Source organism: Nelumbo lutea, chromosome 1 (assembly GCF_056320005.1).
Source record: "Nelumbo lutea isolate HS-2025 chromosome 1, American lotus-T2T, whole genome shotgun sequence".
NCBI classification, from domain to species: Eukaryota; Viridiplantae; Streptophyta; class Magnoliopsida; order Proteales; family Nelumbonaceae; genus Nelumbo; species Nelumbo lutea.
This window is the reverse complement of record NC_142684.1, coordinates 79,464,882-79,536,970: the sequence shown is the minus strand read 5'-3', so window position 1 is coordinate 79,536,970 and position 72,089 is coordinate 79,464,882. Positions and strand designations below refer to the sequence as shown.

General features: G+C 39.1%; 2 protein-coding genes and 2 long non-coding RNA genes across 4 annotated transcripts; 3 read left to right on the top strand and 1 right to left on the bottom strand.

The window, feature by feature from the left end:
* Positions 1 to 1,713: 1,713 nt before the first annotated feature.
* LOC148875616 (uncharacterized) lies at positions 1,714 to 2,359 on the top strand. The gene is made up of 2 exons (XR_016103218.1): positions 1,714 to 1,849; positions 1,958 to 2,359. It is a non-coding gene; the product is annotated as an uncharacterized LOC148875616 (long non-coding RNA).
* A 40,545-nt stretch (positions 2,360 to 42,904) lies between these two features.
* On the top strand, positions 42,905 to 47,540 carry LOC148875615 (putative NAD(P)H dehydrogenase (quinone) FQR1-like 1). The gene is made up of 4 exons (XM_088964944.1): positions 42,905 to 43,114; positions 45,203 to 45,296; positions 46,531 to 46,793; positions 46,898 to 47,540. Exons 1-4 carry the CDS (start codon positions 43,092 to 43,094, stop codon positions 47,130 to 47,132), a joined length of 615 nt encoding a protein of 204 aa, XP_088821070.1. The 5' UTR covers positions 42,905 to 43,091; the 3' UTR covers positions 47,133 to 47,540.
* An 844-nt stretch (positions 47,541 to 48,384) lies between these two features.
* On the top strand, positions 48,385 to 49,719 carry LOC148875614 (uncharacterized). The gene is made up of 2 exons (XR_016105106.1): positions 48,385 to 48,482; positions 49,277 to 49,719. It is a non-coding gene; the product is annotated as an uncharacterized LOC148875614 (long non-coding RNA).
* Positions 49,720 to 61,548: 11,829 nt separating this feature from the next.
* LOC148875613 (transcription factor bHLH112-like) lies at positions 61,549 to 64,668 on the bottom strand. Its single transcript, XM_088981754.1, has 7 exons — positions 64,219 to 64,668; positions 63,376 to 64,009; positions 63,177 to 63,284; positions 62,990 to 63,055; positions 62,834 to 62,899; positions 62,672 to 62,725; positions 61,549 to 62,523 (listed from the first exon to the last, which is right to left on the bottom strand). Exons 1-7 carry the CDS (start codon positions 64,545 to 64,547, stop codon positions 62,374 to 62,376), a joined length of 1,407 nt encoding a protein of 468 aa, XP_088837880.1. The 5' UTR covers positions 64,548 to 64,668; the 3' UTR covers positions 61,549 to 62,373.
* Positions 64,669 to 72,089: the final 7,421 nt, after the last annotated feature.

Below are 72,089 nucleotides of genomic sequence, written 5' to 3'. Positions count from 1 at the left end.
ATTATTAAAATTTTCTGATTATTTTTTTGAAAATTTGAAGTTTTATAATTTAAGTTTCACTTAATTAACAAAATCACTAACTATTGCTAAAAAATATAGTAAATACCAACTTTTCTGAAAATATAAAATAAATTTATATTTATTGAAAATAAATTTTCAATAAAAATTTACTAAATTTTTTTAATTATTATTTGATAATATCATTAAATATTAATAATTGACTAATATTACTGAAAATATCAATAACTACTTACTACTAAAAATTACTGATAATTTTCAATTATTAAATTTGTATTTATTAATATTTTAATTAATTAATATTTTTTAATAATTATTTATTTCAATAATTATTTTTTTAAAATTGTGAAATTAAATTACCAAAATCAGTAATTTTCAGCAAGTAATTCTTAGTAATTAAAATTTTCAATTTACCAAAATTACAAAAAATTATAGTTTAGGTGTTGATATTTACTAAATAATATTCAATTATATCAATAATTATTGAAAATATAAAAAATATTTTATAAATTAATTTAACCACACTTTTGGTTTTTAGATGGTTTATAATATAATTAATAGGTGTTTTAGGAGGAATTTTAGATGGTAGAGATTGTTTTGGTGAAATTTTAGGAGGGGGTTGGGCCGATTGGTAACATGAGAGAGAGAGAGAGAGAGAGAGAAAGAGAGAGAGAGAGAGAGAGAGAGAGAGAGAGAGAGAGAGAGAGAGAGAGTTGGAGTGGAACTCTAGTGAAGAAGAGAGGGATGCCACATGGCAATATAGATTAAGAGGTATTTTAGGAAGAATTTTAGGTGGGAGAGATTTGGAGTGGGGTACTAGTGTAGAAGATAGGTAGGAATGGGTAAGGGAGAAAGGAGAGAGGTTTAATGACATAAATGGCTGAATTGCTTATTCACCACTGAACCATCATAATAAGTAAGAGATCCTACCACCCAAGCCATCTTCATTATGAAATATAATATTATTGAATCATCAATGAAAAACAGGGACCTTCGAAATTAAAAATTCAACATATTCTTAGCTTTAATTATGAAAACAGAAAATAAACCATAGGATGCTTCTGTTTTGAGAAACATTTTATTTTTAAAGCACATGCCCTTGGTTTGTTTTTTTTTTTTAATGAAGTCCTCTGCTTAAAAGAAAAAAAGTCACGTTGGAGAATGCCCCTTAGTTTGTCGATGCCAACTCCATGGGTTGGGCTTAATTATTAATAGATTGTCCATCGCATAGTCAGCATGACTAGACTTTCTTTCATCTACCTTATGCATTCTGTTAATCTGTTCATCAGAGTTCTTCAAAAAATTCACAATCCATAATTTTACAATTAAAAAAATCACAATATTGCATTTTTTTTTAATCAAGCAAGCTATTTCCCTAGTCAAACTGACAGCTCCATTGACCAGGAGTTCCTTCCATTAGTCTAATCTCCTCAGCGGATCATCCTCAGGCCTGGGAGGCCAGAAATGCTACCAAATGGGTTGTCAGAGACGAGAGGCCATCGTGAATCAGCCAAATATACCCGTTTGTCTTGCAAAGGTTCTTAGCATAATACTTAGAGGTGTAAAGTGGGCCTACAGCCCGCGATCGGCCCACTAGGGCCGAACCGGATTAGACTGATTTTTTTAATGTTTTTTTTTTGAAATTTTTGATTTCTTTTGTAAGTATAAACGACACTCTCATGGAAACGACACTCTGTTTCAATCCATGGAAACGACACTCTCGTATCTCTCGCAGGCGAAGTTTGCAGAGAAGATTCTTTGTGCTGAGTTTGCAGTTTCCGATTGCAAGGTCTTCCTCTGATAATGCGCCTTCAGAATCTTGCCGATTCATGTGAGTTGAAAATCCATGGAAATTTAGCAAATCAAATCCTTTAATTTTCTGTGAAAATTCAGTCATCGTTAATGGCTTGCCAATTGACTTCTTGGAGAAATGTTGCAGGATTCATTGTAGAGACCGAAGAAGAGTCAAACCTGCAAGAGAGATATGAGAGCTCGCCGTACACTCTTAGGGTGGAGGAAGAGCTGAACAGGAAAAATGACTGGAGTTGGGAATTCGAAGCTCGAAAACTGTGGCAGGAAACAACAGCACAGGAATTCCGGTTTGGCGAGAAACGAACTTCGAAAGAGGTCTTCTTGTCGCTCTAAGCAACTTTAATCGGCTTTCGATCATCTTCGGAGGTGAAAACTTTGCTAGTAGATTGGGTATTTTAAGTCACATTAATCGATTTCTTCGTCATTTTGCATCTTCGATTAGTTCATGCCTTGTAATGGAGTTAAATTTTCACGGACGAGATGGGGAGCTGTAGATGTTTGAACTTTTGTGTCACAATTCTCAAACCACTAAATTTTGTTGCGCTCTGTTGCTCAGAAACCGATCTGCGGAGCTGGAGACGTAGGGACAAGAGATGAAAGTGCATATCCACCAGAGTCCGAAGCGTTATTTTATGGGTTTCTAGCAGATAAGGGCAAAAAGTTGCCCTTAATATCAACGTGTCGACAAAACCGGTGAGACTAGGATGATGAGCAACAGTGGTCATCTTCCTACTGTAGTCGGTAACCAACTCCAGACCAACCAACGGACACAATAAAGGGATTTTTTTAGTTTTTCTTGTAAACGTTGATAGAATTTTGGGTCTCTGACAGAAAAAGACAACGAACAGTGTCACTACTCTTAATTGATATTTTTTAAAAAATTATCTTAATTTAGTTTTTTTAAAAAAATATTACTTTTTTTATGGATATTCAGGGCAAAAAGTTGCCCTTATCTCTAGAAACCCTTATAAAAATCAGTAAGAATTTATTTATGAGAAATACAACTTTCTAACATAGCATAGGTAAAATTCTGCCTATGTTTTACATCTAATATAAAATGTTTATATTTTAAACCACAATTTTGACATAAATATTTAAATTCTTATTTTCTTACCTCTAAACTTTTAATATATAATACAATTTTTAATTTTAGAAATATGAGTAGAAATAATATTCAAGGCATATTGAATATATAAATTTAAAATTTTCTATTCCATAAGCATGCAAAGTATTTAAAATACTTACAGCAATAGTTGGGCCTGTATGTGGCCATTCAAGCCTAGTAAAACTTAAAATTCTTTTATTTAAAAGCCAATTTTTATCAATAAAATGGTCGGTAACACAAATATAACTTATGTTAAAAATTCAAATGTCCAAATATTAGAAGTTGCAACTTTAGAATTAAGATTTCATAACAAGTAAATTAAATTTTGTTTATATGAATAAACATTTTTTAAAGAATTCGATCTAATAGTATTCCTTAAACTTTTTTATATTGTGGATTTATAGAATTATGCAACCATTTTTCAAGTTTAAGATCTTCAATTAATATAAATGGTTGTTCTACATGTACAATATACTTTGCTAATTCTTGTCTCATTTTTTCTTGTGAATATTTAAATGTACCAAAACTCCCCCTCCTAATTTGTATTTGTGTTGTTTCTCTCCCTTCTTCTTCTTCTTCTTCTTCTTCTTCTTCTTCCTTCTCATGTGTTAGCAAATGTATACTCAAATGACTCGTACCACCCTTGTTACAATAGCTAAATTCTCTTCTACATTTTTAGCAAATTATTCTTTTTCCCTTCCCCTCAATATCCTCTACTTTAAAAATTTTCCAAATCGGGCTACTCAACTTATATGCCCTCTTTTTCTTTTCTCTGGTATCAGTACCAGGGGTGAAAGTTCCACTTCCATCAATATCAATAGCATTAGTGATAGCACTATCATGATGCAATTGAATATCATCAATAGTGAACATGTTGGGGAATCGGTTTTAGGAAGAGTCGGCCATTTTTTTTAATTCTAAGATGATAAAAATTAATTTAATTGGACTTATTTGAAATATTGTCGGTTCAGAATCCCAACTTGATTTTAACGGTTAAATCATTTCAACGTCCAAACCTCCCAAATTGAGATACTTGGGCTGGTTGAGCAAGCATTTTTCTTGTTGAAACTTCAATAAAGTTGAGACTTGAGAATTGGAGAATTAGACAATCAGCCAATCGAAATTAATTAGATTGTAGGGAATTGAGAATGTATGAGTATGAGAGAGAGAGAGAGAGAGAAGAGATTAAGACAATTGTTGAATTGGTTTAATGAGATTGGTGGAGGATAGGTCTATTTATAGGAATTGAACATAATTCAATTGCCCAAAATACCCTAAAAATTAGCTATTTTTTAGTTATTGGGAGGGGTATTTTGGTCATTATAAAATTATTTATAACTTTACCCAAAAAGCCTGCTTAACTAATTGTTATATAGTTGTTGGGGGCATTTATGTCATTTTTTTCTCTCCATAAGAAAAATACATAAATACCCCCCATATAGTTGTTTATATCTGTTAAGGGGAGTATTTATGTAAAAAACCCCCCAAAAAGCTAAAACTAGCTGTTCGGGAGGGGGTGGGGGGCAATGACTAGTTTTCGGACAAGCCGAACACAGCCCGCTATGGGCCCTGTGGGCTATGCTGCTGGTGGCACAGCGCAAATAGTCGTGCCATGCCATGCCGGCCCATGGACTATGAACCCCCAGCCCAGTACGACATGGACTATCGTGCCGGGTTTGGCACAACCCGCGGGTTATCATGTTGTGCCGGGCCAGGCTGGTCCAATTTCGTGTCAGGCCATGCCGGGCCACGGGCAACTCGGCCCATTCTAATGTTACTTGCAAGCATAGAAGAAACTGATGTACAACATAGAAGTAAATGATGTTACCTATATCTAGAAGAAAAGGATGTTCAACATTGGATGGTTAGTAGGAAACTGTCAAACAGAAAAAAGCACTTTCTTTTTTTAAACGTGCAAAGTTTTAAATCGGATATTAACGAATCACGTTCAAGCAATTGTCAAGGTATCATGGAATCTCTGAATAAAATATATAATAGGACAAATTTCATAAAGTATCCCTATGATTTAGAAAATTTTCAAACTCTACCCTAACTGTTTATATATTATGTTAAAGTACCCTTAAGTTTTACGATAATTGTCTAAAACCTCGCTAATGGTCAACTTTTCATCACACTCTATTTACATGCGACCTCACATGATTAATATATTTTCCAAAAATTCTTAAAATACCCTTTTGAAAACTGTCACACTCCATTCATAATGAAATGAAAACCCACTTCTACTTGTATCCATCTCCTATTCTGACTCTGACTGTGTGTTCGTCATGGCGGTCAACCATTAGCGATTCCAACTTTGCAATTTTGTCTCTAATCCTCCATTTTCTTTCCAGAAAGCTTGATCTCTCTTTCACTTGCTCGCTTTCGTGAATCCATACAGAGATCTTTTAGTGTTTCTTATGCTCCTGACAAGAAAAGAAGGTCAACTACGTATAATTTTTTTGATAAGTTAAGTGGGAAAACACGTTTGCAGAGGTATAACTAGACATATAGAAAACTTAAAATTATTCAACTGAAAACTAGAAAACGAAGACACACACAATAGACTCCATAGACGCCCTCCAATTTATTTGTAGGCACACATAGAACCGAAAGGGAGAGATGATGTAAAATGTGCTAATTAGTCGCCGATCGACAATTGACGTTTGTGAAGAAATTTCATGCACTAACAATGTTTAGTGCAAAGCATTGGCGCCGGAAGCCTTGGCAATGCCCTCCATGGAATCCCTCCGTTTGGCAAACAACAACACAATTTCTCTTCCTTACGCATATCCCTTTAAAGCGATGGCTCTGTGACTCACAAGTCCTTGCCTTAGCCACCTTTGGCCCCATCCCTGCAGGCTGTAGGTACAAAGTTTGAACACCAAATACTTGTTAGTGCTAGTTCATTGAATTCAAGACAACATAGCTAGCACACTAGGGAGGACTACTGATTTAGGCACATCTTCTTCTATAGACATCCTAATCGAGATGGAAAGATCATTTTGCCCAAATAACTTCCATTTGGAGTCTTTTCGTAAGACAGGTTTTCTATCGTAGTTGGCCCATGATCAGGCTTAGAAACTCCTTAGAATCGGGCAAAATGAGTGCTCGTTTCTTTAGCCTACCTATTACTAGTTTGACATGGATCCGAAACTAATGGTTGATGGCTATTCTGAAGAAAACGAGCAAGAAAATTTTAGATAGAGGTAGGGGAGAAAAGAACCAATGGTCATGAGCAGTAACAGAACTAAGAAGAGAACTAAAAATAAATGCATTCTACGCGAAGCCAGAAAGAGAGAGAGAGAGAGAGAGAGAGAGAGAGAGAGAGCTTTGAAGCAAGTGATAAGTATAATTTGTCACTAATATGTGGAAAATTGAATTATCTAAGCTTTCGTTTTCTGTAATTTTATATGATGTGGGGTTTGTCTATGTTTTTGTGGTTTTGGAGGGATGACTGATCGGTTATTCGAGTCTATTGATTACCCAGAATTTGTATGTGTTCTTTTTTGGGTTATGTAATTTGGATCCGTGAATTTCCCTTAGGAATTTTGACCATTTAATTGTGAGGTCGGTGAATTTTTCGAATTGCGATCTGTTAGTGTAATAGGTTGCCCAGTATTTGAGATAAGAACAAACTCCTATACTGTTGTAACCGAATACATTTATCTCTTGTATTTGTTTTGCTTTTATTTGTATTTATCTCTGTTTTATCGTATTTATCTTGTTATTCTGTTCTTATCTATACGTATACAACCTGTATAAATATTGTATAGAACATTGAATGAAATATATTAGAGAATTCTTCTCTTAAGTTCTTTCATGGTATCAGAGCTCAGGAACGCCTGAATACCCTTCACCAAAAACCATGTCAATCTCCAACACTTCCAGTCAAACCTTTATCACTCGAGATCCTATCCTTTCTCATAGAGCATGTATTCTTTTAGGTAGTAAGATGCACTACTTCTCATCAGGTATGGTCTTTACTAGAAACTACTTATGCACCAAAATCAAAGGCTCGTATCATGCAACTGTGATTTGAGTTTAATGCTCTAAAGAAAGGGTGCTTCTCCATGAGTGATTATCTATTTAAAATAAAGAATATTGCTGATGCACTCTCAACCGCAGGAGAACCCTTATCTGACTCTGATCTTGTTTGTCAGACTATAGAAGGTCTGTCATCCGAATATAAAATTTTTACTACTGCAGTACTCACCCAACTGAATGGTATTTCTTATGACATTCTCTGCACAGCCTACTTTTACAACATGATCTTAAACTTGAGCGAACCAAGAAGATTCAAGAACTTGAAGTTTCAACCAACATGGCATACAAATACAAAGGAAATTGGCCCAACACTCCCAACACTCAATTTGGAAGGTCTAAAAAGGAGTAGAATAAAAAATCCAACTCAAGTCCAAATTGTAGATACAAAGGTAGTCCTTGCCAAATCTGCAAACTACCCAATCACTCTGCTCTTGCATGTCGTAGTAGATTTGATGCATCTATCAAATATACCCCCAAACGAGCACTTGTCTACAACACTAAAGCTTCTGAAACTCCATCGAATCAACACTCATCTACTGATCTTTGCTAGTATCCTGATTCTGGAGCGACACACCATGTCACCAATGATCTGCACAATCTTAAACTTCACTTAGAGTACATGGGCCCAAATCAACTAAAAATTGGCAATGGCACAGATTTGAAAATTAATCATATTGGTACCTCGTCTATTCCAAGTTCACATAAGAATCTAGTTCTCAAAGATACTCTTCATGTCCCGGATATCACTAAGGACCTCTTATCTGTTGCACGGTTCACCACTAATAATGATATTTTCTTTGAATTTCATCCCTTTAATTGCTATGTGAAGGATCAGAAGTTGAGGAAAACTATATTAGAAGGAACCACTGATCGTGAACTTTACAAAATTCATCTCCCAAAAGCCAATATCAGTCATGTTGCACATCTTAATGAAAGAGTAGACCTAAATACTTGACATCAGTGTTTAGGGCATTCGGCATTCCGAATAGTGAAGCAAGTCGTATATGAGAATAAGCTCCCTATAACTTCCAATAAGATATATCATTCTATTCAACATGTCAGTTAGGAAAGAGTCACCGTTTACCTTTTCGCCCCAATACTTTCAAGGTAGTAGAACCATTGGAACTTGTGTACTCTGATCTATGGGGACCAGCCCTTGTGATGTCTCGACATGGTTTCAATTACTATATCAGTTTTGTTGATTTCTTTAGTAAATTCAGTTGGATTTTTCCTCTTACTCATAAGAATGATGTTGCTTCTATATTTATTATATTTGAGAATCAAGTTGAAAATATGCTGAATAGAAAAATCAAAATCCTACAAAGTGATGGGAGTACGGAGTACAAGACACTTAAGCCTTTCTTTGAACGACATGGTATTATTCATAGAACCTCTTGTTCGCACACGCCTCAACAAAATGGTTCAGTAAAACATAAACATCGGCATATAGTTGAATTTGGACTCAAACTCATGGCTAGAGCATCTATGCCTCATTCTCTATGGTATGATGCATTCCACACTATTGTCTTTCTCATCAATCGGCTGCCCACCAAGGTGTTGAATCATAAAACGCCATGGGAATATCTCTTTCACAAGAAGCCTGACTATATGACACTTCGTGTGTTTGGCTGTGAGTGCTTTCCTTATATAAGGCCCTACAATGCTCACAAACATAATTATCGCAGCCCCTCCTGTGTATTCATTGGGTATTGTGACAAATCCAAGGGATTTCGATGCCTACATATATGTTCTGGTAAGGTTTACATCTCCCGCCATATGGTATTCAATGAACTCAATTTCCCTTATTATTCATCCCCAAAAACTCTACCACCTCAGCCCTCTACTCTACCATCAATGCCCATTGGACCACCTCCCATCGTTTCAGCTCCCTTGCCACTGTCACAACCTCCTCCACCACCATTGTCACTGCCCTCATCTCCTCCTGTACCCTCTCAGCTGCTATCCACACCAACATCGATCTCATCACCTCTACAATCTTTGCCCCAGCCCACATCTTCACCTCTACAACGAACTCGCCCTTTATCTTATATTCTTCATGATGCCCATTCCCTCCCTTCCACAACTATAACACCTGACCAGCCACCTCCATCTCCCGATCCACTTGAACCCAGCCACCCTATTAATATTCTTCTTCCTGTAAGCTCCCCCTTACCTCATTGCACCCATACCATGATCACCAAATCATGTGATGGGACACTTAAGCCCCGCTTATTCCTTGCCTCCTCATACTCTTTGCCCCCAATCTCAACTGAACCCAAAACCATAACCCAGGCCCTATGTCATCCTTATTGGTAGGATATGATGCAAGAAGAAATGGCTGCCCTCACTATTAGCAACACTTGGACCCTCTGTTTTCCACCTTCCGATGCAAACATCATTGGTTGTAAATGGATATTTCGTATCAAACATAATCCCGATGGCAGGGTGGAGCGCTACAATGCTCGCCTTGTAGCCAAGGGATACACACAACGTGAAGAATTTGATTACAATGAGACCTTTAGCTCTGCCTATCAAACCTGTAACTATTCGTGTTGTTCTTCATCTTGCTCTAGCACGTGGTTGGTCCTTACGACAGCTTGATGTTACTACAGCGTTCTTAAATGGTGATCTTCAAGAAACTGTATACATGACTCAACCTCCTGGCTTCATAGATTTAGTTCATTCCATCATATTTTCAAGTTGCAAAAAGCACTGTATGGCCTCAAACATGCTCCTCGTGCATGGTATTATCGATTTAGCTCATTTCTTCTTCGTCTTGGCTTTCATATGTGTGCTGCCGATACCACATTATTTATTCATCACTCTACCACTGATACTACCATTGTTCTTGTCTATGTGGATGGCATCATTGTCACTGGTTCCAACGATTCATAAATTACCTCACTTATCTTTGATATGAGCATGGAATCCTCTATCAAGGACTTGGGTCCTCTTCAATACTTCCTTGGGATTGAGTTACTTCAATCTGGTCATCACCTTCACCCTTCTCAATGGAAATATATTGTTGATCTTGTTCACATAACTGGTATGGATTCCACCAAACCAACCTCTTCTCTAATTGCTGTTGGTCATTGCCTCTCTAAGACATATGGCGTGTCCCTCACGAATGTTATTGAATTCCGTCAAATTATTGGTGTTCTTCAATACATTACTATCACAAACCCAGAAATATCATTCATGATACACAATTTGTGTTAGTTTTTGCATCAACCAACTAGTAAACACATGACTACTGCAAAGCGCTTATTGCGCTATCTCAAAGGCACCTTTAACTATGGCCTTGATCACTTTGTGGCATCTTCCTCTTTCCAGTTACATGCGTTCTTTGATGCTGAATTGGCAGAGTGTCCTAATGGCAGATGCTCTCATGGTGGTTTTTCAATTTTTCTTGGTTCGAATCCCATCTCCTGGATGTCCAAGAAACACTCCACTGTTTATCATTCAAGCATGGAACCAGAACACCGTAGCCTCGCTATTGCTACATCTGAAGTCTTGTGGTTGTGCTCTCTCTTCTCTGAATTACACATTAAGATCCTAGCTTCACTTATCAAGTGGTGTGATAGCATTGGTGCTACGTACCTTACGGTGAATCCTGTCTTCCATGCCAAAATGAAGCACATTGAAATTGATTTCCACAAACAGGTTACTCAGAAACAACTTCAAGTTCCGTGCATTGCCTCTGCTGATCAACCGGCTGATATTCTAACTAAGGCTCTTGTTTCCCCTCAGTTCCAACTGTTGCGGTCCAAGTTGAATGTTGGTTTTCCACTATCAACTTGATGGGGGCTGTTAGTGTAATCGGTTACCCAGTATTTGAGATAAGAAAAAACTGCTATCTGTTGTAAGCGAATACATTTATCTTTTGTATTTATCCTTGCTTTTGTTTGTATTTATCTCTGTTTTATCCTATTTATCTTGTTACTCTATTTTTATCTGTACGTATACAACATGTATAAATATTGTACAAAACATTGAATGAAATACATCAGAGAGTTCTTCTCTTAAGTTCTTTCACGATCCGAATTTAAACCTCCTTTTGGTCTTAATATCTGTTAGAGAGAGTTTATTAGGTAGAATTTGAAAGATGCTCTATTCTAACAAAGTTTGGTCTCGTTAATTTTGTTTGGACTCGAGAGGCTCCCCCCTTACTTTATCTCACTCTCCCTACCTCTGCTCACCCTTGTTCCACCATCCACTGGTGATGGTTGCGCTGTTGATAGACATTCCCTCTCTATCTCTCTCTCTCTCTCCTCCCTTTTCCTGTTTTGTGTTCGTCATGCCAGTCAGCCATTTGGAGATGGAACAGTGAAAGCAATTCAATGATGATGTTGCCTTTCACTAAATCCAACAGATTAGGATAAGGGAAAGGAATCATAAAAACACATTTGTCGGCCCTCCTTTCAATTATTGAAAATTTTCATCAATTAGGTTTTATTTTGAAATTTTGAAGAATAATAGAGGGAAAATTCAACATTTCACTTTTTTCTATTAGTGCTTAGCGGCAATGTCAATTGTGAAAAAACTTGGGAGTACTTTAATTAAGATAATATATAAACAATAAGGATAGAATTAATCAATTTCCAAAACTATTGGGGTACTTTAAGAAATTTGTCCTAAATAATATTGAATATGATTTGTTAATGTCAAATCTTTAACCTCTCCTTAAAGCAATTCCTTAATTATCTTTCCTTTTTGTGATCAAATGAACCCTAGAAAACCTTTTATTGTTCCCTAGATTCTAATCTCTATTGTTCTTCTCTCAATAAACCCTATAAATCAAAATAGCACTCCAACGACTACTACCTCTCTTCATTAAGAAGCACCATCTTCAAGTATAATTTCAAGTCATTGATGAAAATCATGATTATTCAAACTCCTGTAATTTGTTGATGAAAAACAGATTGTTCAGGTCCCTGCGATTTGTTGAAGTCATGATAGCTCAGACCTTGCAATTTGTTGATGAAAACAAAAACGATCAAAATACCAAACCGTTGATGAAAATTAGGGACTCTCATGATGGTGGATGTCTAAACTCACAACTGTAAGAGAGAGAAAGAGATGAATCTCTGTGGCTTGTGGAAGGGGGGAGCTCAATGTGGTGGTGGACCATCTCTTTAGCTACAGGTGGCATCTCTTGAATACCCAAATTCGATCTGCTTGTCCTCTCAATTAGTGAACAGTTTCTCTTTTTCGCAACCATGGTGGTAAATAAACTGTTCAATTCAAAGGTCAAACCTTGCTTTGGATTTGGCGATAGCAAGTGCTTTCAGAGAGGACGATAGCCACCGAAACGCCCCCTCTAACACCTGAAAATGCATCGACGATTATGGAGGCGGTGCGTGATGTCTTTCGGAAGTTTGACGCCATATTGGGCAGAGTGAGTTCTTGAAGATCATTGGATCGAGTTCCTGAAGACCACCTAAATTAAAGCTCCCGATATTCCCCTCAACTTGTGCAGAGTCCATTGACAAATCTCCAATTTTTATCGGTTGGGTATATTGCTTGAAAATCCACTTGTTGCATCTAAATTTAAAATTTTTTGTATGAATTTTATTTTGAAAATTTGAGATATAATAGAGGATAAACAGTGATGATAGAATTAGTCAATTTCCTAAATTAAAGAGGTATTTTAAGAAATTTGCCTTTAAGTTTATATTAGGGTAAATTACAAAGACCCCCTGTACTATGATCGTGAGACAAAGACCTCCTTCCATTAGCCTTCCATTAAAATCTGCCATTGTAATATTTTTTAATCTCCATACTACCCTTATAATAATTATTCGGAGAAAAATACTATTCATCTTCTCCGACTTCACGATACACAAATAGCAGCGGTGGTAGCTGTTGCAGCGACAACGAACTTATTTATAAACTATTATTCACTTACGGGCCAGTAAGACATACAAAATCTAAGATAAGAATATATTAGTATCAATTGTCCATAATCTAAGATAAGGATGTATGATGGATAGTTATTCAAATTTTCTTCAGAGTGGATGAACCTATCTTAGCAATATTGATTGACGAGAATGCTCTGAAATTCAAAGCTTGCATGACTTCTAAACAAGAATTCAGATGGGCACCAAGTGCCCTTCCCATACACATCTCAACATGCATTATAAAGGGTAATCGTGTTGACCCAACCCATTTGACCCCAACCCATTCCCACCCACTTTAGTAAAGGGACATTATGGGTAGAGTGACCCATTTGGGTCAAGGAAAAAGGGTTAGGGTGGGGTTGGGTTGAGGGTACCCATTGGGTCGAACTTCACTCTCTCGTTCAAGCTAATAATCTTTTTAGGGTTTGAGGCAATTATTAAAAAAAAAACAAAACAAAAAAATAAAAAATAAAAACAGGGAGAAATTTGAAGAACTTTCGGTGGCTGCAGCGACTAGTACCACCAATCTTGCTTTCGTCGATATCACTGATCTCGCCGTCACTGTTACATCCATCTTGATTTCCTTCTTCTTCATCTTCCACTCTTCTTGTTGCTGCCACCAGTACCAAATCTCAGTTTTAATCCTATTATTCTAGTCTTCCTCCTCCTCCCTTTTTCTTCTTCTTATTATTCTTATCACCGCTGCCGGCCAGTACCACAGGTCTAGATTTCAGATCCAATAATCTCTTCTTCCCCTTCCTCCCCTCTTCTCTTTACTCTTTTTATTGCCACCGCCATCCAATACCACCAATCTAGGTTTCAAATCTACTCAACTCCTCTTTCTCCTCCTCACCTCTTCTTCTTACTCTTTTTATTGCCACCACTGGTACGACCGATTTGATCTTCTTACTCTTCTTACTCTTCCTCCTCCCCACTTCTTATCCTAGCATAGGGTCAGATCTATGATGGCATGGCCACCGGTTACAAGAACCAGAGTGGAGACGATGTATTTTTTCAATTTTTACATTTTTTATTATATACACTAAAATTGCATCGTTCTATATATATATATATATATATATATATATATATATATATATTTTTTTTTTGTATTAGCTGAAGTATATGATCATTTTGATTTTTTATATTTTAATCATTTTTCTGTAATTTATTATTTTTTAATTGAAGTATATAAATTTTGAAAAAAAATATCATTTTATGTATTTTATGCAATTCTTGGTTTTTTATCATTTTTTTACAATTTCTTAATTGAAATATATATTTATTTTGAATTTTTATCAATTTATGTATTTTATGCAATTTCTAATTTTTTGAAACATATATTTATTGTTTTGTCATGTGGGTGGGTCAGGGTCAAGGTGGGTTATAACCCACTAATACCCAATAAATATGGGTGGCAATGGGTCAGTGGGTCAATATGGGTGGGTTGTACTCAACCCATGCCTAACCCACCCATTTGTCACCCCTAATTGCACACACCCACACAAACTCTATTTGATTTTTTAGCCTAATTTCAAATTTTCCTCTACCACTTTTCCTCTCTTGGCATTTGTTTGAATCCCACGTGGGGTAATTACAAGAAAGTGTTGAGATTATTACTAAGAGTTGGTCTTTGCCTTATTGGGACCCAAATGGGTTGTATATACATATACATTCTCTTGGCTTGGTGGATGGTTGGTAATCCTTTATCACGTGCGTGTCGAGTTGGGCTTTGGGAGTGACCAGTGGTCTATTCTTTTCTGACTTTGCCCGTGCCGAAGAGGTGACCGGGTCTTAAGTAGTAATGTGGCCCATAGGCTTTGGGAGTGACCAGTGGTCTACTCTTTTCTGACTTTGCTCGTGCCGAAGAGGCGACCGGGTCTTAAGTAGTAACGTGGCCCGTAGGCTTGGCCTGCATCAACTTTGTAATGCCGGTCACCTATTCCTACAAGAAGCTACTAGGGGCTCGACCTTCGGGGCAGCACTACTAATCTTTAGGTTGCCAGCTCACACGGGTGCCTTGGAAGGTTGGACCGGTAAGGTCGCCTATGTAGTCAGTTGGCCGCCAATTCCCGCGGAAGCCACGAAGAGCTCATCTTTGTAGGGGGGACCTTGCGGAGAGGACTGATGTGGCATTATCTGAATTGAAAGTAAGGTTTGGTAGAGCTACTTAGTCCGTTAGCTCCCTGCATAGTCTTTGAGTTCATAAAAATGTAAACTATAAAGCAATAGCTAAAAAGTGAGGACTTAGCGTTGGTAAGATGAGAACTTAGCGTTGGTAAGATGAGAACTTAGCGTTTGTAGGATGAGAACTTAGCTTTTTGTAGCGTATTCCCACAGACGGCGCCAATTGATGTAACTGTTTTCGGCCACTTACCAATGTTTTGTGATGTAAAATTTTTTTGGCTAAGTACCTCGTCATTTGACCTGGTGGTGGCGTGCCTTAGTGATGAGCTACCTGGTGGTGAACTGCCTACTGGCGAACTGCTCGGTGGAGAACTGCCTGGGGGAGAACTGCCTGGTGGCGAACTGCCCGGTGGCGAACTGCCTGGTGGTGAGCTCCCTGGTGGCAAACTGCCTGGTGGCGAACTACCTGGTGGCGAACTGCTTGGTGGCGAACTGCCCGGTGGCAAACTGCTCGGTGGCGAACTGCCTGGAAGTTCGCGTAGGCCGCGCGCAGTTCGCGCAGGTTGCGCGCGTAGGTCGCGCAAGCCGCGCGCACGCAGGTCGCGCCAGGCCGGCCAGACTGGTGCCCGAGTGGGTCACCAACTTCGTAAGTTTGTTGGCTGGGTGTTTTCCTAGTTGTCACGAGGTGCCACTTTGTCACAGGTGACTCCTTCGTCGCGCCATCAAGCACCTACAGTGAGCCATCCGAGTGCCAACCGTGTGCCTTCATGGTGTCAACATGTGTGTCATGGGCGGGCTGTGCTTGTATTCTGTAAGGGGGACCGCCAATGGCGTTACTGTAATTACTTAGTATGCTTTTCCATCATTCTGATGTTTCCTATTGTCACTCCCCCAAAAGCTTAACGTACTCTTTGAGGGGAGGTAGGTAGTCGAGTGTACTCATAAGCGTGTAAAGGTTAAGCATGAGATCCCCTCGACACTGTACTGTGTGCTTATGCTTACCACTGATTAATGCAATACAAATAGCCTTTTGCTAATTCGTGTGCCATCTTGTTGGCTTTGTGTGTGTGTTTGCTTTGTTTCATAGGCTTACTCGCCCATTTCGAGTGCCGCACGAGGCCCCAACGATTACCCCCATGACAGTTGGTATCAGAGCGGGAGCTCCTACAAACACTCTGGACCTTGTCTTCGTCCCTACATCAACCCAATGAAGAGCAATCGGGGCATTTCCGATGACACACCACATGGGCGGATTCAAGCCCAAGACATTGATGAAGCTCCACTTGACGAACCTACCAAGACACAAGCCCCAAAGGGGCGTACAACTAAAGCTAGCAAGCACGACAAATCAGTCGACCAACTAGCTACCGTGGACATGCGCCTCCTACGTTGCGAGGTGACAGTGGGAGAAACCCGAGATCGGGTTGATGAACTCCACCTCAACCTAGAGACGGTTGAGAATGCAGTGGTGGAACTAGAAGGACGTTTCAATGGCGCCTTCAGAGACATGCACACCACCATACAGAATTCGGGAGCTGGGCCTTCCCAAAGCAGCCTACAAGGCTTGCTAGACAGATTCAAAGTGCAATTGGATGAGATGAGAGATGAGATGACTCTCCTAAAGAGGGCAGTGGCCAACACACCAAGCACTCACTCCACCCTAGCTTCCATGAACATCAAGATCCGAGAGCCAACACCTTACTCGGGTGCTCGGGATGCTAGGGAGCTTGACAACTTCTTGTGGCAATTGGAGCAATATTTCTCTGCCACTGGCATCATTGACAACCAAACTCAGGTACGTACAGCTGCTATGTATTTGACTGATATCGCAATGTAATGGTGGCGTAGGTGTTGCCAAGACATTGAACGTGGAACCCGTACCATCGACACTTGGGTTGGATTCAAGCGTGAGATCAAGCGGCAGTTCTACCCAGAAAATGTGGAGTACTTGGCGCGCCGAAGAATGAAGAATCTCAGACATCAAGAATCACCACATGACTATGTCAAGGAGTTTTCGGCCTTGACGCTGGAGATCACTGACATGTCAGACAAGGATCTTCTGTTCAATTTTATGGACGGTCTCAGGCCATGGGCTGAGCTCGAACTCCAGCGACGTGGGGTTGAGGACCTCGCCACCGCCATGGCCATAGCTGAACAGCTTGTTGATCTGAGAACACCTAAGGAAGATGTGCAAAGACCATCCAGCCCAGGTACCATGAGTCTGAGTGGGGGAGATCCACAATCAACCCCTACAAAGGAGGAGCCAGTGCCCGCAGACAAGCCCTACAATTACCAACAAGGGAAGAAGCCACAAGGAGGCCCAAGCTATCGGGGCCACCAATCCACTAGGAGACCTCCTCCTGCGCCTTGTTACCTTTGCAACGGGAAGCATTGGACGAGTGACTGTCCAACCCGAAAGAAAATAACTGCCCTCATCGCCAAACTCAGCGATAGAGAAGAGAGCGATGAGGAGAAACACATAGCGGCGCCAAGAGTAGGCGCCCTCCAACTCATCAATGCCATGGTCAAGAAAGAGGCCACATCAAAGCGGCCCACCAAATCCCACAAGGGGCTGAGTTATGTAGACATCACCCTCGGCGGGAGGCCGACCCAAGCCTTGGTGGACACTAGGGCCACCCACAACTTCATTTTGCTTGCGGAGGCAAAGCGACTCGGCTTGACCACCACCAAACAAACTGGGTGGGTCAAGGCTGTCAACTCCGGGGCCAAAGCAGTAGAGGGCACGACCCTTGGAGTAGAACTCCGAGTTGGACCATGGAAATGACCCATCAATCTATCTGTGGTTCCCTTGGATGATTTTTAGGTGGTTCTTGGAGTGGAGTTCCTCAAACAGGCGGAAGCAGCACTCATGCCACACATCAACAGTTTGCTTATTATGGACGAACACTCCCCTTGCATGGTTCCTGTCTCATCAGCCTTGCAGATACTTGGGAAGCAGCTTTCAGCCTTGCAGTTGTACCAAGAAACTATCAACCATGAAGACAGCTCTATGTCAACAAGGAAGAACCCCTGTCAAGTACCTCACATCGACATTGGAACTGGTTGGGAAGTCGTCACCAGGAAGAAGTCACCCCCAAGACAGTTCCATTTCCAGCGCCAACACCAATGCCAGCGCCCAAGTCAACACCAGCAGCAGCATCAGCTTCAACACCAACCACATCAACAGAAGTCGACTTCGCAGCAGAAGCCGCAAGTGCCCGCAATTGGTGGGCCCAACAAAAGAAGACCCAAGGCCGTGTCAAACCTTGCGCACATCTACTACCACAACCACCGGGGAGAGTGAGTGCCACCCAAGCCATCTAGGGACCACATTCACATCATCCCTAAGGCTAGTTCCCGTAGTAGTCCTATGAGTTACCCTTGGGGAAAAATGCATGGGAATCCACACCTTAATAATTCAAAACACCATTTTGATCCTTACCTGGCCCAAACATACCCCTTAGCCAAACAGAACCAGCCACTAACATACCTTGAGGCTGCCAGGAAAGGACTTAGCCATAGGAAACCCCAACAGAATGAGCCGACCCAACCATGCCACCAAAATATACACCTCGGCCTTGGACGACAGCCGGTTCGGGGAGCAGCAGAAGAATCCTCCTTCCGCAACAGTGACTCTAAGGGACCAGCCGAAGCCGATCTCTGAGGACGTAGATCGAATTGAGTGGGGGAGAATGTCACAAGTGACTCCTTCGTCACGCCATCAAGCACCTACAGTGAGTCATCCGAGTGCCAACCGCGTGCCTTCATGGTGTCAACATGTGTGTCATGGGCGGGCTTTGCTTGTATTTTGTAAGGGGGACCGCTAATGGTGTTATTGTAATTACTTAGTATGCTTTTCAATCATTCCGATGTTTCCTATTTTCACTCCCCCAAAAGCTTAACGTACTCTTTGAGGGGAGGTAGGTAGTCGAGTGTGCTCATAAGCGTGTAAAGGTTAAGCATGAGATCCCCTCGACACTGTACTGTGTGCTTGTGCTTACCACTGATTAATGCAATACAAATAGCCTTTTGCTAATTCGTGTGCCATCTTGTTGGCTTTGTGTGTGTGTTTGCTTTGTTTCATAGGCTTACTCGCCCATTTCGAGTGCCGCACGGGGCCCCAACGATTACCCCCGTGACAACGTGTCACAATTTCAATATGGGTGGGTTGTACTCAACCCATGCCTAACCCACCCATTTGTCACCCCTAATTGCACACACCCACACAAACTCTATTTGATTTTTTAGCCTAATTTCAAAATTTCCTCTACCACTTTTCCTCTCTTGGCATTTGTTTGAATCCCACGTGGGGTAATTACAAGAAAGTGTTGAGATTATTACTAAGAGTTGGTCTTTGCCTTATTGGGACCCAAATGGGTTGTATATACATATACATTCTCTTGGCTTGGTGGATGGTTGGTAATCCTTTATCACGTGCGTGTCGAGTTGGGCTGGGTTGGGGCGTAGGTTTGGGTGTGGGTTATTTGCCTATAGGTCTGTAAATGGATCAAATCAAGCTAGATTCGAATTTGAAATTAACTATCGATACTAATATTTGAATTCGATTTGATATCCGACGGATATCAAATTTTTGAGTTCGAATTCGATTTCGATTATCAAATCAAATATTCAATTTGATTCAAATCCGACCGATGGTAGTGGTGGCCGGTGAGTGGTGATGCTGGACTGTTGGCACTCTTGTAGTATTAGCTTGGGTTGTAGTCTTAGAGGCGAGACTATTGCCGTTGATGATGGTAGTGCAGCAAAGGAGAGATAGAGGAGAAGATGATGGCTGTCGCCAGTGATGGTGGTTTCCATCAAGACTACTATCACTCGACCGCCATTACTGATGTTGCTGTTGGTGATGGTGGTTGCTAGAGCGGTTGGCGGCTGTAACGCTGAATCGAGATTTGAAAGAGAAGAGATAGATGAGAAGATGATTAGAAGAGATATGGGAGAGAACTGAGGAGAGGCAGAGGATGAGGGGCGGTGGCTGATGACTGGTACTCGACCATTGAGTCACTGGTGTGGCCGGTGTGGTTGCTTGGGTGGCGGCAGCGGTGAAGGGAGGGTTAGGGTTTGCAAGGAAATGGAAACTGGAGAGAGAGAGAGAGTTCCAATGTTTCATGTTTGCTTCATTCCAAGTGTCGTGACTTTTCATTTTAAATTCAAACCAAATCAGTTTTCATTTTTTTTTTTTGAAAATAAATGACTTTTCATTCAAATTTGCATCTCTCTATCACTATCCTTTATCACATGTACGTGTCGAGCCATAACTTTTTATGACTTGCCATTTTAAATTTCAATTGTTGCGACTTTTCATTTTAATTCAAACCAAATGACTTTTCGTTTTTTTGAAACAAATGACTTCATTCAAATTTGCATCTCTCTATGTGGTGTGTGGGTTATCTGCCCATATACCTTTATACGACTTGTCATTTTAAATTAAAACCAGATGACTTTTTGCTTTTTCTTACACTAATAGGGGACCCGTGCGATGCACGGGAAAACCCAATGTCTAATTCACTAGTAAAAAGGATAAAAAGGATATATTAAATGTCGGATACTAGTAAATTTCCAAAAGTATATATACAAAATTATTGATTTTTTAAATATATTATTTACAAAATTAGACTAATTTATCTTTTACTTTTTAATATAAGTTAATTAATTATTTCCTTTTCTAAAATTTTCCAATATTATACTAATTTATATTCATAACAGAAATAATTTGTATAATTCTTGGTTCAAATTACCGTTTTCCTTTACCAATACTAAATTATCTTTAATAATTTAAAATGAAAATGACACAATTTTTAAATAATTTTCCAAAATCTATCAAATGTAATAAAATTTCCCAAATTTCAAAATATTCCAATAATTTTCAATAAGTATTTACTAAATTTTAAAGAAATTTTCCAAAATTACATTAATATATTTTTTAAATTTTCTCCAAAATTTTCCAAAATTATGATATTTTGTTTGCCAATTTGCAAACTCCACCAACTCTTTCCTGGAGCGATAATTGTTGAATTTATTTTTCAATTTTATAATTTATAAGGAATTTTAAATGACATTTATAAAGAATTCATTGGTTGAAAATTTTGTATATTCATTGATTTCTAGTAATTTTTATGGAAAATAACGCAATTTAATTGTTAGTGTAATAAAATTAATTTTAATAAATTGTAACTATAGTAAAATATTTATTATAATGACTACTCTATTTAATTACTACACCAAAATTCCAAAAACAATTATTTGTGTAATAATTATTTTGAAAAAATAATTAATTTAACTACACTAATAATTATTATTGGAATTACAGTTATTTCAAAATTACTGTAATTACAGTATTTTGAAAATAACAAATTTTACTATAATAATTAATGTAACATAATAATTATTATTACACTAATAATAAAATTACACTATTAAAATTACATCAATAAATTTATGAAAATGTAATTTCCAATGATAATTATTACTGTAATTATTATGAGCAATAAAAATCCAATAATTATTGTTATAAATTTCGGTAAAATAATAATTTACACTAAAATTTCAAAGATAAATATTTATGTAATAAAGTTAATATGAAAAACAAATCTGTAATTAGAAATAAAATTTTCATTACAATCATTATTGTAATTTAATTATTACAATAAAATTCCAATGAGATTTATCAGTGTAATAAAATTATTTTGAAACAAACTGTAATTTCAAATAACAGATTTTATTGTAATTTATGATTCTGTAGTAATTATTATTTTTAAATAATGGAAATTTGTGTAATTTAATAATTACATTATTGGAGTTGATACAAAATGGAAAATTGTTAATTATGTAATTATTACTATTAATTTCCATTATTTTAAATCAAGATTTACAGCTTTTTCTATTATTAATTTTTCAAAAGTTATTAGATAATGGGAATTACTATTTGAGATTATGAAAAAATGAATTAGTTAAACTACAGTAACAATTATTTTAGTGTAATAATTATAGTGACATTAATAATAATAAAAATTTCAATAATTACAATAATTTTTTTTAATATTCCAAAATTTAAAAAAAATGACATAAAACTCCAAAATTGCACTAACTTATCTGTTATTTTCAATTAAAACTAATCAATAATTTTCTGAAAATGTAATGATGAAAGTTACATTAATTTTCTGAATAATCAATTATTAATTTTCAATAATTATTTATTGGTTGAATAATCAATAAATTTTCAATAATTACAGTAGTCTATTGAATAATCAATAAATTATCCATTAGAGTCAATAAATTAAGAGGGGATAGGATTAGAAATATAAAATCATGGAGGGGTAGGATTGGAAATATAAAATCAGGTTGTTAGACGATTCACCCATTTCTTCTTTTTTATAAATGGGTAAGAAATGAATTTTCATTCAAATTCACATCTCTTTGTCTCCATTCATTTTTGCATCATACACTTGCATATCCATATCCATTACCGAATTGAAGATTGCTGCTGTTTATGTGGTTTCAGTCTTCTGTGTGTGTGGTTACTGAGCACCTTCCAAGGCTATTGAATCGGGTTTGGTAGGCATGAAGTTGTAAGCACGTTTAATGTGCACTTGAAATTTTTTGACATCTGTCCCTTAAAATAATCTCACCACACCCTTGAAAAAGATTAATACCCACTTTTATCAAGTGCACATTTAACGTGCTTACTTTGATATGCCTACTAGATCCGGTCCCTATTGAATCCTGGAGTAAAATGTTAGATATGCCTCAACCGATAACTCCTATCCTTGCATTGACTATTCTGTCCTCTTACACACTCAAAAGTAGCATCCTATTTCATGCACTATATGGGGCACGTGTAAGATGCGTTCTATGGGGAGCCCATCTGAATTCCCTGGATAAAAGCCATGATATCAAGAAACACATCCACATCTCATCTCATATTTTCAAAGCCTCGATAAAAGCCTCGATAAAAGCCAATTGAATTGAACGGTCCATTTGTAATGGATTTATATTGGTCTTGGTCAGATTGAACAAATGTCTGATCCATTAACATGAGATAAATAGTATGGGTGTCAATGGACTGGGTTCGCATTGAGTCCAGTCTAAATTAAAACCAATTTGGACAGTTTGCATGGTTCAGACATTGAATTGGAACAGTTCAAAAAATGTCCAAAATATTCATTAGATTGGATTGGACCTGATCCATTTATAATGGATTCATACCAAACCAGATGAAATTGGATCAATATTTGATTCATTGACAATCCTACCCACCATTAACTTGCTGCCACTTTCAGTTTTAGTGACTAAACGTGCCAAGATGACGTTCAAATTTTTTGTAAGTTTGTTTTATCATGTTTTAACACTTTTTTTTTGTATATTATATCGATAAAAATACCCTCATAAAGAGGGGGATAACATTTTCTCTTCACATCTTTGAGGGGAAATGAAAAGTTAAAAATGGGTTAACAGAATGAAATAAGATAAAACTTTGAGATAAATGTTTGTAAATGATGGCATTTTTTGTCAATTTCAAAATATATGTTTTAAAAAGTAAAACTAATACTCCTACTGTAAAGGGCAATTTGGAAAGATGCTTACTCATGTCTTGAGTCCATCTCTTATTCCATTAACATAATAACAAACCCCATCTTTGTGATTAAAGAAGTCTACGTTATTAGTTAAACACAATGGTTGGTATAAGAAAATAAATTTTTGTTTCTACCCTTTTCTTTTCAAAAAAAAAAAAAAAAAAAACCTTCAATCACACAATGAAACATTCTCTCTAGCTAAATGCAAAATAAATGTAGTCATTTCTATCCTTCCAATTTATGCGCTTACAACACATCTTATAACAGCATCTATCATTAATGTGAAGTGAAACCAATATCCCTTGTATTTCATTTCCTGTAACCCAAACGCTATATATAGTTAGTACATAGAAATCCTATTGGACCATATCAAGAAATAGATAATAATATCTTCACGTGCAAGGGGCCCTGATCTCCTACACTTTGCTCCTGCACTTCCGTATGAAATGTGAAAAAGCAGTCCGGATCTTCCACCAATGAAAATTCATCAAACCTCATAGAGGTCTGATCGTCAAAATTCTTTCCCATCCATCCACTCTCACATAAAAGAAATGAAGGTTAAGTAGGAGATCCATATTCCGTGCATGATAATGAGGCACAGGCGTAGCTCTCCGTTTCCCTCTAATTTTTAAAATACTTTTTTATTAAAATAAATGAAAAATATATTTGAGAATCCATAATTATATCAATGCAATAAATTTGGAAAATCCAAAATTGTATCAATCTATTGCATTGGAATAGAACGCTACTTCTCATCCAAATTCTAGCCCAGACCATGGATTTGGAAGAGGCCCAAAGGCCCATCACTTCTATATAGCTTCTAGTGTATGTGTATCTCATCAACTGCTCAATAAAATGACCAGCTTTGAAAGAACACAGCACAACCAAATAAAACATGTAGCCACTGCAACCAACGTAGTTAGACCAAACATGCCCAAGTCACAAGCTTGTGGTGAATAAGGAAAAAAAAAAATCCTTTAGATCCTCTAACGAGATGACATCTCTTTGTAGTCACTAAATGTAAATGTCAGGGTGTTCATATTAGGGACCCATTTTTGGATCGGCTCAAGAAACCAGCCCATGGTGGCTCTCTCCCGAAATGTAGTAGGACAACAAGATCAACACATCATCATGTATTTGCCATGGGTCATCAAATTCGGATTAGCTAAACGCTTTAGCTGTTCAGCAGACTGTGGAATCAATGATGAGATTTCATATCAATAATAAATTCATGGGCCCTACTATAAAAGATACAGGCCCACTGTGAAAGTGTTTTCGTAAAAGTACTTATATAAAATTGATTTTATGTTGATTTCTGATGCTGCGCGATTCGGACACTCCTACCTGGTAGAGACCTGGCTCCTAGCTGGTGACAGATGGTACCTAAGATGAAAAGGAAAGTGAAGAATTCCTGGGGAGCTCGCCCAGCGGGAACACTCCGATGCTTAAGTTAGAACTCTGAGAGAACTGTAGATAACGCAAAGAGAGAGCTAAGAGTGCATATGGCGCAAGTTCAGTACCTTTGCTCCTTGGGGATCGGGGTCCTTTTATATTGGAGATCTATCGAATCAGGCGTAACTGCCTCTACCAAGCCAGGCGTAGCTGCCCCTGTCACAGCCGTTACTGCCAGAGCCGAGGTGGCAGATGCAGGCAGCCGTCGCAGGGTACAGACCTGTCAGGCGTGCCACATCTTATAGAAATGGTAGGCACAACACCGCCTGACGAGGGATGTGGGCGTAGCCTCCAGATTCGGCAGGTACTGCTGTCAGGAAGATCTTTCTTGCAGATTGTCGAGCTACTTTGCACCGAACTACCTTGGGACAAACTACCTTACACCGAGGTGTTGGGGGTGTGCCAAGGTGCTCATGCTTGAGGCAAGCTTTAGGCATGTATGGACCAAAGTGTTAATGGTGCTGATCTAAAGTATTTCCACTTCGGGATTCTTAGCCATAGATCGGGGTGTTCCCTTCTCAAGAAGGAAAAGTTTGAGGCTCACTGGGAGGAGCTCGGGACTCCTCGCTTGGAGGGAGCTCGGGGTGCTCCTCTAGAGGGAATTCAGGGTAAGCTAGATGTTACTTCCCGATGAGTTTCCACATCCACTGAGTTGTTCGGTCGGGCTCCAGCGGGTCCGTTACGCTGAGTTATGGCCAGGCTATCACGTTGAGTTGTCACTTATGCCAGGTTGTGTCCACGTGTCCCCGTGCTACGAGGTCAGGCCAAATCACCATTGTTAGGCAGCTCATTCGTTGGACCAGTTCACTGCTCAGCTCGATCAAGGGCAACCTAGGTCGCGTATAGTCTATGCGCGGACGTCATGTGATATATGGACTCCGCGGACATCAAAAAATGTGCTAAACCGATTTTGCCTCAAGGGTCACGTAGCCGATTTCTTTAGAGCCGTCAGATCATCCTAATCTTGACCATTGATGCTCGAGTACAGTGGCTATAAATAGTGGGGGTCCTGGTCATTTTTCCCTCGCCATGAGTTCTTAGCATTCGTCTTGAGCTCGTGTCTAAGGTCTCCAACTCGGGTCAATTCTCCCCAATTCGGTTGCTTTCCTTGGTGAGTCCCCTTAGCTTTCCTTTCAATTTCCTTATTTCTTCCAGTTCGTTCCTTTCTTTCACTATGTCTAGTTTCGATAGTCAACTGGATGAGCCCGAGGTGGGTACCTCAGCTTAAGGTGACCCTACCGAAGTCAAGTCTCGCAAGGCACGAGAGGCCTCGGGTAATCTGGCATCCACCTCTCACTGATGTCGGATGCCGGATAGGTTCGGTCCTTCCACCAGGACCCTGGAGAGACTCCAATACCTTATCCGGCAATACAACTTACCTAGGGAGTATACCTACAGTCTGCCTGTGGGTAACTTCCCATGGGAGCATGGCCCTGACGAGATCGTGATCTTTCGGGAGCAGCTCATAGCCGAGCTCCGTCTTCCTTTCCACCCCCTTATCGTAGAGGTTATGAACCACGTCAGTATCACAATAGACTAGCTTCACCCGAACTCCATTCGTAATGTGGTCAGGACCATTTCCCTCTGCTTTGAGTACGTCCTCCCTTTAGACTTAGACATTTTTTGTTTGGTTCTCTCAATAAAGAAGAGCGCTTCAAACGTTCTCCCCAAGAATAGGCGGGCTTACTACCTGTCCCCTCACTCGGGTTTCAAGTTACTGCACAAGCTTCCCAGCAAAGTCTCGGCTTGGAAGCAAGACTACTTCGTAGTCCGAAACACCGCGGGGTGGCCCTTCCCCACTCATTGGAGGGCGGCTATTCAGGACCCCGGTGTTATCTTAGACAAGAAGACAAGGGAGATGCTCCAATCATGGGCTGAGCTCGGGTTTAATTACAAGGATTATATCGCCGAGAGCAAGCTCATACAGGCCGGCTTGAGCCGGGGTAGGTCGTCTTACCTAGAGTTGAACATTTTACCTTAGTAGCTTGTCCTTTTGGGTTGCTGACACCGAGCTTTGTTGCAGGTCCCATGGAGGAAGAGAAGCTAAAGGGGGAGAGGCTTTTCAGCCATATGAAGGGGAGGAAGAAGTGAGCTGCCAAGAGGGCTCTCATCGAGTCCCCGCAAGCCCCCACCTTCGAGCCCGAGCTTCCACAGGCCCCTACCTCTGAGCCTGAGCTCCCTGATGTACCTTCGATCATCAATTTGGAGGAGATCTTACCACCTCGGGAGCCTGAGACATCGGTAGAGCTTGCTCCAAAGGCAGTTGTGGAGCCTGAGGTCACCATCGAGGCCGCTGATGTAGTAGTTGAAGCTTTCACCGAGCCCCTTCGCACAACCCAGATGGCAATTTCCAGCTCGGGGAGTCAAGAGGGAGCCCGGAGTATCCTGATCCCACACTGCAGCCTTCGAAAGAGCAAGGGGGCTGTCTACGCTGAAGAGGTTTCCGAATGGGCCCACCTCACTCCTGGTCAGCTAGGGGCCCGGACTGCTACCCACTCTATGGTGGTAAGATCTAAAGACTTCTTTTCTCCCCTCTCTTTTTGTTTTTTTTTTCTTTTTTGTTACCTCTTCGGTGCTAACTGACTTCTTCTTGTAAGGTGAACTCTGTCGTGCACACCTTGACCCTTCATTCCGAGAGGCACCTGAAGCAGGCTCTTGCTGCCGAGGACTCGGCCCGCGTAGCCCATACCGTTCTGAGGGCAGCTCGCGACCAAATCTATTGGCTGGAGAGCAATGCTTCAACTCAGAAGAACATCATCGAAGCACTGATGGCGGAGAAAGAAGAGTTGGCACGCGAGTGGGATGGGCTGAGGAGCGAGGTGAATGCCCTCAAAGCAGACAAGGGGGGCTTAGAGCTCGAGGTGAAAGGCCTCAAGGAGGATAAGGGAACCCTAGAGCACAAGGTGGACTTCCTCAAGTCTGATATTAAGGAGAAAACCGAGATCTTCACACAGGCCATAGAGGAGACAAAGGTCAAGGCTGTCATGGACTATGTCAAGTCAAGTAGGTTCAATGCCATGCTGGGGGAGGCCTATCGTATGGGCTTCAAGCTTAGTAGGTGGTTGATAAGGCACACGTACCCTGAGCTCGACACAAGCGCCATCACCACTTCACGGATCACGAGTGACATAGCCTGACAAGCTACAAAGGACCCGGATTCCGAAGAGGAGGGTGGTGACGAAGAGGTAGATGACACCGACCTGGCTGAAGCTCCCGAGGAGATCCCGAATAGAAACGACAAGCCTCAAAATAGTTGTCCTTGTACTATGAGCCTGCGAGCTCAGCTTTAGTTTCTTCTCTTTTTTTTTTCGAGCTTATTGTATAGAACTCTCCATCAATAAAATTTATTTTTTGCAAAGTGTTGTCACTTTATTCTTTTGCCGAAGTGATTGTTTTATCTGAGCTATTAGAGTTAAGTGCTCGAAGTAGGGTTTCTCAACTGTCGTCACCCCGAACTGTCTCCCAGTACTTTGTAGGGGTGATTCTTATAAAGTACACCGAGGTGAGTGACATAGTAAGGCATACGCCTGACCTATCTACTCCTGGGTTACTTGATAGCTGTCCCTAGCGGGTCCAACCTGTTGTATACCGAGGTGGGCTATGCACTGTAGGGTTCACACCCGAGTTGCCTGTGTCCTTGGCATACTAAGCCTACGCTGATGGGGTGGTTAGGTCATATATAGTGCCGAGGCCCTTAGTTAGCTTGGCATTTTAACCCTTAGGCTGGGTAAATGACATAGTCACATTCTCCTAGAGTCTGCCCATGCCGAAGAGGCGACTGGGTCTTATAGCGTTGAGGTCATTGTTAGCTCGGCGCTTTGGCCCTTAGGCTCTGGGAGCTACTACGGTCTACCCCCTCCTGGAGTTTGCCCATGCGAAAGAGGCGACTGGGTCTTATAGTGCCGAGGCCTTTTTGTTAGCTCGGCATTTTGGCCCTTAGGCTCAAAGAGCGACTTATAGTCCACTCAGTTCGGTAATTCATAGATAATATTGCCTTAAGTTGACAATATTTCATGCCTGAGGTATTTGTTTCCCTTCCAGGGTCTCGAGCTCCTACGTACCTTCCCCGAGCACCCGCTTTACTCGGTAGGGTCCTTCCCAATTTGGCCCGAGGTTACCAACACCGGGCTCAGGCACCATAACTTTTCGAAGGACCAGGTCTCCGATGCGGAAGTTCCGCTTTTTGGCCCTGGCGTTATAGTACCGAGCTACTCTCTGCTGGTAGGCCGCGGTCCTAATGTACACGAGGTCCCGTACCTCGTCAAGTAGGTCAAGGTTGGTGCGTAGCTCGTATTCGTTTGCTTTGTTGTCGTGCGCTTCTAGACGTAGCATGGGAACCTTGATTTCTGCTGGGATAACTGCCTCGGTGCCATAGGTGAGGTTGAAGGGAGTCTCTCCTGTAGTGGTCTTCACTTCCAGAAGAAGTTCTGCACATTCCGAGCTATGATCGTTGTGAGGGGTTCGGCCTCAACCCACATAGTAAAATAATCGATTGCCACCACTAGAAACCTTCTTTGCCCTATTGTTGGTGGGAACGGGCCGAGTATGTCGATCCTCCACTATGCAAATGGCCACGGACTAGTAAGATATTTTAGGTCAACGGAAGGTTGGTGGTGGATGTTGGCGTGCTTCTGACACTTGTCGCATTTTTTGATGAGCTCGGTCGCATCTGCCTTCATCATTGGCCAGTAATACCCCTACCATAGTCCTTTCTGGGTGAGAGCCCTACCCCCCAAGTGTCCGCCACACAGGCCCTCATGAGTATTACGGAGGACAAGCTTGACCTTAGAGATGCCGCTGACCCGTATAGAATGATCCCAGCTCCGCTGCCCTACTGGTTTGACGAGCCATCTACGTGAAGGATCCAGGGCTCCTCTTCCTAGTTCGCGCTTGGTCTAAATAGGAGAGATGCCGCCCTGGTTGCTACTTTACGGTGCTCGAGCTCAACCGGTCTGGGAATCTCAAGCTCGCCCGAGTTGGGGGCCTCGTGTTCGATTGACCTAGGGACTTTGGAGCTAAAGGTGCATTCTACAACAAAATCTGCTAAGGCTTGGGCCTTGATAGCAGTTCGCAGCTTGTACTGGAGATCATACTCGCTGAGCTCGATGGCCTACTTCATCAACCTTCTGAAGATCTCAGGTTTGAGCAGGACTTGCCTCAGAGGTTTGTTGGTAAGGACGATGACAGTGTGAGCTTGGAAGTATGGGTGGAGCTTCCGGGCTGCAATGACTAGTGCGTAGGCCAGCTTTTCTATCTCTGGATGCCTCATCTCTGCTCCCTGCAACACTTTACTAATATAGTAGATGGGTTGTTGGACCCGATCTACTTCTCTTATTAGTACCGAGTTGACCACCTCGTCACTTGCCAAGAGGTACAGTTCTAAAACATCACCCTCTTCGGGTCGGGTTAAGACTGGGATGCTGGCGAGGTACTTTTTGAGCTCGTCGAACGCAAGCTAGCACTCTTCGGTCCATTCAAAGCCTTTGCTTTTTATTGCCTTAAAGAAAGGCAGGTAGCGATCTACCAATTTAGACATGAAATGGCTCAAAGCGGCTAAACAGTCGTTCAATTTCTAAACCTCCTTCAATTTCCAGGGTGGTCTCATTTCTAGGATATCCTTAATTTTGTCCGGGTTAGCCTCAACGCCGCGCCGGTTAACGATGTACCCTAGGAATTTACCCAAGGTGACACCGATGACACACTTATTTGGGTTCAATTTCATGTTAAACTTACGCAGAATCTCAAAAACTGAATGCAAACCTTGTATTAAATCATGTGAAAATTGGGTCCATCCTGATCTAGTTGTAGCCCAAATAGGCGTATAAGAAACTCAGCAACTCATGCCCTGAGGTCGCATCCACCAGACGGTCAATCCTAGGTAGTGGGAAGCAGTCCTTTGGGAAAGCTCGGTTCAGGTCGGTATAATCGACGCACATGTGCCACTTACTGTTAGCCTTTTTTACCAAAACAGGGTTGGCCACCCAGCTCGGATAATGGACTTCCCTGATGAAGTTGGTTGGGAGGAGCTTCCTGACCTCCTCGTCAACTGCTCTCCAGCACTCTGGGGCTAAGTTGCATTTCTTCTGTCTAACAGGCATAACTACAGGATCAGTATTCAGCTTGTGAGTTATGATGCTAGGGTCTATGTCGGGCATCTCTGTTGCGGACCATGCAAAAACATCTAAATTTTCAAGTAAGAGACTTACCAGTTCGGATCGTAGAGGCTCCTCAATAGAAGTGCCGATCTGAAGTGTCCGAGTTGGGTCCTCTGTTGATGTCGGGATGGAGACAGACTCTTCTATGGGTGCAGCTCGCTCCTCGCACTGCTCTACAGGTTGCTCCAGCTCGAGGTCATCTACCACTTTGGCTTTTCCTTTGAGGGCGGCGACGTAGCACTTGCGAAACTCAAGCTGATTGCCTCACGCCACCCCGACTCCGAAGTCCGTAGGGAACTTCATCACCAGATAGTAGGTGGAGGCCACTGCACGTAAGGCGTGGGTGATGGGCCAACCTACTATGGCATTGTACAGGGAGGGAGTTGCAACCACCAAGAAATCATGGTTGAGCCTTACCATGCTAGGCCAAGTGCCGTCCTCCACAGGTATGGTGACTCTTCCTAGGGGCCTAACTTCCTCTCCGCTGAAACCTACCAAGGGAGTGCTCGCAGGCTTGAGATCGCTCTCCCAAAGCTGAAGTTTGTCGAATGCTGCTTTGAAAAGGATATCTGCCAAGCTACCAGAGTCAACGAGGACACGCTTGACTTCAAAGTCATTGATCTTTACCTTTATGACGAGCACGTCATCGTGGGGGTAGTGGACCCCACGTGCATCATCCTCTCTGAAGAAGATTAGATCTTCCGTCCTTGCCCGCTTTAGGGGATTCTGCTCTTCCCTGGCAGCCTCGCGAGCTGATGTTCGAGCTGCACCCGAGGTGCAGCCCGCGATGATTGAACCTTCAAAAATCGCATGAATAGTTCCCCAAACTGGTCTTTCTTCAGAGGGCTGCCTCTGCGACTGCTCTGCTTGCCTGCTGGATTCGGGAGCATCTCTACTGTGCTCCCCCTGCCGACCTGTTTTGTTATTATTTTTATTCTATACAAAATCTCTTAAGTATCCGCGATGGATGAGCTCCTCTATCTCGTCGCAGAGGTTTTTACAATTTTCGGTACTATGACCAAGGTCTTTATGGAAATTACAGTACAAATTTTTATTTCTTACACTAGGATCTGCCTTCAGCCGAGGTGGCCACTACACATACGGGGCGTCCTTGATCGCCATAAGGATCTCGGCCCGCTTCGCATTCAGGGGCGTGTGGTCCGTCCTCTCTGCCGCTGGAGCTCGGAAAGGCTGTCCTGGCCTTGACCCCCAAGCTTGATCCTTCTTCTTCTTGCTATCACCCTGAGTTGAGGGCTTTGTCTTCCTTTTTCTTTTCTCATGGGCCTATTCACCTTTCTGATTGATCTCCTCCTCCGTCCCTATAAACTGATCCACGAGCTTGAGGAACTCGGTCACAGTCTTGGGCTGATTAACAACCACATGCCACTTGAATTCCTTGTGCGTGATGCCCCTTTTGGCCGTAGTGAGCCAAACTGTGGGGTCCAGGTCGGGTATCTACAGACAAGCATCATTGAACCGCTTGACATAACTCCGGATGGACTCTCCCTCCCTTTGGACTATACCAAGGAGGCTCTCTTGGGTTCTAGGGCACCGCTTGCTGGTGACAAAATGAGAAATGAAGACTTGCACGAACTGCGCCCAGCTTCTTATTGATCCGAGCGCAAGGTTCCGGTTCCATGTGTGGGCCACCCCTTTGAAGGTGGTGGAAAAAGCCATGCACATGCAAGACTCACTGGCCCTCACCAAGTGCATCTAGGATTGGAAGGCGTCAACATGGTCATTCGGATCGAAGGATCCATCATACTTATCCAACGGGGGAACTTTAAAATCCTTGGGCATAGGAACAACAAGGAGTTCTGGAGATAGGGGGATGGAACTAAGAGAAGTGGAGTAGCTTTTACTTCACCCGAGCTTACCTCTTGCTTACCCTTGAGCTCGGGCAGGTCGTGAGTGGCAGCTCGGCGAGCTCAGCGATGCCTCCACTGCTTCTTTGCTAGCTCGGCGTTAGTACTGCTAGCCTCTATATTACCGAGCTCGATGGGCCCAAGGAGGGGCTTGGATTGTTGTTGGTAGCTGCGAACTGAGGGGCCTTGCCTCAAATCTACGGCCAGTACCTCGAACTGATTTTTGGTGAGCAGGAGCTCGAATTGCGAATGTTGAGGAGATGCGGGCATAACTAGCTGGGAGGCCCCCGACCTGACTGCAAGCTACGAGGCGGGGGTAGCTGGTCTCTCCTTCCTGCCGTGAGACGATGCCGAGGTCTCTCCCTGGCGAGAAGAACGTCTGTTCCGACGACGAGGCTTGGCCTGCTACGTGGGCGGATGCCGAGGAAGAAGCGTCTACTGGGCTTGAGGTAGTGGGAGAAACTGCTGTTGATACTGATACTAGGAAACTTGATGCAGCACTTGTTGCTGGCAGAGTTGAAACTGTTGGAACTGTTGCATTTGAGCTTGCATAGCTCGCATGCATTGCATCAGGTCCTCAAGCTGGTTTTGGCTGGCCACCGGAGGAACGATGGAGGGTTTAGTGAAGGTTGTTCCAATCATGGAAGGAAGTGGAAAGTTCATAGGTGTCCCTGTTTGAGGCACATTCAGGCTAGGAACTCCGTCCGCAAAGAGGGGGACGGTGAACTGTCCAATGCAGACAGTGGGAAGCTGGGGTTGTTCCTCAGAGGCGTTTTTATTTGCACCTCATCCGACATTGCTGGAGGAAGCCATGGATACTGAGTTCTGAGAGTTGCAGAGATTGGAGGAAGGCTTTTTGAAGCGGTTCCCACAGACGGCGCCAAATGATGTTGTGCGATCTAGACACTCCTAGCTGGCGGAGACCTGGCTCCTAGCTGGTGACGGATGGTACCTGAGACAAAGAGGAAAGTGAAGAATTCTCGGGGAGCTCGTAGGGCGGGAACACTCCGACGCTTAAGTTAGAACTCTGAGAGAACTGTAGAGAATGCAAAGAGAGAGCTAAGAGTGCAGATGGCGCAAGTTCAGTACCTTTGCTCCTTGGGGTCGGGGTCCTTTTATATTAGAGATCTGTCGAATCAAGCATAATCGCCTCTGCCAAGCCAGGCATAACTGCCTCTGTCACATCTGTTACTGCCAGAGCCGAGGTGGCGGATGCAAGCAGCCGTCGCAGGGTACGGACCTGCCAGGCGTGCCACATCTTGCAAAAATGGCAGGCACAACACTGCTTGATGAGGGACGTGGGCGCAACCTCCAGATTCGATAGGTACTGCTGTCAGGCAGATCTTTCTTGCAAGTTGCCAAGCTACTTTGCACCAAACTACCTTGGGCCGAGCTACCTTACACCGAGGTGCTCATGCTTGAGGCGAGCCTTAGGCAAGTGAGAAGGGATCAGCACCATTAACACTCTTGTCCATATCCGTAGATCGGGGTGTTCCCTTCTCAGGAAGGAAAAGTTTGAGGCTCACTGGGAGGAGCTCGGGACTCCTCGCTTGGAGGGAGCTCGGGGCACTCCTCCCCTAGAGGGAATTCGGGGTAAGCTGGATGTTACTTCCTGGTGAGTTGCCACATCCACCGAGTTGTTCGACCGGGCTTCGGTGAGTTTGTTACGCCGAGTTATAGCCAGACTGTCACGCTAAGTTGTCACTTATGCCAGGTTGTGTCCACGTGTCTCCGTGCTATGAGATCGGGCCAAATTACCCTCCATCGGTTTTAATTTTGATTGGTTTTAAATTGGATAAAGGTTTGGCCTCATGATCAGATTATTGGAAATTTGGTTTAAGTCCAATTTAAACTAATAAGAATATGGACCAATTTATTTTGGATTTGACCCAACCCAATAATTATAATGGACTATCCAAATCCGATTTAATAAGGTTTGGATCGGATTGGATCCAAATCAAAACTGGTTGATTGACACTCCTACGTGAATACCAGTGTCGGATACGCAGGCCATCCCTAAAACTGAGATCAGACAATGCAAATAGGTCCCGTTCACATGTGACACCATCTAAGAAGAGGAGAGAATGGCATTGGATGCAGACCCCTGCCTATCCATTCTCGAGTTCGAGAGGGGAGTTGTATTCCAGATCGGAGTTGGGCTGAGGCACTGAAACGAATTGCTTCTCATTTGGTGGGTTGTAGTATGATCAATCTTTGCTTCTTGATCAATCATGTCGAAGCCTTGTAGGTCATCAAGAAATTATGATAAATCTTCCACCAAAAGAAATAAAGAATGGAGATTATGGGCAGGACAGGATTGACGCGTAAGGTTGTGTAATAAGATGGCGCAACGAAAGAGGTAAAACAGTAGGAAAAAGCAGAACTTGACTTTGGAGGCAGGCTTGGTGGAGATATTTCCTCATAAAGCGGCAACATGGGATGGCTCAGTTGGTATGGTAACTGGTACACATTCCTGCAAACCACCGACTTTGTGTAGGGGGTTATTAGTGGTGAGTATTAATCACTAAATACCAAAATGGAAAGTGGCACTTTGTTGGACTATTCGAATTAGCTGAACGCCATGGCTATGTAATAGGCTGTGGGCCACATGAATGATTGACTTTGGGTGGAGGGCCTTGTGGAGACATTTTGCCTCATAAAATGCAGCACCTTGTTGGACTGGTTCAATTAGCTGAATGTAATGGCTGTGTAGCACCATCTTTGGAACCAATGATAGAGTTCCATGTGGCCATGCCAGTCATAAAATGTTTGAAGCCCAAAGTGAGAGATTGAATGGTCCTTATTCTCTTTCATTAGTTCTATCTCCTTCTTGTAATTTGCATTTATAAATATTCATCGAAGTTAAGAATCATAATTGGGTCACTAAAAGTGAATGGCCGCTGTCTGATGTGACTAAATTAATGGTTATGTGGCAGAAGATGAGAACAGTTCATATTGAATTCTGTTATTTACCTGAAAAATTGGGTCCAAAAGGTTGCTACTACCTTCATCCAAAACTTGGCAAGTCTGTTTCTACACAAATTTCATCCAAGAAGAGTTATTGTTTGGTCAGTGATGAGGGTGACACCTACAACCTAACAAATAGGACTGGTTTATTAGGAAAACTGGAAGGGCAGAAATTTGGTCCATAAAACAAATTGATGTGATTTCAGCTGGAATCTATGAAACAAATTGATCCATATCTGCGATGTCTCGTATGCTTTGCTCCTTGAACCCCAAGGTCTTGAATTAGAAAAAAAGGGAGGGAATTCAGGTGATGTTTCGCATCGATGCTGATTTTCACCAAACCGGTGCCACACCAGATCTACAAGAACATTTGAAGAATCAGTGTTTTTTTTCCTGTTTGGTTGACCAATTCTGCTGATTTCTGGGAAACCGGCAAAAAACTGATCCCTGAAATTCGCCTAAGCAGGGGATCACAACATTCGGTGATTCCTCGATTTTCAGGTGATTCTGAATTTTATTGAGTGAGGTGGCATGTCCTACATGACAGGGGGCGAGAAAATAATCCAGCAATTTAATGAAAATAATCACTTTTGAAAATTAATACCAAACAATCTCAAAAGCGATTTCTTAAAAAAAAAATCGGCTAATGTGTAGGAAATGATAATAAATAGCAAAAAAAAAAAATGATGAGTTTTGAAAAATCACTAATTTCAGTAATCACCAATTTTCAAAAAATAAGTGTGAAGAATATCTTCGATGCCAAACATCACCTTACTTCAAAGTTCAAACTTGATTTGTTGATGTCTCCCAGGAAATTGAGAATTTTGAAACTGCAAGCTTTCACTACAATTTTCTTTGAAATAAATGAACCATGCTGGAGTATGGAGGGGCAGGAATATATGAGTAATGAAGACCAAGAACCGACCCTCTCTCCATTTTCCTGAACTTCGAACAGAGACCACCGAACGAAGAACTAATGGCCGATCCATGCTTGCATTAAAAGCTAAATTTTAGGTCATTTTAAACTGAAACCAACTCAACAAAACCTTTTGCCAATTATATGTGTTTAACACAATAGAATCCTAAGTTTCAGGCCATTTAAATTATTAACAATACTTTAACTTTACTTTTGTACTTACAGAATAAAATTATTAACTAGAGTTGACGAAAATGAAATTCATCAATATATCATTACTGTTTTTATCCAAGTTTTAAAGTATTGATATATATCGGGTTGTATTGGCTGATATATATTGTATTGGGAGATTTTCGATACATCCCTACAAAGAGTGTTTGAAGATTTTGACTGGTTCAGGGATGGGCAAACTTTAAACCAGCCTCTCTGAATCAGATTTGAAAAAAAAAAAGTTAAAAAAAGAAAAGTATCAATACTGTTTGATACCGACATATTGAATGTATTGATATTTTGAACCTTGTTTCTACCTAAAATATTTTGAATCATCAATACAAATTGACGTATAACTGTTATCCGAGGCTGAGGCATATGTTAAAAATGTAAGTATAAAATTAATCATTGATACTTATATTTAAAACAACAATGATACCAAACAAACACAATTTTCATTTTTAACTTTATTGATATAAAGAAAAGGAATCAAATAGAAAAGAACTTTCCTAATGGGTTCAAATAGGAAGCTTCCCTACATGACTATCCACCAGATGTTGCGACCACCGATAGCTTGCAATCAAGTAGGGAACCTTCTGCTTGATCCTCCGGTACACATCAGCCCTTTACCCTCACTTCTCAATTGGAGTTTTCTACAAGTAAAATTGGTTGTTGGAATCCTCGTTGGGCCAATCAAGAGAAAATCTTCTAATGGCCTCGTGAGATTCATTCTCCCAAGTAATCGTTAACTAAAATTATGATTATTTAACAAAAAAAAAAGACTCGTAGATAAATCTTATAATTAAAGAGGAAAATATTATGGACCAGTGGTAGGGTAAAAGCAACTTTCTTCCATTCTCTCTTTTTCCCCTCCATCACTAAATTATAGCCCTGTCTTGGACGAAGGGTGTCTTGTTTCTATAAACTCACACTTGTTTCCTTTTTTATTTTTTTTAACTTTTTAAAGAAAGTGTATCCCATCGACATCGAGTGATGGTTTCTATTGGTACTTTAATGCCATTTAAATAATAAAACTAAGGTGCAGAACGGTATGCCATGATTTTGCCTTCTCTTCTAAGTTTTACCATAAGGAATTGATGAATTAGTTACATCATACCTTTGATTGGAATTTTTCAGTTTTTTGAAAAGCCTCAAAGCAATTTCATTCAACCAAAATCAGTTCACAAGGGAGCATTACTTTTAAAGAGTCATGTAGCAACTAACAAGGCTTGTCTTTGTGGGGGTGGGGATGGAAGTCCCTATCCTGCATCGGCCTTGATTATATATATTGAAAGTATTATTTATATTTAAAATTTTTCTTTATTTCAAATAATCTTATTTTTTAAAAATAATTTTAACTAAAAAATTTTAGGTATTCAAGTCCCAATGGAAAAACTGTCTCTGTTGAGGACCAGGGATGGAGGATAATTTTTATCCTTGACATGAATTAGGGTGGGGGGATTTTCCCAAATCCACCGGATTGCCATTCCTAAATGAAATATATCTGTCATCAAATGAAGCTTTATCCCTGCAATCCCAAATGAGAGGCTGGATACACCACGGAACGAGAGGATTACAATTCAAAAGGGCTTGAGTAGTTATTTTATTACCCCATTCCATTATAACATTAATTCTTAAAATGAATACTTAAAGCCAAGTTGATCTCTTCTAGAAAGCTAAAGCTTCTGTCTTCTGATTCTTAAGGAGATATACAAAATTTGTTATTAATAACTTTACAAATCCAAGCAGATGGCCCTGTTTGGGAAAGGTCTCTTTGCATCAAAGTGGGAATAGAAAACAACAAATTTTTTATATCCATCTGGTCAGACATTTTATATTGAATGCTTTGCATCTGCCTCTATCGAATCCAAATTGCATTTCTCCATCTAAGCAAGGGCTATCCTTTGCATTGGCCATTTATATGTATGTAGTTGCATAATGAAAAGGATGATTCAACTAATTGCGATTATTGTTGAGATGGGGCAGATTCCTACTCCTTTAAACACACATTTTTTTTAAGACATGGTACGAATATATATTCAATGCGCTCTCGTTTGCATGAAATGGTATTTTCATTCATGTTGACTTATATATGTCCGATTATTTATATATCCGTAAATCCAGCCGCTGGATGGAAGGATAAAGAAAGAAATTAACCTCCGAATGGCTGAACTGAATTCCTAGGGGTTTGTCTTTTACTAAATACAATTGTTATATAATCAAATATTTTTCTTTTTTTTTTTTTTGAAGAATATATAATTAAAAATTTAATAGTAGCAAAATCCGAACTCAGAGATGCTAAGCACCCTTTTTAAAAGACAAAGTGATAATCATTGTGGTAGGTCAGCCAATTCATTCATTTTTCCTGTTTGGGGTGTCAATCGAACTGGATTTGGTTCAATCCCATCCAGTTTAATGTGAGTCCATCATTATAAATGGATCATGTTTAATCCAATCTATTGAATATTTTGGATTAGTCCAATTCAATGTCTGAATTCAAACCTGATCCATTAACACTTATGTTTTTATCTTTTATCAATGGATCAGATATTATCTCAATCCAATCTAATCTAATATAAATTTATTATCCATAGACCAGGTCAAATCCAATCTAATTCAATATAAATTTATTATCCATAGACCAGGTCTAATCCAATCCTATAAATAGTTTGGACCATTAAGTCTGAATTGATCCAATTCAATCAATATTTTATTGGTCCATTCAATCCATAGACAGGTCCAATTTAAAATCGATCCATTGACACCCCTACTCGTGTTTAGCTTTGATGTATGTAGGTGACAAGTGGTTTGAACCTAATCACTTTTGAAAATCCATGTAGACTGTTACAGGTCGACTGTCATAGAGATATAGTGGTGGTGTAATACCTACCATATGGAATTTAGAAGGACCACAATATATAAAGATTTTCTGTTGTTTCCTGGTTAGTTAGAATGACATTATATATTGTGCTTTCTCTTCATTTTTTATTTATTACCAAAACTCCCCCCTTTCACTTTTCCTCATTTTTCTTAGGACTTATCATAAAAAAAATAATAACAATAAAGTTTGATGAATTAACAAAATCAGATATCTTAAAATGAACTTTTTGAACGAAATTGTCCTCTCGTAAACTACATGCCATTGTTCATCGTCTCCCTCCTTCGAATGCCACTGTTCATCGTCTCCTTTTCTCCGTCCGACTTCCACCATTTTCCCGATCAACATGAGTGGTGATGGAACCTGATGTGAGAATTGAGAGCGGGTGCATGATCTGCATTTCAATTACCCCATTGTTGCGAAGGGGCTGAAACGATGGACCGATGACAAATATATGTATTGAGGGTGGGATTGAAACGATGGAAGAGCGGACAACAGATCGATACAAGTTCTGGCGAGTGCTAACATAACCCATTTCTTTTTTGGCTTGGATTGAGGGTCACTGAGAGAAAACAGGACCCCGATATGGATCAGACATTCCATGTCAGAAAGCCTGTAAGATCCATGCACCCATGAGCCTGCCATCCCCAGCTTGTAAGCACCTGCCCTCATCAGATAGCTATCTTATCCAGTCAAGCAGGATTATCTGCTCATCTGGGTATGTGAGATCGATCGCTCGCCGACCAAAGGCCACTTAATTGCAAGATAACAATCCCAAAGCTGAAAACATCAGATTTTGCCGTCGCAATACTTCGTTTCTGGAAGCTCTCAGGCAGTAGATACCCAATTGTGCCACCGATCCTGGTTGTGTCAGACAACCGAAACTGGTGGCTTCTTATTGGATATGGACTTGCGTACTTGGGGGTGGTTGGACATTCAAGCACATGCTCCAGCCGCGACACCAAGCCAAAGTCCCCAGCAGGGCATTGAAGTGGGAGTCAAGCATCACGTTGCTTGTCTTCACATCCTGAGCCATTGTTAGTCCTCTCCCTGTTTCTCATGGGAATAATCAATGAACAGTGGTGATGAGCAGGAGTTGGGGACTTGGGGGTATTTTAGTTTAGAAAAAAAGCAAAAGCCTTGTTTATTTATTGTGGTTATATTTTTTGAAACATATCTGATTTTGTTAAATGGTTAAAATTGGTTATTTTTTTACAAAAAACCTTTTTTCTTAAATATACCTTTACTTTTCAAAACCTCCATAGAGGCAGAGATCATCCACTGGTCAAGTTCTGCCATTTCCTGCAAATTCTTGTGCAACCTCTCTATATGTAAATTTTCCATGAACTGAACCCCTATTTGTCATTAGGGGTGTTCACGGATCGGGTTGGGTCGGTTTGAGTCATTTTCTTCAATCGATCTGATTTAGTCGGTTTATTTATTGATTAAATCGAAATCAATTGACTTGATCTAGTCGATTTACTTATTGACTAAATCAAAACCAACTGACCCTGAAGCAAAACCGACCCAAACATGAAAGGTCGGTTTTTATATATATTTTAAACTAAAATATCTATTTATATTTAAATTCGTTTCTTTTTAGTTTTTATGCAAAATCAAAATATATATTTAAATTGATTAATTTTTTATGCAAAACTGATTTTTTTTGTCAATATATATTTAAATTTATACAAAACTGAATTAAATATTATACTATTGTATTATATTTGTATTAGTTTTAATTTTTAGTTTTTATCATAAATAACCAATTTTTTTTCAAAGTTCAAACAAAACACAGATAAAATAAGCAACATTTAATACATGAGGTAGGGACTAATTAATAATTACTTAAACATATTGAATTGGTTCGATTTGATATGAAAATGAAACCAAATCGAGTTGTCGGGTTATTTTCTCATACAAACTGAAATCAACCGGTGGTTTTGAAAAACCAAACAACTCAGGTTGAGCCGGACCGGTTTGATCAGTTTGACTTTTAACGTAAACACCCCAATTTGCCATAAACTCGGTCTTCATTTTCACTTTTGAAATAAAAAGCAGAACTTGAAGAATCTCCATGAACAGCTAGTGCCCATGTATATTGCTCCTATTTTATTTGAGTTTTGTCCTGTCATAGAGTCTCCGAATCTATTAGTGTTCCATAATAGGTTTTACTTTTATAGTAAATTAGAATATTAGGGTCTATTTAGTAGTGAGAATAGGGATGTAGAATCAGAATTGAAATGGGCCATTTCCATTCCAACTGTTTGATAGATGTGTGCAGGATTCTTTGTGCGCATGAGATCCGGAGTGTTACCATTGATTTGATCACTAACAATCACTTGATCGAATGTAAATATTAGATTAAAAAAATCAATGACAGTTGACAAGGGTCTCAGAGGTTTAAGAGATATGGAGAAGAGCCCGGGAGAGTTCTAAATAATTTTTTTTTTTTTTTGAGAAATGGGGGTTGCGGTGTAATTTTAAATTTCGGTGTGCCGACACTCATCCTGCCGTATGTCCTACGTCATCGCCACCTTGTCGTTTATTCGGAAGATTCTTGAGGCAAACTCAGAATCCTGATCCATTCATGGTCCAGATTCATCATCATCAGTCTAAATTCAAAGAAATTTCTTGTTAAAATACTTGATAAAGTAGCTTTGTTTCCTTGGACATAATGGGAGGGAGAAATCCAAAACACATGTACATGTTAGTTAATTTTCTTAACCTTGATTAACGAGGGGCGAGGGCCCACCAAGTAGTAATTGCCATTTGCCAACAAAAAATTTGAGATTTACGACTGACACATATGACTTTTGAAATAAAATGATATTTATTATCTAATTAGGCAATAGTGAATGATTAATTTGGATTAACTAAAAAATGGGGCGGACAAATATAAATACGGCTGTGCTCTTCCGTTTCGTTTGCCTTCCATTTCCATACGATAGTCGAGACTCGAAAGTCGTCGATAGACAGTGCATCTCTCGCTTTGGGCTTGAGAGCTGAGAGAGCCAGCGGGAGACAGGAGTGACCTTCCAACACTCGTTAATGGCGACCAAAGTGTATATTGTGTAAGCTTTACTCTCTTTCACCGTCTTTTCTTAATTTCTCTTATGCATTCATTTCGACATTTTGGCTACTTCATATGAATCAGCTTCTTTCCTTTAAGAAATTATCTTCGATCCCTCTTTGCTTTTGACTTCTTCTCTATTTTCTTACGTTTTTTGGATCCCTTGATTATTGATGATCTTCTTCCTTTTCTTTTTTAAATGATATTTTGTTCTATGTTTACTCTCTCTTTGCTCTACTCTTCTTTGCTTCGATGGTTAAGGAATTCGGATCTGTACAACTTTCCTTCTCTTTTTCTTGATTATTTGTTATTGGGCCTTCGCTTCTCAGCTAGCTGAGCTTTAAAATGTTGAAAATTTTCCATTTTCTCTTTTTTATTTTAATGCCGATGTTTTTGGAGTTACCGAAATCAAAAGAAATATTCGGAAGAAAATCGAATTTCATCAACTTTGGGGTTTTAATTTTGCACTTGGATTCTAGCTCCTCAGCTTGTTTGGTATTTTGTTTTCCGTCGCTCTCTTTAGCTTAAACTACTGGTCAAACTTCTTTTTTTCTCGACAAACTCTTGAATTACTTCAATCCAGTTAAATTGATGTCTACAATTGAAACTTTGATTGATGGATATGTGAAATATGATATTACTTAACAAACCATGCTTCTGGTGATTTGTTTACGCTTTGTTGTAAATTTTCCCGGTCTTGTCGTTGTTGTTGTGATCATGACAAAAGAAAGATAGATTAGGACGAAGAGGAAAGAAAAAAAGTTACATGTACGAGAACCTTCATCCATCCTTCTTGTAGGACTCAGAGTCGTGTTTGATGCTTTTCCTTCATGGTCTTAATCCAAGTGGTTGGTTTGAGGATGTTTGTTTGTTTCTAGAAAGATCCCTTTCTATCCTTGTCAAAATTCTCTTTAGTGGCAGCCTTCTAAATCTAATTTGGATAGTGCTATTACTCCGATATTGATTTATAAAACCTCTTATCTTACTTTGCTTAATGTTTATTTGGATAGTTATCTTCTATTTAATTTGACAAATATTCTTTATGAAAAAAATGCAAGTTAAAAGAGACTCTTGGGAAAATGTACTGTTGAATTGTTCTAAACCAAACAGAACCTCCAAAAAGTAGAACTTGGTAATAACACCCAAATCTGTTGTCCTTTTGTTGATCTGAAGTTTGGTCCTTTGGCTGAAATTTCCAGTACTGTAGAATTGTTCTTACAGCTTTTAAATTTTGTTGAAACACTTCTTTCTTATTTTCTTTATTTTTGAATCCTATCTCAAATGGAGACCAAAGTATGGAAACCTGAAAGTATGTAGTGGAAGGCTTTGCTGTAAAGGTCTCTACCTGAATTAGTTCTTTTATGTCTTATCAGTTGTCATGATTTTTTATTATAAGTTCTTGTTGGCCTCTTGTCCATGCATGACTTATTGGGGTCATGGCACCAATCTTGATGTTTTTTGGTTGCCAACTCCATGAATTCAGAGGTAGACTGTCCATTTCTCTTTGATATTTTTTTAAGCCCCAAACTTTAATCCAGGTGGAGGGGCGACCACCTCAAGTTTTATTAACCATTATCAAACGGAAAATTAGGATAAACAGGGGAGGACATAGCCCGCCTTGCCCCATGCCCTGTACAAAAAGCACTCAACATCACCCTTTCAAACCCACCCAAATAAGAATAAAAGATACAATCAGGATTATCCAATCCTCAAAACGGGAAGACTAACATAATCCTCATGCAAAATCCTTCTAAGCTCTTCTGGGATATGAAGAACAGAATTAAAAAATGCATTGCACTTCAAATTCACTTCTCTTTGATATCTTGCTTACTATCTAGATTGTGGATTTTGGTATACGATATATGCACGTTAATTCTTTTTTGTATTTTTTAGCTTTTACTCCTTTACCTTGAAACTTTGTTTTGTCTCCATCAAATCATTGTTATTAGGATAATGTACTTTTCCCCTATTTTATGATGTAGAAACAAATTTTTCTTGTTCCTATTGCCAGTTCTGGTAATTTGTCTATTAGGATAATGTACTATTATGGAAAATTTGTCTATGATCAAATACCAAAATGATCCTGCAGGTATTATTCCATGTATGGACATGTTGAGAAGCTAGCAGAAGAGATAAAGAAAGGTGCTGCATCTGTAGAGGGTGTTGAAGCAAAATTGTGGCAGGTGTGTTGCTATCTCTCTGATCTCTCTCTTCTATAGTTGAATAGTTGTAATAAATTGAATAACGGGTTGGTGTGATACATAATTCGATGAAGACGCCTATAGATCTGAAAGCATCTTCATATTTAAAGATTAACTCATATTTAAAGAGATAAAGAAAGACGCCAAAGGAAGATGTAGGTGCCCTCTTATTGATGCATTGGCAAGAGTGCAGTAAAAATGCAACAACTTCTTGGTTTCAACTCTTCTAATGTAGTTTGTCCACCAAAAATAAAATTTATGGGATACAAATTGCTGGAAGTAGGGATGTAATCAGTCAGATTTGGAATAGAGACGGCTAAATTTGAGTCTAATCCAATTATCAAAAGCGTAAATCCAAATCTATCATATTTAGGGGGTGTTGGATAAAATGCAGATTCTATCGGATGTTTTGACTTTTCGGATTTAATCCAAGTCTACTTCAATTTTAAAATAAATAAAATAACTTAAAACTATAACAAAATAACACATGTTGGCTCATACATATAAAACAAATTTATATGAATATAAAATACTGACTTTATTAATTGGATTAGATCTTCAGTCAGGTATTCAGGATTTCAGAGTCCATTGACAACTCTATCCAGAAAAAGAAGAAAGAAGATGCAATAATTGGTAGGGAAAGTGTGGTTGCAGAATTGGTTTTGAATGTTCTTTCTAGTTCCAAAGCTTCTAGCCTATGAGTTACCTATCTAGTAATACCTTTGAACGAAAAAGGCATTTAGAAATGTTCTGTCATATGATTCAGTATTTTTGCAAAGTATTCTGGAAAGAAGATGTAGCTAAAATCAGATGTTAATGGAAACATTTTTTGATTTCTTCTATTCTCACTCTGGAGTTATTTTCACATTCCTAACGAAAAAATATTATCTTTCACTTGTCAAAACCAGGGAAATAGAAAATTGTTCACAGGATTAACAGAAGCTAATTTAACTTGGAAATGCTAAGGCTATAAGACGTGGATGCAATGCATTCCTCCATGAATGCTTCACTGAAGTGCTCCTTATTTTTTTAATGTAGGATTTGCTAATTTATTCCTTTGATGGGAGTATCTCCTGCACTGCAGTGCAGTAATCTTCCAGTGCTACAAGGAAACTGCCAGATTTATTTATGGTTACTACTGTTGCAATAGTTGCTTTATAAACTTGTTACTGAGATTGCAGCTTGTGTAATGGTCTTTAATGGTTACATGGAACAGGTTCCTGAGACACTTTCAGAGGAGGTGCTGGGGAAGATGAGTGCTCCTCCAAAGAGTGATGTTCCAATTATAACACCAGCTGAGCTTGCTGAGGCTGATGGACTTATTTTTGGATTCCCAACTAGATTTGGAATGATGGCTGCTCAATTTAAAGCATTTCTGGATGCAACTGGAGGTCTCTGGAGAACACAAAAATTGGCAGGCAAGCCTGCGGGAATCTTTTACAGCACTGGATCTCAAGGTGGTGGACAAGAGACTACTGCGTAAGTTCCTTAGTGTATGCATAAAAAATCCTTGTTAAATGGAAGATTACTTTTTCAATTGAATTAAAAAACATGTTTCTCTAATAATTTTGGATATTTTACAGGTTAACAGCCATCACTCAGCTGGTTCATCATGGGATGATCTTTGTTCCGATTGGATACACATTTGGTGCTGGCATGTTTGAGTTGGAGAAGGTGAAAGGTGGTAGCCCATATGGTGCAGGAACTTATGCTGGGGACGGCTCTAGACAGCCATCTGAACTTGAACTCGAGCAAGCCTTCCACCAAGGAAAGTATATTGCTGGCATTGCAAAGAAGCTCAAAAAAGGAGCTGCTTGATTTCTGTATACCCAAAACAACTACTGTTTGGACTTCTATACTTGCAATTATTTTTTAAGCATAATTTTAATTTCTAGTTGCCTGTGATCATATAAATAATGAGGGCTTTTATTTGATGCATTTCTTAGTCATGATATTTGTATGTGTTTGTTCAGTACAAGTGATTCCTGTTAACGATAAAGTATGCTAAATCTATTGATTTAGTCTTTACTTTCTCGATTCTTCAAGTCTGTTTTGCAAAGTTTGTAATTTAATAGCTAGCTTGTGAACCAGCAGAATTAATACATTAATTTTACCAGTTACGAGCTAGCTTTCAAGTTCAGAGATTTGTCAAACCAAGTTGTATCCTCAGTACTTTAAACAAAATGTGATTACTTCGGTGCATCGACTGCAATTTTGTTGATAAAAGTTGTGTTGTACTTTCATTTTATCTGTACCTTTTATTTCATCACCATATTTTCATCCAGCATGAATGCTTGTTGCTAGTTATGTTGGACAATTTGAGTCCATTATTCCACTACAAATGTATATTAATAAACATGACAACTTTTACAAAAGAGAAAGATAATCCCATTGAGGATTCCAAGTAATGAAAATATGAAGTTCAGGATTATCCTTACACCTGACGTTCAGTATTTTATTTTTTCTTTGGGCTGGGTTGAGTGATCAGGGAGAGGTAGAGGTTATTGTTCAATGGATTTGGGACAATGTGGGTTATATACTCTAAATGTTTTTGACAATGGTTAAATAAAATTTTAAGGTTGCTGTCCCTCCACCAGGAAGGTTATTAAAGAAAGAAAAAGAAAGAAAAGAAAGATGAATGCCCTCTTCCCCTGGTAAACGGCAACATCTGGTAGCTAATCTTGTCAATGGACTAGAGCATCCTGACTATACCAGATTCATCCATATATTTAGTTGTGAGATTTGAAGGGAATTACGTTTCATTTGGATTAGTTTTTGCTTTCGAGCTGTTGACTGTGGAAAATAAAATTGAACCAACAAGAATTGCTTGTAAAAAGTGAAAATCTAAAGCCAAAATACTTTTAAGACCGGAAGCACAAAGCCTAAAATTGAGGATTTGTGAAGCTAATCCAAATGCAACCTTGCGTGTATCACTGGCATTTTGTCAACCGCTGGAGATTAGCCCCTTTTTAATTCATGATTTTGGATTGTTCATAAGTAATGGGATTATTAACCTACTCAACTGCAACCTAAAGTCAGGTATGAGCATGACTATTAACCTAATCTGTACAGCTGTACTGCCTAAAGGACATGCTGGGCTACTTAATTCGTTTGGCAGGACATGGAAAAAGAAGGCCAAGAGAAGGTTCCTCTGCATTCAATTTCAAGGTAATTTGCAGGAAAAGATCCATCTCAAGGACAGTATTCCTTCCCAACGAATTAATAATTCCACTACTTTCCCTTCCTGAAAGGAATCATCCCTCCTTAATGAAATCTTTAGGTAATATTTGAATTTGAATTTGGTTAAAAAATTAGATATCCAACGGATATTGAAAATTAATATAATTTGAATTCAACCAATTAATTATTTTAGGTAGTTAATAAATATATAAAATAAGTATTTTATTTATATAAAGTATATAAATGATATAAAACATTTAAATTTGTATATATTATATATAAGAATTAAATAATTGGTCATGTTTTGATATTTATCTAATCGAATCAAGTTATATCTGAATTCGACTGATTATGATATTTGAATTATCCAAATTCGATTTGATAATTTAAATTCAAATTCTGTGGGTTATGCGTGTTATAATTGGATCCAACTCTTGCCAACCCTTGCCAACATTCTGTGGGTTATGCGTGTTATAATTTATAAATAATCAGAATATTAGTGATGGAAAAATTTTAAAAGAGAACAAAGAAGTTCGTTTCAAATACCTAATCTATGTTCTATGATGATTACGTTGCAGAGCTAATAATCAATTTTGGAATTTGCAATGGCAGAGATATATTGTAGATTAGGCATTTAGTCCTCATCAGTAACTATTTCATTTTTTCCTTGTGATCTTAATTAAATGATGCTAAGCCTATAGTGATGACCATGACTTAGCTTGGACCTTTCAGTTGTATCCACTACCAAGCATTAAAACATGCCTTGTTTGTTGTTGTACCAGAAAAAGATGAATCCCAGAGCTTGTTTGGATGGTTTAGAGGCAGACTAGTGACTACTGGCTAAGAAAGGCGGTTCTCAATCACAGGACTGGCTTAGCATTTTGTGTTGGAAGCAATGGGCCTCTGAATCACTAGCGACATGGGCTTGGACTATGATATTTTCATGGGCCTCCGAATCACAACGAGATGAAACATAAATATAAATACATGGTTTTCTTTTTCTTTTTTGTTTTCTGTTTCTACCTTCTACTGGAAGATGAGATACAACTGCATCACATGGATCAAGGTGTTCAGTTTTGTCCCTTTGTTGTTTACATGTGTTTCATTAACCTGTTTATTTTAGTGCTCTTGTGCTTTACATATCTATGAATGCTGCAGCCCATAGCTGTTATATTCGTCTGGTTAGATGGTAAGGAGCAAAAGTTGTCAAGTTAGTAAATGTAAATCCAATTGGATGCTGCCAGAATTACTAACACAGAAAGATACAAGTTGAAGATATACAACACATTAATTAATAGAGAAGGCCATAATTTATAGTACATGCATCTTTCTGGTGGAATCTACATCAAACCAGTGGGAACGGTTAGTCTTCGAGTATCATATATATACAGTTCACTTTCTCTACCATGATGGGAAATTGATGGGATCTCTTTCCCAAACATTTTCTTGACCTTCTTGCTTTCCTGGATGTCCAGGCTAAGCAACAAGATTGTTCTTTGGCATCTGCTGTTTTGGAATATTCAGTTGCATGCCATCCATTTGTTTAAACAACTAAGAGAATTTTGATATATCGAAGGCCGAAGTCATCTTAAATTAATAATTGGAGAGCATCTATTTATATAAATATATATAAGCATATCGGTACCTGGACAAAAAATGTAAGCCCTTTTGCATCAAAAGATAAGATCTATATATTGTTCTATGTGACTGCGAATTTTCTACAGAGACAGCAACAAAGGTCTCATTCTCATATATAGGAATTTCCGATTTCCTTTTGTAGAGAATACTTCCCTTTATCCAAATATTTAATTTGCCAAAATACCCTCATGATTGATCGTGTCTTTCTTCAGGGATTCCTTTCGGACCTTATCTTAGTTGTTATGTCCTTTATGTGTTCACATGAGCGAGAAACCCCTAGTTTGTGACAAAACATGATTTCCCGAAAAATTAATATAATATGAAGCTGACATCTGCTGCCCACAAAGTCACTACCCACATTACAGCCACACGTTAGGAACATAGATTGGCTTAATTGCGAATAAAGTTGTGGACTGTGGGTAATAGATTCAGACTCTAAAATACCACCCAATATCACATACAATTTGTGAAACATATATAAACTTGGTTGTGCTTGAGAGATTTCCAATGCCACATACAGTTGGTCAATTGATTCGCAATCTTTTCTGTTTCCTGGAATATTCAATGCAAAAACTTGGGCTTCTCAACCTCATTCTTCTATTTCCATGAGTTACAAGTTACAACACATCGATATGGGTTATGTAAAACCCTATTACCTCTAACACCTTAAGGTCTCTTTAAAGGTCATTACTCAATATTGGTCGGTCTGAACTGTTTGGGGGTCTTGAGAGAGGGGTAGACTGGGTACGGGTTGCCCGTCCTCAAACTCGAACCCGCAATTTCACACTTGCCAACCCAAAATTTTACCATTATATCATGTACAAGGTCTCTTATATTCTTATATTGATGTTCCATATTGACTTTTGCATGACTTAAAAGACAATTGTAGCTGCAATTGGATTGGCACAACAAAGCAAGCTTTTCTCCTTTCAAATTTAATATGCCCATTTGGGACAGCTGAAACTTATTGAGCTGCTTTCACTGAGATGATTTGGAGAAGTCATTAAAAGAAACATCCGTGGAAAGTGGAAAGTTGCATTTTTTTTGGCTGCAAGCTAAATAGCTATGTTGGGCTTTCCAAGGTTTTCATCAAACATCAATTCCTCGGATGGGGCCCACCTTGTAAAGCCAAGAAGCCGCTAAAGCCCCTTCCAAATGGGCAGATATTTATGCTTAAACTCACATAACCCCACTACCACTAGCTTTGGAGTCAAACTTTTATTAGATCACTTAATCCAATATTCTTGCTTTTGATTGAAGTAGAAACAAATTGACTTCCACCCAAAGCAAAATAGTTGCTTGGACTGAAAACATGGTGATTAGTGAATTCAGCACGAACATGTGATAGTATACGTTAAGCTTGAGTTTATCGATTTAAAGTTGGTTTGGTCCTACTAAAATCTAAACTCATGTGGATAATACGTATTAAAAAAGTATCAATGTTCTGAAAACCGGACCAAATCGGGCTGCTGAACCGTAGAATCGGCAAACCAGTCCCGGTTTTGCATAACCAGCTGATTTTTTAACATTCTCATTTTTAGTACAGAAAGACAAAAAAAAACTTAAAATTGGGCCAAACAGCCCCTAAGGTCCAATAGAAAAATCTCAATCTCAGCCAAAAATAAACCCTCTTTGATCAATCTCCGATTCTCTTCTTCCTCTTCAAACCTAACCTAAGTTCAGTGACTCCAGCCACCACCACCAGCACCTCGCCACCGACACCAGGTAGTCTCTCCCCTCCTCTTTCAATCTTTCTTCTTCTTCTTCTTCTTCCCGCCAATGGACTCTATTCACCGCGTGCATCCCTCTAGCTCTGGCTGCCAGTGTCATCATCATCATCTTCTTCTTCTTCTTCTCTTTGGCAGCGGCGAGGGCGCTCTGTTCACCGCCCTCTCCTAGTCTTCTTCCCTCTTTCCTTCTCCTCCTCCTCCCACTGCCTGAATCTGATTTTTGCAAAATTTGCCCATTTATTTTTTTAATTTTTGAACTTAAAATTAATTAATTACTGATAGTTTTGTTACAAGTTTGATTTTTGTTCAGGCTTTTAGTCCACTAAATTCAGCCAAGATACATAGCTAGTTGTTTAGTCTTGCAAGTTAGCCTAAACCTTCTTGAAATCTTGAAATAAAAATTTAAACTTGAATAAATTGATTTCATATTTTGAATTTAGGTGATATTGCTTTTGAAATAGCTGAAAATTGGAACTAAATTTAGAATAGTGATAGTGATAATGTGATACTAAAATATCTGAAAATTGAAATCAATTTTAGTTTATCATGAATGCAATATAATTTTTGAATTGATATTTCTTGAAATGCTTTTGTGATGATGGTAGTTATAATTAGGATTGAGTCTTGAACTTTATTGGATTGATGATGCATTTGTTTTTATTGTGGGACATATTGTCTTAAAAAATTTGAAGTATTTAGTTTTATTTTGGATTAATTGTCCTTCATATTCAGTAATTTTTTTGAATTTTATTTATTATATATATTATTTATTACATCAACACAATTTGACCTCCGGTTCAACCTCGATAGGACCTCTGACCTATGAACCTCTCTGCCTTTACCAGGTTGATGCCCAGTCCGGTTCTCTGAACATTGAAAAATATATTTTGCTAAGAAAGTATTAACAGGCTGACTTTTTTGCTCTTAGAAAGAACAAAGTTTCGGTTTACCAAATGCAAATTGCTCTGCTTATCTATTTGATGTGGATTGGGGCACTTTGCCTTAATCCTAACACTGGTCGTTATAGAAAATATTGATCTATTAAAAGTGTTGAAGGATACATGATCATGTATATGATGGTTCAATTTAAAAAGTAAGAAATAATAGAAAATATCAAGATTGAAGTGGTACATCAGAATACATATGTTCAAGGTCTGTACTAAGAAAAATATTACTATGAAAAAATTGGACTACCAAAAAGCCTTAGTGGGGAGTAAACTAGCTCTCCAATATCCCATAAGCTTAAAATGAATCCATAATTTATATATATATATACTAGCAGGGCCCCATGTGATGCACGGGATGGGGCATTCCTTCCTATCTCTCGTCCCCGTGGTTAAGACACTCTACCCCATCCCCGCCCTGTCTTCGGTGGTGGGGCGGGATTGAGGAGAGGCACTCATTCCCTGTCGAGGATGGGGAATCCCCAAATTTTTCTCATCTCGAGGGAACCACCTAAAAATAATTTAATTTGTAGATATTTTACAAATAGGATTATGAAAATTTTGGAGAATTTTAGGAATTGGATTATGACAAGTTGAGGGTATTTTATAAATGGAATTGTGGGATCCTAGGATTATAAGAATATGAGAAAAACTTGGAGATATTTTAAAAATCAATATTTTACAAATTTACCATTAGGTTTGGAAAATTATATGCAAACCTCATCTGTAATTTAAAGCAGAAATGTTTTTCCTGTTCTCACCCTATCTCTTCCCTATCCCTATTTAAAATTTGAGAAAACTTGCCCTATTCAGGGTGGGATAGGGTAGGGCCCTAGTTTTATGGGGAAAATTGTCATCCCTACAATTTTAATAATTTTCTATAACTAATTAACTAACAGTAAAATAAATAATGATAAATTACAATATCTTAAGATAATTTCAAAAAATTATTGAAATTATTGTTGATTAGAAAAAAAAAATGTATAGTAAATTAGTTATTTACAATAACAATAAATTAATGTGAATTAATGTAAATTATTTACTATTAATCAAAGTAATGTAATTATAGTAAATTAATGTAATTATTGTAAATTACATTATTTTTAATTAAAAAGTAAATCATTTGTTGTTAATGTAATACCAAGTATGGTTGAAGTAAACCAAGTGGTCTAGACTGGTGTGGATAGATTTAATAATTTTCCTTAATTATTTCATAATTATTTATTAAAATAATAATAATGGATTGTTATTTAAATAAAGGAAAATTCCCGATAGGTATCCTGTACTTTAGGCCGATTGCTAATTTAGTACCCAAACTTTAAATCGTGACAATCAAATACCCGAACTTTCAGTTTGCAACAATTTAGTACCGATGTTAAATTACCGTTAATTAGAAAACTCACGTGATATCAGGTGCGGGTTAAAATTTTTGAAATACCAAAACTAACCTTTACACATGGATTGTTTTTTTCACCAAAATGATAGATTACGAAATTTTAGAAGATCGGAGGTGGAAATTCTTTCTTCATCTTGTTCTTAAGAAATTTGGGTTGAAGTGACCCTGCATAACAACTCAACAATTCAATGTCAAGTTAGTAAACTTAAAAACATACTAAAATTTGACGTTGTCTTGTATAGAAATCAAATCAGTAACAAGAGAGGGGAGTACTTGTTTGACGTTGTGCAACTGAAACTCCGATCACAGAAGCATCTTTAAGAGTGTCAGATTGAAAAGAAAACCACCCAGGGTGTTGTGCTTGGTGACCGGATCTCGGTATCTGATGCGCTTGTCGTAAATCGTTCGAGCAAGCTCTTGATAATCAAAGATACGCAGGAAATCCTCCTTCACGAAATCCAGTAGCGGATTCCCTTTAATCATTGAATTTGGTGGGAGGCTTGGTTCTGCTGAGCTTAGTCTAACAACCCACTTGACTTTTGGCTCAATTTCAGCGTTTGTTACTTTTGGTTTCCCAGAAAGCTTGGATGGTGAATGAGAAATCCAAGTAGGTTTCTGGTTCAGGGTGGTTATTCGTCGAGCCCTAGGATTCAAACACAAACTTGGCCAGAAAGAATGGTTGGATAGAGATTGAAAATGCAAATCTATGTGCCTGCCAAAATTTTCTCCAATTTAATAGAAAAATCCAATCGAGATAAAGCAAAACACTTTGAATTTGTCCAGAAAAGCTTGAATAAGAAGAATAAAGAAGATCGAAACTAGGAGACTTTGAACTTCAAGTTTGAATCTAGATGGAGGAGAAGTAAAGAACTCGATATCTAACCAGAATGAAAACAAAAATTACTAAAAAATGAACCTAACCGGGTAGACCTTTTGACGGCTCCAAGACGAAGCAGAAGAAGAAAGACGTTCAGTAATCCGAGCAATGAAATCGCCAGAAACAGAGGGATCATCAGAATCGCAGAGGTTATCAACGAGATCAATGGCCTGACGAGCGATCGGCTCGTGTCCACAGCTAAAGCAATGAAAAACACTAAAAAAAAATCAAAACCCTAAAAAATCTTACATTAAAACCTTAATAACCCACTTGTAGAGAAATCAAGGAGAAGTCGATTTTAATAAACACATAGAAATTGATAGAAAACTCCGGTTGGCAAAAAGTCATCTTCCCTAGCAACGGTTGAGTAAAAAAGTGGGCACAATAATGTTCCAGCAACGGGCAACATGAGTCGTCTTCTCCGATAACAGTACTGGATCGACTTCAACTTTTCCAACGTCATGTTCGATCGTCGAAATCAACTTTTCCGGCGGCGCATTCGCTTGACACCACTAACATGAGGGAGCTAGTTTTCGAAATCTCAATAAGTGAATAGTGGTTCTCACTTGCATTGGTCGAAATAGATGATGAGGATATTTTAGTAATTTTATTCGGTAATTCATACATTATTCAAAATAGCTGGGGATATTTAGGATATTTTACCTTCTAATTGACGGTAATTTAACACTGGGTACTAAATTGTCACAAATTAAAAGTTCGAGTATTTGATTATTGCGATTTAAAGTTCGGGTACTAAATTGGCACTTGGCCTAAAGTACTGGGTACTTATCAGGAATTTTCCCTTAAAATAAATATGAAACAATTTCTGATAGATTAGTTTCCTAACTTAATTTTCCTAAAATTTTTAATAATTATTTAATTGAATAATAATAACAATGGACTATTATTTAAATAGTTTTGGAGAATATTTTTTGTAGATTAATGTCCTAATTTTTAATTATTATTTATTTAAAAAATTATGGATTATTAGTTAATGAGTTTCCATGAATTATTTGATAATCGTTAACTATAATTATTGATTTTATAGAAATTAGTAAATTATGTCAATTAGTAATATCATTTATGAATAAATAATTATTGTAAAAATTTAATGAAAATTTATTAAATTACAATAATTAATATAAATTACATTATAACATTAAAAATTTTGAACATTTATTAATTAACCAATGGTTAGTTTTCACTAATGGTTGGTTAGTTTCGAGTGACCAACTCCCTAACCCAACCAAATCAGATTGGCTAGCCAATCAATCTCCAACCAAATTGAATTGTCTAGTGAACGTACTTAATTTCAAATTAATAGTCTAATCTCTAACAAATAGCAATAGTTTAATCTCCAATAACTATTAAAAATTTATAGCAAAAATATACAATTGCTAAAAATATATTTATAATGAAAATACAATAAAATAACTATAAAAAGATTGAATACCTCTAAGTTATTTAATCTACTTCCACTATTTTAGTAATATTTATTTTTTCATTTATTTATATTTTATATTCTTATTAAAGTTACTACAAAATTTTGTTATTTAATCTATTTTTTGTTTTTAAATAATATTTAAAGTATGATTTAGTATTCAATTTTTTATATTGAAAACATTTAAAATTTACTTAAAATGGTAAATAAAACATATATAATTATTAAAAAATAGTATATAAAACATAGTGCAAGTTTTCTTGAATCTTAAATAGGGATGGGGAAGAGATAGGGTGGGGATGGGGAAAATATTTGTGCTCAAAATTAGGTACGGGGTTTACATATAATTCCCCAAATTGTCATAATCCAATTTCTAAAATACCTCAAATTTTCATAATCCTATTTCTAAAATACCCACATATTAAATTATTTTTAGGTGGTTGCCTCAGGGTGGGAAAAATTTAAGGATTCCTCATCCCCGATGGAAAATGGGTGCCTCGCCAACAAGGACAAAGCAGGGATGGGATAGAGTGTCTTGACCACGGGGGTGAGGGATAGGGAGGGGTGTCACATCCCATGCATCACATGGGGCCCACTAGTAATAATTGCTTTTGTGCTTTTGATAACTTTTTTTAAGTTATAACATAATTTTGTTATTTAATCTATTTTTTTGTTTTTGAAATAATATATAAGATATGATTTACTTATTAATATTTATATATGTAAAGTATTTAAAAATTAGTTATTTATAATATTATTTAATTATTTAAATAATACCATTATTTAAAATTTTAAAATATTAATTATTTATTAAATTTAATAATCCATGAAATTATTTATTTTTTATTTATATTTTAATAATATCACTGTAATTTATTTAATTTAAATTTAATTTTTAAGTTTAAATCTTTTGAACAAACAAACAAAACCAAAAATAGATCCAAACAGATACAACCCGAATTGATGGGTTTTCACTAATGGTCAATCGATTTCAGGTGGCAAACTCCCAACTTGACTAGGTTGATTTGGTTGGCAAAACAACATGCAACTTAATTAATAGTCTAATCTCTAATAAATAACAACAGTTTAATCTCCAATAATTATAGAAAATTTATAGAAAAAGTACACAATCATTGAAAATAAATTTATAATGAAAATAAATAGATATCTAATAAAATACAAAAACTACAAAAATACAATAAATACTAAAAACATATTAAATTAGTCAATAGACAGTGTAATCTAAAATAATAGTTTAATCTCTAATAAATATTAATCTATAAATTATAAAAAAATATATCATTACTAAAAAAAATTTATAACAAAAATAAAATAAATTAAATAAATTAAATAATAGTTTTTAATCTCCAATAATTATTGACAATTTTCTGTTAAATAAAAAACTAAAATAGATTTATAAATAATTATTGAAAACATATTTATCAAAAAATGCAATAAAAAATGACTGAAAATAAAATAATTATGAATTTTATTATATATAAATATATGATGAATAGACACTATTATTGTAAAATTATTACTAACAAATATTCTTTTTGAAAGTAATTTTCTATAATTATTATTTGATACAAGTGATAACAGTTATTTACAGTATTATTTAGTTATTTAAAAAATACTTTTGAAATATTAATTATTTATTGAGTTTAATAACCTGTAAAATTATAATTAGTACTATTATTACATAATTTGTCATTATTTTTTTAATATATTAAATTATTATTCAAATGAATATTACAAAATCTATTATAATTACTTTTCTACTATTAAGAATTTTCTTAAATTGATTAGATAATTTCGTTATTTTAACTATTTAAAATTTAGTCATATTAAATATTTCGTTATTTAAATATTTAAATAATATTTAAAATATTGAAAATTTTCATTATTTGAATTTTATTTATTTTAATGTTATTACGTAATATTAAATATTTTGTTATATAATTATTTAGCTATTTTTTAATGTTTTTTATTTAAGATAATTAGTAATTGAAACATTAAAATAATGTTTTATTTTTGAATGTTAAATTTTTATTATTTGAATAACATTTAAATTGAATAATTCATAAAATTATAGTTTATATTGTTACTACATAATTTCACGGTGAATTTTGTAAAAATATATAATTATTAATAGTATGAATATTATTAAATCTATTATAATTAATTTGTTTGTTTTGAATAAATATTTTAAAGTTGGTATATAATTTTGTTATAATATTTAAATAATTCTAATTTTTTAATTGAAACTTTATTTAGATAGATACAATAAAAAGAGGGGGAGAGGATAAATAGGAATTAAATATAGCTTAGGAGAAAATCTCTCTACTAAAATAGGGATAATTTAACAGTTGTTGGGCATCATCGTGTTGCGCACCCGTTTCCAGTTCACATATGCGCCACATAGGAATTTAGGCTCGAATGTTAGGCCGTTTTCGGTTTAAAACGAGAGGAAACGAAAACGCGTAGGAATTCGCAATAGCTCACAACCGCTTGAGTAGGAGACCAGCGTTTCTCCCAATGCCAAGGTGACGTGGCTCTGATGTGTGTGCTCAGTTGGTAGTTAGAGAACAATATAATATCCGGTGCATCATGAAGCATTGTTGTTTCTTTAGATTTTTTTTTTTATTTGTAAGGTTAGATTTTTTTAAATATTATCATCATAACTTTTGTAATTTTTTGTAGGTGTCAAGAGATTTTATAGGAATTTATTTTCACAATGTGTGTTAACGATTAATTCATATGGAATAAAATAATCTAGGCAAGTGTTGACAGATTTTAGCCGTTGGATATATCTCTTGATAGATTTTAGTTGTTGGATCTCCAAACCGTTGAAGCTAGGCAAATGGGAGACAATCTATCAAAGAAACAGCTTCAATAAAACGGTTTCAACCAAACAAAATATAGGTGAAAATGTTGCATGCTATCCTCTGTAGCAACAACAGAGCCAAACAAACAAAAGACTGTTTTGTGTCCGTTTCTAGTGAGGTGTTGCACTATCGTTTCCTCTAGGAAATACCTCGCTAGAAACATCTACGATGCCAAAAACCTACTTAAGAGATAAATAGGAGTTAGAGACAATTTAAGAGATAAATTAGAATTAGAAAGAATTTAAGAGAAAGTAGGGGAAAGTTGTGCTATTTGGCTAAACATTAAAAAAGAAAATCTTTCTTTCTTTGTGGTTGTTAGAAATATTTAAGTGGATGTTTGGAACTGTGGGCGTTTTTCAAAAAAATGGTGCCACGTCGGATCCACGTAGGTGTTTCAACAAACGCCCATGTATCTCATTGTTTGGTTCAGCCAATTAATAAAAAACTGGGTATGCCTCGAAAATCGGGACTCACCAATGCATGAAATCGAAGAACCGTTTTCCCCAATGGTTGACTGATGTGTATCCTATGTGGTGCTTATCTGTCAGCATATACATGAAAAACAGTGATTAAAATCACCTTACCAAACAGCATAGTCTTGCTCACTGCCTACGCGGCAGAAACACTTTTTTTTATAAAAAATGGATCTTAGAAGAATGGGCGTTTTTTCTTGAAAATCAGTCCTTAAGTCTATGTTATTTCCTTATTGATTTAATGGGTACTTATATAGAATTAAAAAATAAAATTTCAGAAAAAACAAAAATTAAGAAGGAAGTTTGGAGCAAGGAGAGGCACAGTGACGTGGTTTAATTTGCTATATATATAAGAAAATATTTAGATCAATTATTCATACGTATGTTTTGTGGAATGAAGAGAGCATTCATTACATGCTATCAGAGTTGGCAAATAATAAAGGGCACAAATTTATGGATAGACTCTTAAAAAGTGAAATAGTTTTGTGAAAGGTGAGTGAAGTGGAGATTGGAGAAGTACAAATAAATGCGGAATCAAAGCTATATTTTACTTTATAGATCTTCATTCATCTAAACGGTAGAAATAAAAATATGAAAATGTTGAAGGCATTTTTATACTTCTTGTCTCCAAGAAGCAATCTCTGGAAAAAAAAAAAATATATATATATATATATATATATATACCAAGGTTTACTCACTTTGATGATGCAGAAAAACACGGATTCTTCAAGATTGATTAGATAAATTGTTTAAGAATAGATGGAGAGATTGTAATGAGGTTTCCCTTAAGCCCAAGAAATAATTAATTACCAGCTTTAGATGGAATAAAATTGCTTCACCAGAGAGGCGTCGTCAGATAAATGTGTTTCCATGAAACTTGAAATTCTATTGCGCTGTCTTTCTACAAACAGTGATAAGCTACATTTATCTTCCTTAAATTAACCACTTCAGATCTTGTTAACCAGAGTAGAGACGATATGAATCCGAGTTGAAAGATTTGGCAAGATATTTGGAGAGAATCAAATTTCAAAACGGTGAAAAGAAAGCACCCTCTTTTAAGATCGAAAATCTTCTCGGAGAAAATCAAAATGAAGGCCTTGCTGTAAGATGGTCTATGTTTGGATCGAGTCATATGCTTTTATATTGATGCCTGGATTCTTTTTTTTGTATCCCTTTCTGTGTCTGATTAAAACTAATCGTACTTTGACAAGAAAAACAAAAGAAAGAAAAGAAATGGATGGATCGATGGATACCCTAGCAAGCTAGAGGTACTTAAACCCATTACCCTAAGATATGGTTTAATTAATAGACTTACCCAATCTATTCAAATGTCACCAAAAGAAAGAAATTAATCAGGTGTCAAGAGATACCAATCAAGTAGAATTTCTTCTTTTCGAATTACTTTTTCATGATTAGTCATCTCTCTCAAGGATTCTTAGGTACTAAGCTTCTTGGGCAATATCAGAACCTAATCCATGCGGTTTTATTTAATACAACATAATTGTAAGTTTTATTTATTTCCAACTATAGTTAGCTAGGAGGTAATTAAAATGTTCAAATATCTAGCAGTGAAAAATATCAATTTTGTTGGCAGTATTAATTCCTTGAGGATAATAATCCATTGAATCGTCCTATTCCAGAGAGAGAGAGAGAGTGAGAGAGTGAGAGAGAGAATTTAATTTGGCTCCTCTTTATCTTCCAATGGATGTCCTTCAATGTGACCATTCCATGAAAAGCACAAAAGCATGACTGATAGTTCTTACACATGCATATCTTCATTTCGAATAATCAAAACCCTAAAAGGAGAGGCAGTGGGCCGCCCTCTGACTTCCACTACCATATTCCAAACATATAAACAAATAAAAAAGTTAGATCCCTGATCGAATGACCTCCAGACATTCCTATTCTGTAACTCAATTATTCCTTTTATTTCTCTTTTTTTTTCCTCTTCTTCTAAATCTTCTAATAAATTAAATATAGAAAGGTGGTGCCAGCCATATATACATATGATATAGCAACAGGAACAAAACCCCTTTTTATCTCCTGCTAAATTCAGCAACTATTTAACAACAAATCTCCCCTAAATTAAATCTAAATTTCCGCTGAATTTAGCACCTGTTCCCGTCCCTAACCCACTTTGAATTATAATACTCGGATTATTATACCACTATATATATTCTCTCTTCCAGCGGTCCCTAATCTTTGGCCAGCCAACATCATTTTGCCTCTAGCTAGCCGAACACTGCCTGTCCTTGAAGGGTCGACACTTCACATTTCCTTCTCTTTCACCTTTTCGTCCTTTTGTTTTCCCCTCCAGGCCTTTTATTTTGCTTGGTTACCCAGACTAGTACAGTGATCTTGCTTTCTGGGTTTTCTTCCTTTTTAACTTATCTAATCATTCCAAACTTGGCTTGGCTCTGATATCATACTAGTTGCAGAGAATTAGCTGCTAGTGCTCGCCATAATCATCTTTGTCGTTTAATTTATTTTCTCTACCTGTAAGTTCCTCCAAATGTAGGCGTCCAAAAATCAGCAGTGGTTTCGTTAGTAACTGGGAACGTGCTTGAAATTGGCACCAGGCACAGTCCCCGGCTTCTGAGATCTGGTTTGTGCCCGTCAGCCTCCTTCGATTTATTAGAGTTCTGCATGAAGAGTAAACGATTCCATTCTTGAGAGAACTTAATAACAACCAAATTTTCAAACACCTTATTAACAATTAGAACCATTAATTATTCCTCGTTCAGGTAGTTATCTTATGGACGGAGAGAAGAAATTAAGAAAACATTGTACCTGCTGCTGGTGTTGCATGGGAGCTCCATTTTTCATATATGGGGTACTTAAAACCTGACATCAATATAAAGGCATATATCAGAAATGGATCTCTAGATCTCTCGTTGCAGGTTGCACTTGCATCTCAATTTTGTTATAAGACGGTGTTAAAACATGACTTACACTGACTTGATCATGCAGGAACTTGATGTACTCAATAGCTTCATACAGAACTGAAGCCGTATCAGTCTGAAACAAGAACGCAATTCATTAACCAAAACGATCTCTGATGACTTATAAGAGAAATAATCTTTGTTAAAGGAAAGTTCAGAAAATTACCTTTCCAAAAGGCGAAACCAATTGTTGGAGAGCAGTTATTCGGTCGCCCAATTTCTCTTTCCGAACCTAAAAATAAAGCTAAAATTTCTCACCCATGTCTAGTATTAATAAAATACAAAGAGACAAGAATAGATTAAAGCTCCCTCGATAGAGTCAAAACTCAAAAGATTGTTTGATTCTATCGTACCTTAAAAGTTGGCATTGGTGGAGTTTCAATTCGAGGTCTTTTGAAGGCAGCTTCACTACTTCCTTTCTTCACCGCCGTGGCCGAGTCTCGAACTTCTTCTGTACTAGACTGGAGAATAAGAGTAGGAAAAGCAATTTAGATCCCAAACCATAGCCATGGAAACGGACAGAAATCATATTCTTTTAATCACCGTATTCACCTTTGCAGTGAGGTTGCTGCAACTAGGTTTTTCTTCGAAGGTTGGAGTAAGAAACTGGGTCTGCGATGAAGGGAAATAGCTCGACCGAACTTCATTCATGGAAGCTGCAGTGGCGTTCCAGAAAGGAACGGTGTTGGGAAAGTGTAACTGGTTAGTGGGGGGGTGTTTAGGAGGTAAAGATCTCAGCAATTGTGAGAATTTGGGCCACGAAGGCGATAATTCATTCGGGTCCATGTGGTAGCTTGTTGAAGACGGAAAATTGATCGATCGGTTCTCAAGTGAAGACTGTTGGGGTTGAGGATCCGGTTCGAATAAACCTTGTAACAACGTTGAAGTGCATCCATACGAACTTGAAACCATCGGGAAACTCGTGGGCAAGCCCTGGCAAGCTGTCACTGTACAGTCGCTGGAGCTGTTGACAGAATTTAGACGCTGTTGGTCTAAAGCATAGACCTGATTTATTTGCCTAAAAGCATTTACGGAGGAATCTTCACCACTACCACAAAAATTCTTTGGACTCCATTCCTTTTGGAGTTGAGATTCCATCCCCGTTTCTTGCTGAAAACAGGGTCTCGAACTTAATTCTTCTTGAAGTACGGAATGAAAATTGGTCTGAGCTCTTCCACTACTTCGACTGCAGAAAAAGTTAAAAAAAAAAAAGAAAATAAAACAATTGGGTTATATTTTAATCCGATTTATTAGATCTGACTTCTTTATACCGAAAGAATTTACAAACAAATCAAACTCTCAAATCTCAGACAATGAGATCAGAGGGGTGTCTTCAGCTTAAGATGATATATACATGCATGGACGGACCACATATAAGAACAAATCCGCACTTACAGTAAAGCTTGATTCCAATCCATGGTTGTTGGTGATGAGAGCCCAAAACCCATGATTTGCAACGTTGAATCCATTAAAACTGCACCACCCCCGACCGAATCCGTTACTTGTGGCTTCTGGGTATCTTGGAAAGCGGTCGAACTATCGGAAGCCGAAGCCGATTCCTCACATGATCTTGCCTTCATATCCACCATCTCAGCTGGCCATCCAAAGCTCCCGGTATCGTTAAGTGCCGTCGAGCACGGGGACGAACCCCCGTTGAATCCGTTTCTCGTTGGATTATTCCACCAGTTCCCACTGCAAATCCCAGTCTGAAATTCATCTGCCATGTCCACAGAATTAGAAATCCCTCCCCGCTCACCTCTCTCCTCTTTATCTGGGTTCTCCGATGAGCTTCGTTAGCTGAAAATGATTCACTTGTCCTCTTACTTATACAAAACCGTTTAGCTGTACGGACAGTAGAGATAACCGGAATCCGGTTGACATTTCAGGGGATGATTTGACGAGCCAAAGGGCAGGGCATTTCCTTATTCTCTCTTTTTTTTTTCTTTGTAATCGAATTTACCTTTTTTCGGTTTTTAAAATTTTTAAAATTTATAATTTTATTCCTTCCGAACAAAGCTGGGAATTGATAGGATATGATGAAGGCTGTTTTTTTATCCGGAATGCTTAGTCACCATCTCCCGGAGAATAATTTTTAACTTTTGAGGGTAATCCGATGGACGATATTATTTCTTTATTTTAATTTCTCATAAAAAAATATAAAAAAAAAAGCCTCGGGCTCGAATTTCGGGGCCATTGGATTAGATTACGCCAACACCAAGATTACAATTTACAAGGCGTCATTGTTCCCTTTGTTTACTTTGTCTCTATTAAATTACAAAAGGTACCCATTGATTGTACTAGATCTCGTAAAAGCCACCCACGCACATCAATCCACTTTTGTCTCAATTACCACAATGCCACCATCTCAAACCCGATACCTGGAAGGCTGGCGAGTCAAGTGGCGATACACTTTTGTACGGAATGCGAGTGCATCATACACCTTTAATTTAAAAAATTGTATGTGCATTGCCGGGTCACTGTCTGATGATACAAATTACTGTTCCAGATTGTGGTTTATGATGGAATTGAATGAAAAACATAAAAATGATTTTGTACCAGAGTGGCCTTGGACCTTCGTCCCCTTCCACCTTCAGGAATCAGGATGTATTTGGAATTACTACGGTGGAATTTGTAATTAAGTGAAGATTCTTTTCATCTTCGTCTGTTTGGGTGGACCACCGATTCCGCAAAGTCATTAGATTCTACATTTTGGGTCCAATTTTTTTTTAAAATAAATTGAATGGAAGTATATTATAACCTTAAGGGTCCATTTATTTTGCACTTAATCCGCAGGAATGAGAATTGTAATCCGCAGGAATGGGATTTATTTTTAATGGAGAGGTAGGGAATGATCAATCTCTTAAATGGAGGAATGTCATTCAAGTAGGAATGAGAATGGGATTTCGATTCCGCCCAACTAAATAGTTAGAATCGGAATAACCCATTCCGATTCCGATTCCGATTCCATACCCCTATTCCCGTGAACCAAATGAGGCCTAACTTTAACTTATGAGTATACAATTCTTTGATCTTGAGGGTTTTGAAATTCCTACTGTGTTTGTCATTTGTATTCCATGGAATTGAAATAAAAATAAAATAAATAAATATCATATCATCTTATTCATCCAAACACATGTCAAATCTATGATACGGTAAAGATATAGCAAAGCTTTTAAAAAGAGGAATTTTATTTCTAATATTTACCTTTCATATTAGAAATTAAATACTCCTTGCAGAATTCAACATTCACATTTGGATATATATATATATATATATGAAATACACAAGGAGTTTCTGTCATGGAACGTCTGCTTCATTTCGTGAAAAAAACGTGTGGATCTCTTCAATTGGGGCTTTTGTTTTTGATCATGTAAGTTTAGTCATAAAGCCGTCTTCATTCCAAGGACTACAGATCCACTGTCGGTTACCAACTATTGCCCCTTTTTTACTGTGGAAATTTTGATTTTTTTTTAGTTGAGAAAATTTAACATTACATAAAAATATAATCATTAGAACTCTTTTTTCATTTATGTCAAAAACCAAATGTGTTCATAAGATTTAAAATATGTAATTAATTTGAAGAAAAAAAAACAACTCGGTCTCTTTGTCAACAATATTGAAAAACTAAAAGATACAAGTCATTTTCCATAAATTTCATATGAAATTAAAATACCTATATTCACTTTCCTTCCTACAAGTTTTCGATAATGTGAATGATTTACTTTTTTTCCAAAGTATATCGTGAATTTGAACATCATGTGGTACATTAGGAACATCTTTCTCATTTACATGTTATCATTCATGGGGAGATGTGCCCGATGTACAGCTATAGTGTTTTGTGGATAGGTGCAGGTAGGATCATTGTGGGTAGGAGATCCGGATTCATATATATTAGCCTTGTACTATGTAACCATTGATGAAAGCTGTTTGGATTTAAGACTTCCTTCGATTGTCTACACAAAATATTCAAGCTATTGAGAGAGCTTAGAGTCACATGTTTTAAAGTAACTTCACTCAAACTGAACTATGAATGTTCGATTGTCTACACAAAATATTCAAGCTATTGAGAGAGCTTAGAGTCACATGTTTTAAAGTAACTTCACTCAAACTGAACTATGAATGGCAAGAGGGTGTATTCGGGGAGAACTTTACAAATTCTAAACCCTCCTTGCCACCCTAAACCTCACAACTTGTACCATGCTCAAAACCTACATGGAGGATTTTATAAATTCTAAACCCTCCTCGCCGCCCTACACATGAAAATTCAAAACCCTCTCTAATCCTACTTTTCCCATGTTTTATGGTAGGGAAAATTGGATCTAGAACTTGTATCTAATTTCCTACAATATATAAGAAATAAATAAGCAAATAACATGAACGAACATTAAAATTTCTGATTATTTGATTGAAACATGTAAAAAATATATAAGCTATTAGTTACTGATGAAAGAAGATTTGGCCCGACCTCTCTATTATGTGGCACATGGCAGAAACAACAACTCGGCAAAAGGGGCCAAGCCTAGGCGGGAACAAGGGGACACACTTCGCCGAACTGACCCTTGTAACAGCTCGGGATACACTTCGCCGAACTGACCCACCTTGTAACAGCTCGGGATACACTTCGCCGAACTGACCCACCTTGTAACAGCTCGGGATACACTTCGCCGAAACTGCCACCTTGTAATAGCTCGGGATACACTTCGCCGAACTGACCCGCCTTATAACAGTTCGGGATACACCTCGCCGAAACTGACCTGCCCTATAGATACCTCCGAGCTCAAGACCGCCTCGCTCAGCACTTCGCATCACCTTCTGGGCACCAAAACCAAACAAGTCGTACCATGCCTGACACTAGGGAAGTCCGTGCCCGAGGGCGCCACGCCTGACTGACTTGGGATCTGACGTTTGGCAGCAGCGCTCTAAACGGCCACCTGCCACCGCCACTAACACCGCCATCTCCAGTTAGATGGTTAGGCAGTGACAGTTCTGTCTCAGCAGAAAGGACGACGGCCGAATTGACAAGCACAAGGGTAATCATACCCGATCTGACAAGGGCCTCGGGACGAGTACACGAAGTGACTATAAGAGCCCCCTGCCCCCCGACAACGGAGGTATGCAAACTTTGCGCTATCTGGTACTACCTTGCTTTTGAAGGATTCTAACTTGAGCTTCGGAGCCTCTACACTGGGTTCCCCCCGAAGCTTTCCCATCTCCTCCGTTTTAGGTTCCCTGCTACCCCGTTCAGAAGCAAGGTAGCGAACAGCTAAGACCAGCCAGATCGCGCTCCATCAGTTGGTGTCGTCTGTGGGAAACACTTCAAAAAGCCTCCCTCCAAACTTCGATACCCCCTTTTTTCTTCAAAATACCCAACACTCATGGCCTCCTCCAGCAACACCGGACGTGGCACGGAGACAAACGCCACCGGGGAGCAACTTCAGGTCCCCGTAGTGTGCATTGGACAGTTCACCATCCCCCTTTCGGCGGATGGGATCCCCATCTTGAACACGCCACAAGCAGTGGCACCCGTAAACCCTCCTACCACAAGCGTCCCCTTTCCTCTCCCCATTGAGACAACCTTCACTGAACCAACTGTCGTCCCCCCGACAGCTAACCAAAACCGATTGGAGGACCTGATGCAGTGCATGCGGGCAATGCAAGCCCAAATGCAACAGTTCCAGCAACACCAGCTTCACCAGCACCAAGTGCTGCACAACATCTCCCAGTATCACTATCAACAGCAGTTCCCCCAACTGCCATTGAACCAACCACTACTTCCACCTCGCCACCCCGCTCCGAGGCCGGTCAAGGCCTTCCCGCAGGATGGGCGCCCCCGCCAAGCGAAGGCCTCCCGGCCCCAGAACCACCCCAACAGCCAGGCCTCGTCCCCAGGCCGAAGAGAGAAAAATGTCATCCCCGCCTCGCAACCCGCAGGCGGGTCGGGAACCTCGCCCGCGAGGTCGGCACCCCGGCGCTCCAAACCCGAGCTCCCGCTCACCGAAAACCGATTCAGCGCCCTGGCGGCAGACTACCAACACTCCGGGCCCATCGAGCTCGGTAACACGGAGGCCAACAGCGCCAGCACAAGGCCCGCTCAACGGCGAAGTCGCCAAACCGCCACCCGTGCCTTGTTGGAATTCAGAGGCAAAGACACGAGCTCGGACGAGGTAGGGGCTGCCCCGGCTCTCTCTGTTCCTTCCCCCCTCGCATCGGAACTCCTGGTGGTCCCCTTACCCAGAGACTTCAAGCTCCCACCTCTGGACAAGTACGACGGGTCCTTCGACCCCAACGACCACGTTGATGCCTTTCAGTCACAAATGCACCTCGCCAGGGCTAGCGAATCGTGCATGTGCGTGGCCTTTACCACCACCCTCAGAGGGGTAGCCCGCACTTGGTACAGGAACCTGGCCCCCGGGTCGATAAAGTGCTGGGTCCAGTCGTGCAAGTCTTCACCACACACTTCGTCACCAACCGATGGTGCCCCAGAACAGAGGAAAGCATCTTCGGAGTGGTCTAAAGAGAAGGAGAATCTATTCGGGGCTACATCAAGCGGTTCAATGAAGCATGCTTGCAAATACCGTGGTTGGACCCCGCAGTGCAGCTCGCGGCGGCCAAAAGAGGGGTGACGCACAAAGAGTTCAAATGGCACATGGTGGCCAACCAGCCCGCGACCGTGGCCGAATTCCTCAAACTCGTGGATAAGTTCATGAGGACAGATGAAGAAATCAACCAACCGAAGGCAGGAACGAGAAAAGAAAGAGAGAAGGCGAGCTCTCCAACCCGGTGAATAGAAAAAACCCGACCCGGGAGCCGAAGCCGAACCAGTCCTTCCGGGCCCCCCTAGCAGTTCGGACGGACTACACGCCGTTAAACATGAGGCAGACAGAGATCTTAATGATGATCAAAGACGCTTCGTACGTTAAGTGGCCACCTCGCCTAAAAGGAAATCCAAACGAGAGAAACAAGAATTTGTATTGTAGTTTCCATAGAGACCATGGTCATAGCACCGAACAGTGTAATAACCTCCGGGACGAGATAGAGGGACTCATCTGTCGCGGATACTTGAGAAACTTTGTACAACACAGCAATAACAATAAAGCATGTCGGCAAAGGGAGTACGAAAAGGATGCCCCCGAGTCTAGCAACAGACCTGTCGAACCGTTGCAGAAGCATCCTCCGGAAGAGAGGCCAGTTCGGGGAACCATCCATGTAATAGTGGGAGGTTTGGTGGTAGCGGGGTGTACCTCAGCAGCAGCCCGGACTTCAGTTCGCGAAGCGGCCCTCGAAGAACAGAACCCCCCAAAGAGACCAAAGACCGAAGAACTAATCTTTTTCACGGAGGATGACGCGCGAGGAGTTCACTACCCCCATGATGACGCGCTTGTCATTAAGCTAAGGATCAACGACTTCGAGGTCAGGCGCGTACTCGTAGATTCGGCCATCTCAGCGGACATCCTCTTCAAATCAGCATTTGACCAGCTGCAGTTAAAGAGGAGCGAGCTGAAGCCCGCGAACACTTCCCTGGTAGGTTTCAGTGGAGAGGAAGTCAGGCCCCTCGAAAAAGTAACTGTCCCTGTGGAAGTTGGCACATGGCCTTGTGCGGTCAGACTCAACCATGATTTCCTGGTAGTCGCGACCCCCTCCCCATACAATGCCATAATAGGGCGGCCGATCACGCATATCCTACGGGCGGCGGTCTCCACCTACTATTTGGCCATGAAGTTCCCTACGGACTTCGGTATAGGGGTAGCGCGGGGCGACCAGCTCGAGTCCCGCAAGTGCTACGTTGCCGCCCTGAAGGGAAAAACCAAGGCGGTCGACGACTGCGAACTGGAGCGGCCGGCGGAGCAAGGTGAGGAGCGAGCTTCGCCCACAGAGGAAACAGTCGCAATCCCGACTTCAGCTACGGACCCAGCTCGCACACTAAGCATCGGAGCTTCCATCGAAGACCCCCTACGAGCCGAACTGGTGAGTTTTTTACTTCAAATTTTAGATATTTTTGCCTGGTCCGCGGCCGACATGCCCGGCATTAGCCCCAAACTGATAACTCACAAACTTAATACTGACCTTGTAGTTAGACCTGTTAGACAGAAGAAACGCAACTTAGCCCCAGAACGTTGGAGAGCGGTCGACAAGGAGGTCGAGAAGCTCCATGCAGCAAACTTCATAAGGGAAGTCCACTACCCGAACTGGGTGGCCAACCCGGTGTTGGTAAAAAAGGCAAGCGGCAAGTGGCGCATGTGCGTCGACTATACCGACCTGAACCGAGCTTGCCCGAAAGATTGCTTCCCCCTCCCCAGAATTGACCGCCTAGTGGACGCGACCTCGGGAAACGAGTTGATAAGCTTCCTGGACGCCTACTCGGGCTACAACCAAGTTAGGATGGACCCATCCGATGAGGAAAAAACCAGCTTCATAACCGAGTTCGGCCTATATTGCTACAAAGTCATGCCCTTCGGACTAAAAAATGCCGGGGCAACTTTCCAAAGACTTGTAAATAAGCTATTTCGGCCCCTGATTGGTACGAAGATAGAGTGCTATGTAGACGACATGGTCGTCAAGACTCAGTTTTCACAAGAGTTAATACAAGACTTAGATTCTGTTTTCCAAATCATGCGTCAGTTTAGCATGAAGTTGAATCCCAACAAGTGTGTCTTCGGCGTCACCTAGGGCAAGTTCATAGGCTACATTGTCAATCGACGTGGTATTGAGGCCAACCCGGACAAAATAAAAGCCATTCTAGATATGAAACCACCTCGAAAAGTAAAAGAGGTTCAGAGGCTAAACGGCCGCATAGCCGCTCTAAGCTGCTTCTTGTCTAAGTCAGCAGACCGCTGCCTACCCTTCTTCAAGACAGTCAAAGGCAAAGGGTTCGAGTGGACCCAGGACTGCCAGTTCGCGTTCGATGAACTAAAAGGTTACCTCGCTAGTGTGCCAACCTTAGCCCAGCCCGAGGTGGGCGAGGTCTTAGAACTGTACCTCTCGGCGAGCGACGAGGCGGTCAGTTCGGTACTAATAAAGGAAACAGACCGGGTCCAACGACCCATATATTATGTTAGTAAAATTTTACAGGGAGCAGAGGCAAGGTACCTGGAGATAGAAAAACTAGCATACGCCCTAGTAATAGCAGCTCGTAAACTCCGCCCGTACTTCCAGGCTCACACTGTCATCGTCCTAACTGACAAACCTCTTAGACAAGTTTTACTCAAACCCGAAGTCTCCGGTCGACTGACGAAATGGGCCATCGAACTCAGCGAGTACGACCTCCA

Bases quoted from the DNA above. Each gene is read 5' to 3' on its own strand.
- LOC148875615 (XM_088964944.1), top strand. From the start codon at position 43,092: ATGGCGACCAAAGTGTATATTGT. The intron at 43,115-45,202 runs GTAAGCTTTACT...ATGATCCTGCAG, and splicing joins GCGACCAAAGTGTATATTGT to GTATTATTCCATGTATGGAC. The intron at 46,794-46,897 runs GTAAGTTCCTTA...GATATTTTACAG, and splicing joins GGTGGACAAGAGACTACTGC to GTTAACAGCCATCACTCAGC.
- LOC148875613 (XM_088981754.1), bottom strand. From the start codon at position 64,547: ATGGCAGATGAATTTCAGACTGGGATTTGCAGTGGGAACTGGTGGAAT. The intron at 63,285-63,375 runs GTGAATACGGTG...CTTATTCTCCAG, and splicing joins GCAGCAACCTCACTGCAAAG to TCTAGTACAGAAGAAGTTCG. The intron at 62,524-62,671 runs GTACAATGTTTT...CTCTTCATGCAG, and splicing joins CCATGCAACACCAGCAGCAG to AACTCTAATAAATCGAAGGA.